At 37.9% G+C, this 72,089-nt stretch overlaps 1 protein-coding gene across 8 annotated transcripts; it reads right to left on the bottom strand.

Moving 5' to 3' along the window:
• Window positions 1–49,930: 49,930 nt before the first annotated feature.
• LOC145795296 (uncharacterized) lies at window positions 49,931–54,604 on the bottom strand. Of its 8 annotated transcripts, none has more exons than XR_014335971.1 (8): window positions 54,201–54,601; window positions 53,431–53,683; window positions 51,852–51,990; window positions 51,283–51,383; window positions 50,971–51,028; window positions 50,785–50,895; window positions 50,464–50,620; window positions 49,931–50,184 (listed from the first exon to the last, which is right to left on the bottom strand). XR_014335971.1 is itself a non-coding variant. In XM_082879273.1 (8 exons), exons 5-8 carry the CDS (start codon window positions 51,016–51,018, stop codon window positions 50,170–50,172), a joined length of 312 nt encoding a protein of 103 aa, XP_082735399.1. In that variant the 5' UTR covers window positions 51,019–51,028; window positions 51,283–51,383; window positions 51,852–51,990; window positions 53,431–53,683; window positions 54,201–54,601; the 3' UTR covers window positions 49,931–50,169. The 8 variants fall into 8 exon arrangements, 6 of the variants coding, with proteins under 6 accessions (XP_082735399.1, XP_082735396.1, XP_082735397.1 ...); XR_014335970.1 differs by having other exon boundaries at window positions 51,852–52,009; window positions 54,201–54,581; XM_082879273.1 differs by having other exon boundaries at window positions 50,464–50,601.
• Between the last annotated feature and the right edge of the window lie 17,485 nt (window positions 54,605–72,089).

Below are 72,089 nucleotides of genomic sequence, written 5' to 3' on the forward strand. Positions count from 1 at the left end.
TACGGTGTTTCACGATTATTTTCGCATTTTTGGGCCATGTTTGACAATTCTCAAGTCATGCTTTCCCTATCTTTGTCTCTCTCATTCTATTCCAATCAACAGATCTTAATCCATTAGCTAGAGAATGGAACACTCTATCTCAAATTATCCCAGTCTATCTGTTCTCTCTTTCACTTTCCATTGTACAACTCATATTTTTTGGAAATGGTAAGAATGTGAGTTGGGATGTGATTGTAGCCAACTCTGGAATCAATCAAATTTTCTTGTGAAATGAAATCAATTTTCAAATTAATCAGTTATATATAAAAGGGCTGGGCTTCCCTCCAGTCCGTAATCAAATTGGAGGGTATTATTGGATCCGTGAGGACCCACTACGAGTCCCGTTTTGATAATTCGAACAGTTCAATGTATATAACTCGTCGAGTACTATATTCCTGTAAAAAATCACGTTGATCGGATATCGATAGCTATCTCATTGGATCAGATTTCTGTCAACCGTTTATTTTTTCACTGTCCATTTTTTTTTGTACAAAACTGATTTGATTACGTAGTTATCAATATCCGATCAACGTAATTTTTTACAGATATAGTACTCGACGAGTTCTACACGTTGAACGGTTCAGATTATCAAAACGAGACCTGTGATGGGCTTCCACGGGCCCAATAGCTTCCTCTAGTCCGATCACGGATTGGAGGGAAGCCAACTCCTATATAAAATCACTGTAAATTTTTCTGCTCAAAATAAGTTTATTTTTCATTTTTTTAAAATTATTTTTGTCCCAAAGAGGAGAAAATTATATAAAATTTTTAATTATTTTTAACTTAACTAGTTTTTAAATTTTTTTTATGCTAGACTCAAATTACAGTCTAATACGAACTAATTGTTTTGCCCAACTGGGCTTGTTCATATATACATATACTAGAAAATTTAATTCCTAACTGTTTTCCTATATAATGATAAAATTATTTGAATTATTAATTAAAATAAATTTTTAACATCATTAAAAACTATTAGTTGACTTGATGATATATTAATAAAGTGGCTATTTCTTATGAAATTAAAAATTTAAAGTATGAGATATAATTTTCAAAATTATAAGAAACAAATCATAATTTAAATTTATTTCGGAGAATATATTTATAATTTATCTTTAATTTTTGAACTTATAGTTCACTCAGTGACTTTTAAATAAGGGTGAACATGATCATATTTCTTACGTTTATACACTTAACTTTTTTATATTTTTGAGTTATCATGTTGTGTTATTTTTTTATCTGTGTTCAACTTGTAGCATATGAATGTACAAGCTTCTTCTAAATAATATAAATTTTTTAATTTTTTAAATAATTTTTTAACTTTTATAATTTATGCCAAACTAATCCTGTCAAACAACAAAACACACTTTGCAACTAAGAGTCATGCACACATAAAATTAAAAATAAATAAATAAATAAACCTAAAACTCTACGCTCCACCCGCCCACCCAGCATCCTTTCTCACCCACCTCACTTTTTCAAATTTTAAATTTCAAAACACACTCACTCACACTCTCTCTCACACACACTCCCTCTCTCTCTCTCTCTCTCCTCAAAACACACTTTACTATCCCAAGAAGAGGAGGGCAGAATTTTTGTCTTCAATTTTTTAAGTTAAATTTATGTAAGTTTGTCTTACTTAACTGTTTCATCGTTTATAACTATGTAAGTGATGATGACTATCTTAAGTCTATCTAAAATATTATGTAATTTAATCTCAATTAATTAAATTATATTCCATTCATAATCACTTAATATTGTTATTAAACTCAATTGATTAAATTATTAAAATTCGTTCCTTTTAAACTCAACTGATTAAATTCCATTCTTAATAACCTAATATTGTTATTATGAGAGAGTTATTTATTGTTATTATGAGAGAGTTATCACCCAACAAAATATATATTTGTAATGAAAACATATTATATCATTTTAATATTTATGTTACAAAATTTTAGAGTGATATTACAATATACTTTGAGTGGTTTTGAGAAATTGATTAAATATTGACTTTTAAGTTTGTTTGACTTTATTGAAAAAACATATAAAAAAATAAAAAGATAATATCACCCAAAATAACTTAAAAAATTGATTTTTAACTTTTAACCAAATGCCAACAGCCTTTTAGTGTAGAGTTGGTGAGCATCTGTAAGAAGCAAATCCACGTGGGGTTGCCACCCACTTTTTCCCTTATCTCATTAATCTTCTCTTTCCCTTTCCTTTTTATTTGTTTTTCTTGGGAAGAGATTTCCCCTCCCATGCCTCTCTGTCCGTCTCTCAAATTTCACCATTGTTGCTCAAGTTTGAGGTTAGAATGGGAAGGGATTTTGCAAAGCTTTCTCTTCGAAACAAAACTCACAAAAAGAAAGGTACCAATACGGTATAAATAATATTGAGATCAAAATATAATCTTAATTTCTACGTATCATATTAAAATAAGTGAAGTGTGTAGTATTTTTTTAATAAAGACACTAAAAAGATATTATTTTTCTTAAAGAACATTTAATAATTTTATTTATATAACTCTCCTTAGCCTTGATATAAATTAAGAAATAAACATACAAAATTTATAATGTTTGCCAAAAAAAAAAAAAAAAAGAAAAGAAAAAGAAAAAGAAAAGAAAAGTCCTATATTTTATTTCACCAACAAAAAATAAAATAGTGAAATAAAAAATATATATAAAAGAAATACTCCAGATAATATTATTTTAATTTGAAGGTGATAATTACTAAGTAATTTTTTTGTTTTTGTTTTTGTTTTTTTTTTTTGTTTTTTGTCTATCTTTGAAAGTCTCGTATTCTATTACATGCTTGTATTGCTCTCTTTACCCCATAAATAATATATTCTTTTACACTTACAAAGCCTTGTCTGAGAAAAACCATATACAGCCAAAAATAAAAAAACAAACTGAGAGATATCACAAAGGCAAGTCATGTTTCCACATCTCTCTCTCTCAGATCAATGTACAACAAAGTCAACTTTCTTTATAGCTTTATCACTACCAAAGAAGACTAATAGGAGGAGTGAGAAAAATATCCTTCCTCCTTCGCTGCCATTACTCTGGCACACATAGAACACAAAAAAAAAAAAAAAAAAAAAATCGAAACTCATTCTCTCTCCCCTTCATATTCCACCACTTATTCTCTCTATCTATGAGATACATCTTCCCTACTCTCTCTCTCTGTCTCATTTATCCTCTCTCCAGAAACATTGGTCTCTATTTAAGAGATCAAATAACCAACATTTATGCCCTTTGTTATGTAGTAGACTGATGTCGATCCATCAATAGCGACGGTGATGATAAATAGCGACAGTGGTGATGAGCAACAGCGGTGGTGATCACAGGAAGAGGTGGCGTTGTGAAGTGGCATTGAGTAGTATCGGTGGTGATGACTGAAGGAGGTGATGAGTATCACTATGGTTGGTTCATGAGACAATCGTCGGAAAGAGATGTATTGTTGTCGGAGAGATGTACTGGTGGTGTGGTGGGAAGTAAGGCTGAGTGAGAGAGAGAGAGAGAGAGAGTATATAGGGAGAGTGAGATGAGCGTATCGTGAGTGCAAAGTTTTAGGTTTATTTTTGAAGTGTGCTCTTGGGTGGGAAGTTGAAGGAGATTGACAAAGTAGATTATCATCTCTACTGTCCATCCTAGCCAGAAATGAATCTTAACCATTCAAATGTCCTAGTAGGACAATTGTCTCTAGGATAAATTCAAAAATCCTCTTCCCTTATTATATAGATATTTGATTAGGCTTCACTAAAAATGTGTAGTAGGCAATTTTTGTTCAGCCTGTAAAAAATTAATTTTCAAATTTCGGCCCAACTAGTCTAATTGTTTTGGGCCATGTTGATAATTGTTCTTGTTGGGCTTGACTAAAAATGTGTTCAACTCGATTTTGAAATCCTTTTTCATGTAAGAATTATTAAAAATATTTGTGTAGGCCCTTGAACTGTCTGACCCAAAAAAAATCAAATTTCTTGAGCCTGGCTTGAGCTCTTTGGGCCAACTATTTTTTGGTCTGTTTCAAACTAGCCGGATACTTTGTTTTGGGCCTTGTTTATAGTGCCCAACTTTTTTTGGGCCATGTTTATAGTTGCACATATGCATCTTGTTTATGTGTTGGGCTAACTAAATACGCGTGTCAAATGTTTTCACGCGTGGCAATTGTTGTGAAGCTGACTAAAAAATCGATTTTAATTTTTTTTTTCAAATTTTCTTTTATACTTCATTTATGGTCACTAAACGATTCATTTTTGTTTCAAAGCTATAGATCTGATTCTCACTTTGGCCCTAGTTCTCTCTAGCTCTCTCTCTCTATCTACCCCTCATTTGTTTGTGCACTGTCTCTCTCAATATCCCACTTTGACCACCGACCATGGTCATGGCTATTGTAAGTTTCTTATCTCTTCTAACTTTTTAATACTTTTGAAATGCTTGCTGAAATATGGTGATTTTATTTTCCATTTTTCTCTATTTTTTTTTTTAAAACCTAAAAAACTTTGTTCAAATTAGTTTTTGGAAATCATTTCTGATTTTTTTTTTTAAAAAAAAAATGTACAAACTAGTTAGGAAAAAAATAAATATTAAAAAAAATTGAAATTTTGTAAATACTCCCTCTGCCTCTATCTCTTCCCACTTTTGAATTCTTTTGAAATGCTTACTGATTTATAGTGCTTCTATTTTTTGATTTTCTATTTTTTTTTTAAAAAAAAAACCTAAAAGACTTTGTTTGGTTTAGTTTTTGGAAATCATTTCTGAATTTTTTTCCATAAAATTTACAAGTTAGTTAGACAAAAATAAAATATTTTAAAAATTATTTTAAAGTCTTTTGATTTGTTTTAACTTTTCCAATTTGGGGAAGTTTTGGGATTTTTAAAGAATTTAAAAAATGAAAATTTTAACTACACGATTGAGATAGTACTATGTAACTACACGATTCTATGACTATTATTACAAATATTTTAAGATTTTAGTGCGATCTGAGTCGTTTCGGCCATGATTGGTCGTAAGTTACTAAAATCTATGATCCATATTGAAATTATGATAATTATAGGAATAACCACAAGATATAAGAAATATATAGAAGGATTCGCATACGCGGGATCCAAATATAGGTCAGACATTCCTAGTATGCCCATTCCAGGTGGTGTGTATGGCCCATAAATCATAAATAAAAGAAAATTAGATTGATTTGATAATCTTGACCATAAATTTGTTCCCCAATTATATGGTCTAACTATAGAGTAGCTCAATCTTATACAAAATATAAAGTACATAAAAATATATAGGAAAAATTATACTAGTAATCCTTAACTCAATTTCATCTTTAAATTTTTTACTTTGTTTCAATTTGATACAATTGATTATAACTTTAAGCATTTTTTTAATGAAAAATGCACATACGAGCAGCTTATGCCATGATTTTAGAGGCAAAATTATAAACATGATAAATTCAGTGAGTCAAGCTCAATTGACATGATTAGTTTTCGTTAAAAAAATCCTAATTGTGTTGTCAATTAGATTAAATTGACAAAAAATTTAAAATGACAGATGAAAATTAAGTTATTTAAAAATGTAAGGAACAAAATTATACAAAAGATAAAATGTAAGAATTATCAGCGTAATTTGTCCAAATAAATAAACGGAAAGAATAAAGGGAGGTTTTTGATCGAATAAAGGTTGGTAGGTACAAGAAAAAACAAAAAACAAAATGATAAAGTAGCATGAGGTTAATAAATACCTTTAAAAGTCCGCCACCTAATGTCATTTGTCTTGCTTTGTTTAGACAGAAGAAGTTAATAAAGCTGTCAATCTTGGCCTTCACAGTAGGAACGTCTGTGACAACAATACCAGCAATTTCCAGTGACTCGAATTCCCCCTTGACAATAGCAATATCCAATGCCTCCTAATAGATGCAAACTTTGTAGTTCGACACCAGAAATTCTTAATTGTAAGTCATCGTTTCAATTTTCAAATCTTGAAGACAAGAGCTTGTAATGTTGAGATTGCTCGCTCCACAGAATGACCGGAGGCTTAAACTTGTGATGGCCTTACAGTTGGACGAAATCCATTCTCCGAGCAATGGATCAACAATTCTGAATGACTTAAACGACAAGTCCTGCAGCGAGTTGAACTTTGCATTTGGCAACTCGAGAGGAAAACCGTGCAGTTCAAGGTGAAAAAAGGCAAACAGCATGTATTGTTGACGACAATTGTTGGAACAATCTTCTGTGTAAAATAAAATAACTAGAAATAAATTCAAACAAAAATAAATAAATAACATACCAGATTTATTTATCGAACCGAATTAAAATTAAGACCAAGTCGAGTGTGTGACACTCCGTCTTTAAGACAGATTCGCCCCGCTACGGTGCTTACGGTTGAATGGCGTCTATCTCCCAGGATACAATGATCTTCACAAATTTATAGAAGCACTTCAAATAAATTTGTTCCGCGAACCAAACCTGCGATCTATACTCTCTTTAATTACCCTAAAATAATATGAAGAATAAAGGACGCAAGAGAGCAAAATGAAGGCAAGGAAAATGAATTTTCGGAATCAATCAAAATTGGAATGGGGCTGCCTTTATATAGGCTTTGTTGGCACCTATTCAAATTGAATAGAAAATGTATGAAGAAGGGACATACCCCTTCCTTTAAAATAAAGAGACACCATGAAAGGTTTGCACCCTTTCATTCAAATGGAGGTTTGACCCTTCTTTTAAAACAAAAAGACACCATGAAAGGTTACACAATTTCATTCAAAATGGAGTCTATTTCAATTCACAACTACCTCTTTATAAATTTTCTAACAATCCCCCACATGAATGAAATTGACAGAGAGAAAATGCAACAACATGATGTAAATACAAAGAGTACAGAAATTGGAAATATTCTGCAAATGATAGGTAGCTTTTGGCTTTGAACCTTCCCTTGTGAGACACTATCGGATTTACTAGCTAACCAGTGAACATGATGTCTTGAACTGTTCAGCCATTTGTGTAAACCAAGACAATAGAACCCACACAGTATATTCCCAGACACAGTTTAGTTCTCACTATTGTGTTCATTTTGGCCCTGAACAACTTGGTCTTTCATGAGTGCTCTAAAGACTTGTAGCCCTTCACAAATCTTATAGAACTGGCCCAGTTCACACTCACATAGGTGATTCTTATGAAAAGTATCCTGCCATACTCCACTAGGTTTACCTAGATATAAGAATCATTAAAATTTTACTTAACCTCAAACGCTACAGACATCACTTATTTTATCATAGAAATGTGTAGGAGTTGGACTCCACAGTGATCCTTCTGAGTCAATCACAACTCGGTTGTCCCTTTGAACCTAGATCTTGGGATCTCCAGTCAACTAGGTTGGGTTGCCGTTGTGGTAACTCTTATTTAATAGGCTTTAGTCCCATTCCCCTCGATGAATTCTCAACTAACTCTCTTGCTAATCCTTTGGTTAGTGGATCCGCTATGTTGTCTTTAGACTTAATATATTCTATGGAAATAATTCCATTAGAGAGTAGTTGTCTTACGGTGTTATGTCGACGACGAATGTGTCGTGACTTACCGTTATACATATGACTCTGTGCTCTACTAATTGCTGATTGACTATCACAATGTATGCATATAGCAGGCACCGGTTTTGGCCATATTGGAATATCTTCAAGGAAGTGGCGAAGCCATTCTGCCTCTTCCCCTGCTTTGTCTAAAGCTATGAATTCAGATTCCATAGTAGACCTAGCAATACAAGTCTGTTTGGAAGATTTCCAAGATACAGCCGCCCCACCAAGAGTAAAGACATACCCACTGGTGGACTTTGAGTCTCTAGTATCCGATATCCAATTTGCATCACAGTATCCTTCAAGTACTGCTGGATATCTAGTATAGTTAAGCCCAATGTTACGAGTAAATCAGAGATATCTTAGAACCCTTATCATTGTTTTCCAGTGTTCTACTCTTGGATTACTCGTATATCTACTTAATTTACTTACTGCATAAGCTATATCTGGGCGGGTGCAGTTCATCAAGTACATTAAGCTTCCAATAATTTGGGCATACTCTAATTGAGAAATACTTTCCTGTACATTTTTAGAAAGATACAAATTAACATCTACAGGAGTTCTAGCAAGATGATCATCATCTTTGCTGAATTTGTCAAGTATTTTCTCAATGTAATGAGATTGTGACAAAACATATCCTTCTGATGTTTTGGTAATTTTCATACCAAGAATTACATCAGCAATGCCCATGTCCTTCATGTCAAAATGTTTATTCAACATTTTCTTGGTAGTTTTAATCATATCATTATTACTACCTATGATGAGCATATCATCTACATAAAGACATACAATGACATAACCTTTATCTGTGTTTTTAATATAAACACATTTGTCACACTTATTAATTTTAAATCCATTTGACATCATTGCCTTGTCAAATTTCTCATGCCATTGCTTTGGCGCTTGTTTTAAACCATATAATGATTTAACCAATTTACACACTTTCTTTTCTTTCCCTGGAACAGAAAATCCTTCTGGTTGTTCCATATAAATTTCTTCATTTAACTCACCATTTAAGAAAGCGGTTTTAACATCCATTTGATGAATTTCTAGATTGTATAGAGATGCAATGGCAATTAGCATTCTAATGGATGTGATTCTAGTAACCGGTGAGTATGTGTCAAAGTAATCTGAACCTTCTTTCTGTCTAAAACCTTTGACTACAAGTCTTGCCTTGTATTTATCTATTGATCCATCCGCTTTCAATTTTCTTTTGAAAATCCACTTGTACCCAAGAGGTTTACAACCTGGTAGCAAGTCCACTAATTCCCAAGTGTGATTTTGCAAGATGGATTCAACTTCACTGTTGACAGCTTCTTTCCATAAAGGAGCTTCAGGACTGGACATAGCCTCTTTAAAAGTTAAAGGCTCATTTTCTAACAAATATGTTAGAAAATCTGGACCAAAAGATTTTGAGGTTCTAGCACGTTTACTACGCCTAAGTTCCTCTTCCTCATTTTGATCTAACTCTTGTTCTTGATCATGTTCTTGATCCTGACTAGTAATAGCATCAAAAGATCTTTTATTAGTACTAGTCTCTTGTCCAGTCTTCTTTGGAAATACATGTTCAAAGAAAGATGCATTTCGAGATTCAATAATAGTATTTACATGCATTTCGGAATGTTCTGATTTATGAATCAAAAATCGATATGCACTACTATTCTTGGCATAACCAATGAAAATGCAATCAATGGTCTTAGGACCTATCTTAGTCTTTTAAGGACTAGGAATAGCCACTTTAGCCAAACACCCCCACACTTTTAAGTATTTGTAGGATGGTACTCTTCCATGCCACAATTCATAAGGTGTTTGATTTATTTTCTTTCGGGGTACTTTATTTAAAATATAATTAGCAGAAAGTATTGCTTCCCCCACAAGTTTTGAGGTAATCCAGAACTAATTAACATGGCATTCATCATTTCTTTTAAAGTCTTATTTTTCCTTTCAGCAATTCCATTTTGCTGAGGTGAGTAAGGAGCGGTGGTTTGATGAATTATTCTATAGCGACCCCGGTCTTTTCCCATTCGTTAATTGTATCCGGACTTAGGTTCCGTAGATTCTGTCATTTGTATAACTATTGTTGTTGTCCCTTATTTTCTCATTTGGAATTATAGGATGTGTTGGGCAGGTTTGTTTCAGGTTGGTTGGGTTTAGAAACCAAGTGTTGCTGTCCAGGTTTTTGGCTATTCGCTCGAGCGAGGAGTTGGTCGCTCGAGCGAGAGGTGGCATCCAGTATAGACCTGTAGCTTTGCATTCTTGGCTCGAGCGAGATTTTCTTCGCTCAAGCGAGTTAGTCCGTTCTTCGCTCGAGCGATAGTTCCTTCGCTCGAGCGTGAATCTGGTTACAGACCTGAGGGTTTGAGTTCTTCGCTCGATCGAGTTTTCTTTCGCTCGAGCGAGATTTTGGGTTGTTGGCTCGAGCAAGGCTTCCTTGGCTCGAGCGTTGCTTCTCTGTGTCTGGTCGCTCGAGCGACCAAGTCTTAGCTCGAGCGAGCCTGTCCAGTTTATATACACAGCAGCGGGTTTTTAATCAGTTTTTATCATCTCTTTAGATTCCAAACCCTAAGGTCCGACTTCTCTCTCTCCCTACTCACCTTCCCTCTTAGGTTTGATCTGTTTAGAGTGTGTTTCTACCCTAGTTGCTTTATTAAAAAGATAGAGGGAGTCGAGGGCTTTCATTTAATCTGAACAATTGGCGATTTGGAGCACATTGGTTTTTGGGCATTCATCTCTGTCTTCACCTTTTGAGTTGTTTTCTTCGAGGTAGGGATTTCCTACTCCATTTTATAAGTTTTGTTCTAAGTTTTGGTATTTTGACAAGTTGGGGTTACTTTGTTAATTTTGGGAAAACCCTAGTTGTTTAGATTAATTAATTTGAACAATTAATTTAAGGGAACTGGGGAAGTTGGTTAAAGTCATGAAATTGGGAAATTTGTTGATTAAATGGTGTTGTTGAATAATGTAAGTCACTCGCCTGTTGAACTGTTGGTATATTTATTTCCAGTCTAGAAATAACTATTTTGGACTATCGGTGGAGGATAGTCGTGATTGTTGTAGACATTGCATGTGGATTAGGAATAACTGAAACTAATCACATTGGTTAAGTCATTAATTTTGACTATTGCATTGATACAGAAAATACATGTATTGATTGAGCATTGCATTTGCATACATTGTTTTGTGTGGGAGGAGATAGGGGATGTACTCCACGGTTTAGGGGAAGATAGGGGATGGACCTCTAAACCGGATTTTGTTTGGGAGGAGATAGGGGATGGACTCCATTAGCATCACTTTTATGTGTGCTTATTATATAGAAGTGTTTTTATTGATACAGCACTAAAATGTGTATCAATCTGGAAGTATGAAGTGTTTTGTTTTGAGCTTGAGTCTCATTTGTTTGTTGATATTGGAAGGATGTGAATATGATATATGTAATTCACTGTTGTAAGTTGGCCAGGTTCTGAGCCATGTTGATAAAATTGGAAAGTAAATTGTATCTTAGACAATAGTGTCATGAGACTGTAAAATGAAGTAATTGATTATCTTGGTTAACCATCTGTTAAATGCTATTGCTTTATTCATTTCTTATATGTGGTTTAGTATATTTCTACTGGGCTGTGGCTCACCCTTTATGGGAACATCATTTTCAGGTTCAGGGGATAAACTACCTCCAAGGACTTAACTTGGGAGGGTTTGGCTTTTGGCGTTGAAGAAGACTACCTTTAGTTAATTGTCTTTATTTATTAGTACATGTAAACATTCAAGCCTAGGGCTCTTCTTGTAATTGAGTTAGAACTTATATTTTTTGTATCCAAGTGTAGGCTTGGAAAGATGTAAGCCTGTAGGGCATTTTGTTCGATGTTACATGTAATGCTTTTATTTGGTAATACTCTGATGAAGGAATTAATAAAATGTTTTCATTAAATAATGCATGTTAATGATATATATATTTAATGGGTTTATTTTGGGGGCGTTACAACTTGGTATCAGAGCGTACCGGGTTTGAATACTTTGGGTACGTGGGAAGTGATTAGTATCACATTGGGTTCGTCTCGTTTGATAGAGACTTAGTGTAATGTTATATGTTTATGTGATAACATGTTTATGTGATTATGTGGGTATGGAATGTAGTTTCTAGGATGTTGATTGGACCCTTGAGTTTCTAGTAGTCTTGTTGGAAAGGCACTTGATCACTGCTGCTTCCAACCGGAACTATAGTAACGCATTGGGACTATCATTATCCGGGAATGAAATTCGTAGGTGCTTATGTGATTATGTGCTTACATGGAATGAATTATTGTTGTCCAATGCATTAGGACGTGAGTGTTTAGTTTCGGCACATTTATTAATGTGCTAATGTTTGTGTTTCCTTTATTAGGATGTCAGGACGAGGACGAGGACGCGGTAGCCGTGGTAGGCCGGGTAGGCAGGAGGTGCCTGTGCCAGAGGAGATTCCTGCAGTTCAGGAGGGAGTTGGCCAGGCCAATGTGGCCGAGCCAGTAGGCCAGCAGGCTATGGGCGCTCTAGCCCGAGAGATAGCAGGGGCATTCAGGGAGTCAGTTGGCATTCTCAGAGCTGAGAATCAAGCTCGGGATGTTGTTGCAGATGCAGGACCTTCCTTTCTGAAGAGAGAGTTCTTCCGGTCTAATCCGGATGAATTTGTGGGTGATCCTAAAGAGCCGCTTAAGGCAGATGAATGGCTCGAACAGACAACGAAGACGTTTGAGATGCTTGGCATCGAAGACGAGGGGTTGAAAGTGACCTTAGCATCTTTCCAGTTGAAGGGGGATGCGGGTCAGTGGTGGAAGTTTACTAAGGGGCGTATAGGAGGTACGTGGGAGGCTTTTGTGAACGCTTTCCAGGAGAAGTTCTTATCTCCAGCTGTCAGGGAGAAGCTGCGAGACCAGTTTTGTCAGCTTAAGCAGTCGAGTTCTTCAGTGGCCGAGTTTGAGGCTGCATTTACTAGCTTGTCCAGGTTTGCACCTGAGTTGGTGGCGTCTGAGGAACGCCGCTGCATCGAGTTCGAGAAGAAGTTGAGGCGTGGCCTCAAGCTGAGAGTTGGGGGAACTATGATTCGGGATTATGGGCGTATGGTTGATGCTGCAGCCCACATGGAAATCATGATGCAGGAGGAGGAGGAAGGACAAAAGGGCTCCAAGAGGAGTCAGGATAGTCAGAGTGATGGTAGGAGACAGAAGGGTTTTAATCCTCAACAGTCTCAAGGTAGCTTTTCTAGATCGACTTTTCCTGTGCCGAGTGCTAGTTCGGGGAAAGACAGTCAGGGAGACATTACCTGCTTCAAGTGTGGCCAGCTGGGTCACAAGTCTCCGGTTTGTCCTCAGAGGGGAGGAGCTCAGAGAGCAGCATCTTCTACGGCTCGATCTCTGAGCCAGAACCAGGGTAGAGGCCAACCACTCTCGTGTTTTCAGTGTGGCCAGCCAGGGCATATGAAGAGGTATTGCCCGCAGTTGGGTGGCACACCTGGTGCATCTGGTTTGAGGCCGATTCAGGGTCAGCAGCCAGCTCAGTCGGGTCAGGCCTCGAGGGCCAATCAGGGGGCTTCATCGTCCCAGTCAGTGCAGCAATCTTATGCTCCTAGGGGTGAGCAGGTTGATCAGAGGTCGTCTGGGCGCGTGTACGCTGTTACCGCGCAGGATCTTGTGCCGGCACCATCAGTTGTGAGAGGTACCTTCTTGTTTTGCAACTCGGTTGCTAATGTTTTGATTGATACGGGTGCATCCCATTCCTTTGTGTCTGCTGCATTTGCATCTGTTTTGGAGTTGGAGTTAGCACAGTTAGCATCTCCTATTTGTGTAGTGTCACCTCTTGGGGGTGAATTGATTTTGAAACAAGGTGTTAGGAGTTGTGATATAGAGGTTGATTACCATAGAATCCCATTTTCATTTGTAGTTATGCCTATGAGGGGTTTCGATGTTATTTTGGGTATGGATTGGTTATCGTCATACCGGGCAGTTATTGATTGCTACCGCTAGAGGGTCACTTGTTGTACCGTGAGCGGAGAGTATTTTCATTTTCTGGGGGACCGGGTTGGTAATGTGTTGCCACCGGGGTATGTTTCGCGAGGACGGAGTGAGCTTAGTGGTCTACTTGCTAACCTTTCGATTAGTGAGGATGATGAGACTCAGATTGTGTTGCCAAGGGTGGTTTGTGAGTACTCGGACGTCTTTCCCGAGGATCTTATTGGTTTGCCACCGCATCGGGAGATTGAGTTCTCTATTGACCTAGTGCCCGGCACGACGCCGATTTCTATGGCACCTTATCGTTTGCCCCAGCCGAGTTAGTTGAGTTGAAGATTCAGCTCCAGGAGTTGCTAGATAAGGGTTTTATACGTCCTAGCGTTTCGCCGTGGGGAGCACCGGCCCTCTTTGTTAAAAAGAAAGGTGGTGCTTTGAGGCTTTGTATAGATTACCGGAAATTGAATCGGGCTACGGTTAAGAATAAGTACCCTATGCCTCGTATAGATGATCTGTTCGATCAGTTGAAGGGTTCCCGTTGTTTCTCAAAGATAGACTTGAGATCGGGTTATCATCAGTTGAGAGTCAGGGAGGAGGATATTCCGAAGACGGCGTTCCGTACACGGTATGGCCACTATGAGTTTCTGGTGATGCCATTCGGGCTCACCAATGCACCGGCAGTCTTTATGGACTTGATGAACCGGATCTTCCGGGAATTCTTGGATCAGTTTGTAGTCGTTTTTGTGGACGACATCCTTATCTATTCGCCTTCTGAGGAGGAGCATGAGGCACACTTAAGGGTGGTGCTTGAGTTACTTAGAGCCCATAGGCTGTATGCCAAGTTTGGGAAGTGTGAGTTCTGGCTGAGGGAAGTCAAATTCTTAGGCCACGTGGTATCCGGGGAAGGGGTGTCTGTTGATACATCCAAGACGGAGGCAGTGCAAGATTGGGCACAGCCTAAGAGTGTGTTTGAAATCCGCAGTTTTCTGGGGTTAGCTGGGTATTACCGTCGGTTTGTGAAAGATTTCTCCAGATTAGCTTCGCCTTTGACTAGATTGACTCGGAAGGGAGTCAAATTTGTATGGAGTGAGACTTGTGAAAAGTCGTTTCAGGAGTTGAAAGTTAGACTGACCACCGCTCCAGTATTGATTATTCCAGAGAGAGGGTTGGGTTATGCAGTCTATTGTGACGCCTCACGAGAGGGTCTGGGTTGTGTGTTGATGCAAGAAGGAAAAGTAGTTGCCTATGGCTCACGTCAGTTGAAAATTCACGAGCAGAATTACCCTACGCATGATCTAGAGTTAGCAGCTGTGATATTTGCCTTGAAGATTTGGAGGCATTATCTTTATGGTGAGAGATTCGAGGTATTCTCGGATCATAAGAGTCTGAAATATTTGTTTACACAGAAAGATTTGAACTTGAGGCAGAGGAGGTGGATGGAGTTCATAGAAGATTATGACTTTGAGTTGCATTATCATCCGGGAAAGGCCAATGTAGTGGCCGATGCCCTTAGCAGGAAACCTATTGGTGACATAGCTGGTATAGCCATCCGAGAATGGGTGATGTTGGGTGCAATTGGGGAGTTTGATTTACTTTTGGGCGAATCCGTAGAGGCTGCGGCCTTGTTTTCTGTTGTTGTACAGCCTACACTCGTGACTCGAGTGTTAGAGGCTCAGAGGGGTGACCTTGAGGTAGAAACCCTCCGTGAGAAGATTTCTGGTGGGAAGGTTGAGAAGGGTTTGACGGTGTATCCCGACCTGAGTGTGAGATACCGAGACCGTTTGTTTGTGCCGGAGTCTTGTCGAGAGGAGGTACTACGAGAGTTTCATCATTCACGCCTTGCGGTGCATCCGGGAGGTACTAAGATGTATCGGGATTTGGGTCGCCAGTTCTGGTGGCGGGGTATGAAGAGAGATGTGGCAGCTTTCGTGTCTAAGTGCCTTATTTGTCAGCAAGTGAAGGCCGAACATCAGAGGCCAGCGGGTTTGTTGCAACCCTTGCCTGTTGCCGAGTGGAAGTGGGAACACGTCACTATGGACTTCGTTGTGAGTCTTCTGAGGACTCAGCGGGGTAGTGATGCGATTTGGGTGGTTGTAGACCGGTTGACTAAGTCGGCGCACTTTATTCCTATGCGTGTTAGAGATTCAGTCGATCATCTGGCCGATTTATATATTCGGGACATAGTAAGGTTGCACGGGGTTCCAGTGACGATCGTCTCGGATAGAGATCCTCGTTTCACTGCCAGGTTATGGCAGAGTTTGCAGAGTGCCTTAGGCACTAAATTGACTTTTAGCACGGCTTATCATCCTCAGACTGACGGGCAGTCTGAGCGTACTATTCAGATCCTTGAGGATATGCTGCGGGGTTGTGTCCTTGATTTCAGTGGGTCGTGGGAGAGGCATTTGCCATTGGTAGAGTTTGCCTACAACAACAGTTTCCAGTCTAGTATCGGTATGGCACCGTTTGAGGCCTTGTATGGCCGACCGTGTAGATCTCCTGTTTGTTGGGCCGAGGTGGGTGATGCACCTCTGTTGGGTCCGGAGTTGGTGAGGGAAACGACGGAGAAAGTTGAGCTTATCCGTAAGAGACTTGTTACAGCACAGAGTCGTCAGAAATCCTATGCCGACCGTAGAAGGAGACCTTTGGTGTTTGAGGTGGGTGATCATGTCTTTCTGAAGATATCACCTAGACGGGGTTTGATGAGATTTGGGAAGAGCGGAAAGTTGTCCCCTCGGTTCATTGGTCCTTTTGAGATCCTTGAGAGGATTGGCGAGGCTGCCTATCGCCTAGCTTTGCCACCGCAGTTGTCCGGAGTACATAACGTGTTTCATGTGAGTATGCTTCGGAAGTATGAGCCGGATCCATCACATGTGTTGGATTGGACCGATTTAGTGGTTGATGAGGATGTTTCGTATGAGGAGAGACCGGTTCGGGTCTTGGATAGGCGGGATCAAGTTTTACGAGGCAAAACCATCCCTTTGGTCAAAGTTTTGTGGAAACATCACGGAGTAGAGGAAGCCACTTGGGAACGTGAATTGGAAGTCCGCCAGAAATACCCGGACATGTTTATTGATTTGTAATCTTGTATTTAGATTTTGTAATATTATGGAACTTAAGAGCTTTACATATGTCTTAAGTTGTAAAACATTGAGTATGTTTTGGTAAATGGGTGTATTTTGAAACTTGCTTCATTATAAAAGTTTAGTGTAACATTGCATATGTTAACTGCATTGTTAAATGTGTTGTATATATCATGCAATTGACCATGATATGGGAATTGTTAACATTGAAGGGAATCATGCATAATAGTAATACAGGCTGAGATATATGTTGTTTTATTTATTGTGAGATGCCTCTTGATAAAGAGATGAAGTGACCAGTATTGGGTCAACTTGTTTATTATTGTTCTATAATATCTTTGGGAATTGAGAAAAACCTATTTTCAAAAATTTATGCTTAATTTCGGGGACGAAATTCTTTTAAGGGGGGGAGGTTATAGCGACCCCGGTCTTTTCCCATTCGTTAATTGTATCCGGACTTAGGTTCCGTAGATTCTGTCATTTGTATAACTGTTGTTGTTGTCCCTTATTTTCTCATTTGGAATTATAGGATGTGTTGGGCAGGTTTGTTTCAGGTTGGTTGGGTTTAGAAACCAAGTGTTGCTGTCCAGGTTTTTGGCTATTCGCTCGAGCGAGGAGTTGGTCGCTCGAGCGAGAGGTGGCATCCAGTATAGACCTGTAGCTTTGCATTCTTGGCTCGAGCGAGATTTTCTTCGCTCAAGCGAGTTAGTCCGTTCTTCGCTCGAGCGATAGTTCCTTCGCTCGAGCGTGAATCTGGTTACAGACCTGAGGGTTTGAGTTCTTCGCTCGATCGAGTTTTCTTTCGCTCGAGCGAGATTTTGGGTTGTTGGCTCGAGCAAGGCTTCCTTGGCTCGAGCGTTGCTTCTCTGTGTCTGGTCGCTCGAGCGACCAAGTCTTAGCTCGAGCGAGCCTGTCCAGTTTATATACACAGCAGCGGGTTTTTAATCAGTTTTTATCATCTCTTTAGATTCCAAACCCTAAGGTCCGACTTCTCTCTCTCCCTACTCACCTTCCCTCTTAGGTTTGATCTGTTTAGAGTGTGTTTCTACCCTAGTTGCTTTATTAAAAAGATAGAGGGAGTCGAGGGCTTTCATTTAATCTGAACAATTGGCGATTTGGAGCACATTGGTTTTTGGGCATTCATCTCTGTCTTCACCTTTTGAGTTGTTTTCTTCGAGGTAGGGATTTCCTACTCCATTTTATAAGTTTTGTTCTAAGTTTTGGTATTTTGACAAGTTGGGGTTACTTTGTTAATTTTGGGAAAACCCTAGTTGTTTAGATTAATTAATTTGAACAATTAATTTAAGGGAACTGGGGAAGTTGGTTAAAGTCATGAAATTGGGAAATTTGTTGATTAAATGGTGTTGTTGAATAATGTAAGTCACTCGCCTGTTGAACTGTTGGTATATTTATTTCCAGTCTAGAAATAACTATTTTGGACTATCGGTGGAGGATAGTCGTGATTGTTGTAGACATTGCATGTGGATTAGGAATAACTGAAACTAATCACATTGGTTAAGTCATTAATTTTGACTATTGCATTGATACAGAAAATACATGTATTGATTGAGCATTGCATTTGCATACATTGTTTTGTGTGGGAGGAGATAGGGGATGTACTCCACGGTTTAGGGGAAGATAGGGGATGGACCTCTAAACCGGATTTTGTTTGGGAGGAGATAGGGGATGGACTCCATTAGCATCACTTTTATGTGTGCTTATTATATAGAAGTGTTTTTATTGATACAGCACTAAAATGTGTATCAATCTGGAAGTATGAAGTGTTTTGTTTTGAGCTTGAGTCTCATTTGTTTGTTGATATTGGAAGGATGTGAATATGATATATGTAATTCACTGTTGTAAGTTGGCCAGGTTCTGAGCCATGTTGATAAAATTGGAAAGTAAATTGTATCTTAGACAATAGTGTCATGAGACTGTAAAATGAAGTAATTGATTATCTTGGTTAACCATCTGTTAAATGCTATTGCTTTATTCATTTCTTATATGTGGTTTAGTATATTTCTACTGGGCTGTGGCTCACCCTTTATGGGAACATCATTTTCAGGTTCAGGGGATAAACTACCTCCAAGGACTTAACTTGGGAGGGTTTGGCTTTTGGCGTTGAAGAAGACTACCTTTAGTTAATTGTCTTTATTTATTAGTACATGTAAACATTCAAGCCTAGGGCTCTTCTTGTAATTGAGTTAGAACTTATATTTTTTGTATCCAAGTGTAGGCTTGGAAAGATGTAAGCCTGTAGGGCATTTTGTTCGATGTTACATGTAATGCTTTTATTTGGTAATACTCTGATGAAGGAATTAATAAAATGTTTTCATTAAATAATGCATGTTAATGATATATATATTTAATGGGTTTATTTTGGGGGCGTTACATATTCCATATTCTTTACAAAACTCACCAAAAGGTGATTCATATTCACCACCTCTATCACTTCTAAGTTTCTTGATTTTCTTACCAAGTTGATTTTCAACTTCATTCTTATATTGAATGAAAGTTTCCAAAGCTTCATCCTTGGTTCGAATTAAATAGACATAACTATATCTAGTATAGTCATCTATAAAAGTGATAAAATACTTTTTGCCACCTCTAGTTTGAATTGATTTAAAATCACAAATGTCACTATGAATTAATTCAAGTGGTTCCGTACTTCTTTCAATTGAATGAAAAGGAGTTTTAGATAATTTTGCCTCAACGCAAATTTCACATTTATGATTTGAATCAATGTTAAATTTAGGTAAACATTCCATATTAATTAATTTACGCAAAGATCCATAATTAACATGTCCTAGTCTACTATGCCATAAATTTGAAGACTCAAGCAAGTAAGAAGAAGATGTAGTATTATTAATAACTGAGGGTACAACGGTCATTACATTTAACTTGAAAAGGCCATCAAACATGTAACCTTTTCCTACATACATCCCATTCTTAGTAAGTACAAATTTATCACTCTCAAATACTAGCCTAAACCCATTCTTACTCAACAAAGATCCGGAAACAAGATTCTTGCGAATGTCCGGTACATGTAGCACATTGTTGAGAGTGATTTCCTTTCCAGATGTCATCTTGAGTACAATCTTTCCTTGTCCTTCAACTTTGGAAGTTGAGGAGTTTCCCATAAAGAGTTGTTCACCATTATCCACTGTAGAATAAGATGTGAACATCTTTTTGTCGGCACAGATATGGCGAGTAGCACCGGTGTCCACCCACCATTCTTTAGGATTTCCGACAAGATTTTCCTCGGAAACAACTGCAGAAAGATTGATGTCATCGACACCATTGGAAATATTGTCCACTTCGGTCATATGGGCTTGAGCAGGCTTCTTGCTTGTTCTTCTTTTGCTTTTGCCTTTGCTACGGCAATCTTTGGCCCGATGTCCTTCTTTGTCACAGATGTAATATTTGCCATTAAACTTGTACTTTTTATTTTCCCCCCCTTTAGAGCCTTGTGATGAACTTTCTCCAAAAGACTTTCGTTTCTTGGTTTTTGAAGCATGTTCCACCACATTTACCTTAGACTCCATAGGAAGCTTACCAGCCCACTTTTCAGAATTGCGGTTGTCCTCCTCAATCCTCAAACGCACAATTAACTCGTCCATAAAAATTTCTTTGCGCCTGTGTTTGAGGTAGTTCTTGAATTCCTTCCAGCCTTTTGGTAATTTTTCAATTAAGGCTGCAACTTGAAAGGATTCACTGAGAGACATACCTTCTGCGTGAATGTCATGCAGGATGAGTTGGAAATCTTGAGCTTGGTTGATCACAGTTTTTGAATCAACCATTATAAAATCCAAGAATCTGCCAACCACAAATTTCTTTGAGCCGGCATCTTCTGTTTTGTACTTTTTCTCCAACGATTCCCAAAGTTCCTTTGCAGTCTTGATTGGACTGTAGACGTTGTATAATGTGTTGTCAAGTCCGTTCAAGACGTTATTCCGGCAAAAGAAATCGGCATGTTTCCAGGCATCAACCGCAGCAACCACTTGCCGGTCGGTTTCATCCTCTTTCAGGATAGGAGCATCTTCACGGAGGAAACGAGCCAGGTTCAGAGTTGTAAGATAGAACAACATTTTCTGTTGCCATCTTTTAAAGTCAGTTTCTAAGAACTTTCTGGCTTTTCACCGTGATTTACCGGTACTGTTACAACAGGAGAGGGGGTTGGCGTCATTGCAGCCACCATAGTAGTACTTGTTTGGGCATTTGTTTCAGTAGCCATCAATTCTAATATATAAAACAAAATTATAATTAGAATTTACACTACACAGAAAATTAAACCAAATTCATAGAATTAAATTCTGTAAAAATAAAAGAAACAAGAATGTAACTTTTATTTTCCAATTAATTTGAAAATAAAATAAAATTTTATTTAAACAAATTAATTCCACACAGAAAATTAAATTCTGTAAAATAAAAGAAATAAAAACTATAACTTTTATTTTTCAATTAATTTGGAAATAAAATAAAATTTTATTTAACCAAATTAATTCCACACAAGAAATTAAATTCTGTAAAATAAAAGAAATAAAAACTATAACTGATATTTTTCAATTAATTTGGAAATAAAATAAAATTTTATTTAACCAAATTAATTCCACACAGAAAATTAATTTCAGTAACACTTCAATAATTAAAATACTGAAAACAGAATTTTAATTAATGAAAACTCAGAAAAATAATTCCTAAAACCCAAAATTAATTTCTGAAAAAATTCCACAAAAATATATTCTGAATTGTTAATGACACCAGTATCGTACTACTAGTTGTTGTCAAAGAAAAGAGACAGTATATTACTACTATCTGTCAAATAGCATATAATCACTATTTGTTTTTCCAACCAGAATATTATTTTGTAAATCCACAGAAAATAATTTTCTTCCGAAATTATTTACGAAGAATGAAAAAAAAAAAGGAAACAAACGAAAAATTCTGTAAACAGAATAATTCAAATCTGTCTTAAGATTGTTGGAACAATCTTCTGTGTAAATAAAATAACTAGAAATAAATTCAAACAAAATAAATAAATAACATACCATATTTATTTATCGAACCGAATTAAAATTAAGACCAAGTCGAGTGTGTGACACTCTGTCCTTAAGACAGATTCGCCCCGCTACGGTGCTTACGGTTGAATGGCGTCTATCTCCCAAGATACAATGATCTTCACAAATTTATAGAAGCACTTCAAATAAATTTGTTCAGCGAACCAAACCTGCGATCTATACTCTCTTTAATTACCCTAAAATAATATGAAGAATAAAGGACGCAAGAGAGCAAAATGAAGGCAAGGGAAATGAATTTTCGGAATCAATCAAAATTGGAATGGGGCTGCCTTTATATAGGCTTTGTTGGCACCTATTCAAATTGAATAGAAAAGGTATGAAGAAGGGACATACCCCTTCCTTTAAAATATAGAGACACCATGAAAGGTTTGCCCCCTTTCATTCAAATGGAGGTTTGACCCTTCTTTTAAAACAAAAAGACACCATGAAAGGTTACACCCTTTCATTCAAAATGGAGTCTATTTCAATTCACAACTACCTCTTTATAAATTTTCCAACAACAATATCAAGGTCGAGCTCTTGAACATGACATGGTCGCATTATATATCCATGTCACTATACGAAAATCCATGTCGCGGTTTAGGTCACGGTGAAGGTTAGCAATGCGAAGGCGAGGTAAGTATTCCCGGTTGTTGCTGCGTAGCTGCCAGAACCTCTCCATATATGTAGTAAAATTGTTATATTTTTGTTGTTGAATAGGTGTTTACAAGAATCGGTCTATGGATATATTCAAGGATGGCACAGAAAAGCAAAGCTGTCTCAACCTCTTGACAATGTGCAGACACATGCAATGTCTCTGATACGAAGCAACGATAGGATGTCATGAATTATGTTGTTTGGAAGATTACGTAACCGATCAAACGTGTTGATGGTCTTCTTTAATGATTGTTCCATCACAAATTCAAGAAGAATACCTACCATACCGCCCCAAAAACTAACATTTAAAATAAAAGTACAAAACAAATTCATATAGTAATGAAAGAAAGAGCATGTAACTAAACCTAATATTAAAAGAGTGGAATACCTTGTCCCCCACGTACTCATATCTTCTCTATTCTACATGTTGGGAGAAAACAAAAATAGCGGAAGTAGTTTATTCTCCCTCTTTGTGTGAACCTATTAGGAAGCAATTTAATAGAGCACAATACATTCTGAAAATAATCCGAAAACGATGATCCAACAATCACACAACAAGGCGACAACAATTTTTAACGTGGAAAACCTTCCCGATGTGGAAAGGAAAAACCACGGGACCGTAGTCCACCAAATATCTCCACTATCAACAAATAATGGGTATACAAGAGTTCTCTCTAGATAGAACTAGAGACAAACAATCAAGAACAACTTACAAATAAGCTTCATTGGCAACCAAAGATCAAAATACAAAGTTTAGGAAAAACCTCACCAAAAACGGGTACTGTTCACGGGCCAAAAACCAGCAGTAGAATACTCCAAATCTGATCTCCACCATCGAGAATTTAGAGTCTTGAGTTGTGAACTCGCCTTCCAAATTTCAGCTCAATCGGACCACAGATGCTTGTTGATCAGATAGCTTGATCACTGCTGGACAGAATTTCTCTTCTCCTCTCTGTTTTGGTGGTTGCTGCTACGTCTCTTTTTCTGTGTTACAGAGAAAGGGTTTTACATCCTACACTCATGGGCCAGATCTATTCAAAAACATAACCTCTCCATGTGGGCTTTGGAACTCACACGGGTTTTACTAAATGTTTTGGGCCTTCCTCCACATAGGAGGGAAACCCAACCTAACAAATCTCCCCCTTTCCGACTAGGTGGAGGGATTCTCCATCCCGGTAATTGAGCAACATGTCTCAAGCTTCTCCCTTACCAAAGCTTTTGTCAACATATCAGCACCATTATCATCAGTATGAATTTTTTCAAGTTCCAACAACTTATGATTAAGAATTTCTCTTATCCAATGGTACCTCACGTCGATGTGCTTCGACCTCGAATGGAATGTAGAGTTCTTAGCCAAGTGAATAGTACTTTGGTTATCACAAAACAACACATATTGTTGTTGTTTGAAACCAAGCTCCGTCAAGAACTTTTTCATCCATAGCAACTCTTTACAAGCTTCTGTTGCCGCAATAAACTCTGCCTCTGTTGTAGAGAGTGCAACACATTTTTGCAACCTCGACTGCCAAGAAACAGCTCCACCTGAGAAAGTGATCAAATAACCCGAAGTAGACTTACGGGTATCCACATCTCCTGCCATATTTGCATCAGTGTAGCCAACTAAAATTGGTTGTCCATTTCCAAAACTGAGTGTCAACCTGGAAGAGCCTTTAAGATATCTCATTATCCACTTTACTGCATTCCAATGCTCTCTTCCTGGATTTGAAAGAAATCGACTAACCACACCAACTGAATGAGCTATATCTGGCCTTGTGCAGACCATTGCATAAATTAAGCTTCCCACAGCTGAGGCATATGGAACTCTTTCCATATCTTCCTTTTCTTTATTTGTAGAAGGGCTTTGATAAGTGCTTAACTTAAAATGAGTAGCAAGAGGTGAGCTAACCACTTTAGCATTGTTCATATTGAATCTTTCAAGCACTTTTTTAATGCACTGCTCTTGTGACATGTACAACTTCTTCTCTTTTCTGTCTCGATAGATTCGAATACCAAGAATTTCCTTTGTTGGCCCCAAGTCTTTCATGGCAAAGAACTTGCTTAGTTGCTTCTTCCATTTGTCAATTCTTGAAGGATTCTTGCAAACAATCAGCATGTCATCAACATAGAGCAGTAAAATAATAAAATCATCATCAGAGAATTTCTGCACAAATACACAATGGTCAGAAGTAGTTTTCATGTAGCCTTGCTCCTCCATAACTGACTCAAACTTTTTATACCACTGCCTGGGTGCCTGCTTCAAACCATAAAGACTTTTCTTTAGCTGACACACATAATCCTCTTTTCCTTTCACCTTGAAACCCTCTGGTTGTTCCATATAAATCTCTTCCTCCAAGTCACTATGAAGGAAGGCAGTTTTCACATCCATTTGCTCAATCTCTAAGTCTAGACTAGCGGCTAAGCCAAGAACCACATGAATAGAAGACATTTTTACAACTGGTGAGAAGATCTTATCAAAATCAATGCCTTTTCTCTTATTGAACCCTTTAACAACTAGTCTAGCTTTGTATCGTGGTTATGAAGTGAGTTCATCATGTTTCACCCTGTACACTCACTTGTTCTTTAAAGCTCTTTTTCCCTTAGGCAACTTTACCAACTCAATAGTGTGATTGTCATGCAATGATTGCATCTCATCTTGCATCGCATCAGCCCATTCCAGCTTATGATCATCTTCCATGGCTTCTGCATAACCCTCGGGCTCTCCCCCATCAATCATTAACACATAGTCATCTGCAGAATACTAAGTGGAAGGATGTCGGTCTCTAGCTGACCTCCTGGTTGGAACATCTGGTGGTATCTTTGGTGTTGCGAACTGCTCAAGAGTCTCATCACCTGTCTCAGCCTGTAAGGGATCATCTACATCATCTAAACCTTGTTGGTCATCCTGAACATCATGTTCAACATGTGCAGACAAATCACCTGTCTCAGCCTGTAAGGGATCATCTGCATCACCTAAACCTTGTTGGTCATCCTGAACATCATGTTCAACATGTGCAGGCAAATTTGTCAAAGGAACTGGATCCAAGTCAACTAGACCATCACTATGCCAGGTCATTGTGTTCTCTGCTTTTTCAATATCTTGTATAGTTTGATCTTCAATAAACACAACATCTCGACTTCTCACTAGTTTTGTCAACTGGATCATATAACATGTAGCCAAACTCATCTAGGCCATAGCCTAGAAAAATGCACTGTCGGGTCTTCATATCGAGCTTAGACCTCTTATCTTTGGGAATATGAACAAATGCTTTACATCCAAAGACATGTAGGTGATCATAGGAAACATCCTTGCCAGTCCAAACTCTGTCTGGTACATCAAACTGAAGAGGAACACATGGTGTGAGATTAAGAACATGTACAACTGTACTCAAAGCTTCACCCCAAAAGGATCTTGGCAACCGTGTCTGTGAAAGTAAACATCTAACTCTTTTAACCAGTGTCCTGTTCATCCTTTCAGTTAAACCATTCAACTGAGGAGTCTTCGGGGGTGTCTTTTGATGTCGAATACCCTGCTGTCTGCAATAATCATCAAAAGGACCGCAATACTCTCCCCTATTATCTGTACTGATGCACCTGAGCTTCTTCCCAGTCTGTCTCTTCACTCAGGCTTGGAACTGTTTAAAAGTCTCCAACACTTGATCTTTGCTTTTTAAAGTGTAGACCCACAACTTCCTTGAATAATCATCTATGAAGGTCACAAAGTAACGGGAGCCACCAAGTGTTCTTGTCTTCATAGGACCACAAACATCTGAATATACCAAATCAAGTACATTTGGCTTTCTTGAAGGAGGAGAACTCTTGAAGGAAACTCTATTCTGCTTTCCTGCCAAACAGTGGGTACACATTTTCAAAAGTGCATTCTTCATTCCAGACAGAAGATTCTTTTTAGCCAATGTTGCCAGGCCTTTCTCACTCATGTAAGCAAGCCTTTTATGCCACAATTCCACTGTAGACTCATCATCCACTGCATTAATAACTTCTTTGGGGAGCCTTGCCTGCATTACGTACAAAGTAGAATGCTTCTTACCTCAAGCCATAACCATAGCACCCCTAGTGAGCTTCCACTGACCATTACTAAAAGTGTTGCAATACCCTTCATCATCAAGTTTACCTGCAGAAATCAAATTCATACGGATATCAGGAATATGCTTTACATCTCTAAGAACCAACCTCGTGCCATTATTCGTCTCCAAGTGCACGTCTCCAACACCAATAATTTTGGCCAAGTCATCATTACCTATCTTTACCGAACCAAAGTCACCAGGTATGTAGGATGTGAAGAAATCTTTTTGAGATGTGGCATGAATAGAGACACCATTATCAATTATCCAGTTGGTCTCATGGCATGCTATGTTAATAGCATCTTCATCATAAACAATGAGAAAGTCTTTGGAAGTAACTGTGGCAACTTGATCATTATCCTTTCCATCATGCTCAATCCCTTTCTCCTTGTTCTCTCTCTTCAATTTTCTACACTGTTTCTTGATGTGCCCTTTCATGCCACAATGATAACGCTCAGCATTAGCAAACTTGTTGGACTTGTTTCTACCTCTATCTCTGTTCTTCAGACCTCTGCTCTTGCTTCTCCCCCTCCTTTCTGTAACCAAAACCTCTGATTGTGAAGAAGATCCCTGTGATTTCCTCCTCATCTCTTTATTTAAAATACTGCTCTTAGCCAGATCCATATTGATTACACCATCTGGGGCCGAGTTAGATAATGATATTCTAAATGTCTCCCAAGAGTCCGGCAATGTACCAAGCAAGCACAACCCCTGTATCTCATCGTCGAACTTGATACCCATTCCAGCCAACTGATTAAGTACTCCTTGAAAAGTGTTCAAGTGATTTGTCAATGGGGTTCCATCTTGGTATCTCAAGGTCATCAATTGCTTTATTAGAAACATTTTATTGTTTCCAGTCTTCCGAGCATATAATTGTTCAAGTTTGTTCCAGAGTGTGCGTGCATGTGTCTCTCCACTAATATGATTCAAAACATTGTCATCCACCCATTGCCTAATGTACCCACACACTTGTCGATGTAGTAATGTCCATTCTTCATCAGATTTATTTTATGGTTTTTCAGTAGCAAACACCGGTAGATGAAATTGCTTCACATAAAGGAGGTCTTCCATTTTTCCTTTCTATGTGTGATAATTAGAACCATTCAAAGTAACCATTCTATTTAAATTTGCTTCCATTATTCAACACAAGACACACAACAATATGAACTTGGCTCTGATACCACCATGTTGGGAGAAAACAAAAATAGCGGAAGTAGTTTATTCTCCCTATTTGTGTGAACCTATTAGGAAGCAATTTAATAGAGCACAATATATTCTGAAAATAATATGAAAACGATGATCCAACAATCACACAACAAGGCGATAGCAAATTTTTAACGTGGAAAACCTTCCCGATGTGGAAAGGAAAAACCACGGGACTGTAGTCCACCAAATATCTCCACTATCAACAAATAATGGGTATACAAGAGTTCTCTCTAGATAGAACTAGAGGCAAACAATCAAGAACAACTTACAAGTAAGCTTCCTTGGCAACCAAAGATCAAAATACAAAGTTTAGAAAAAATCTCACCAAAAACAGGTACTGTTCACGGGCCAAAAACCAGCAGTAGAATACTCCAAATCTGATCTCCACCGTCAGAATTTAGAGTCTTGAGTTGTGAAGTCGCCTACCAAATTTCAGCTCAATCGAACCACAGATACTTGTTGATCGGATAGCTTGATCACTGCTGGACAGAATTTCTCTTCTCCTCTTTGTTTTGGTGGCTGCTGCTACGTCTCTTTTTCTGTGTTACAGAGAAAGGGTTTTACATCCTACACTCATGGGCCAGATCTATTCAAAAACATAACCTCTCCATGTGAGCTTTGGAACTCACATGGGTTTTACTAAATGTTTTGTGATTTTTTTTTTCTCTGTTTACCCTTTGAAATTGTACAATATTACTACTCGTCAATTCTAAAGAACTTTGGGAGTGAGAAATTAAATATGCACATGAATTGAAATACGAAGTTTTACAATGCAGCTGTCGACTTAAGACAAAGTACAATTTCTCTTATATACCCACAACAAACAAAAATAAAAATAAAAAACACAAGAAGAAAGGTTTTTCCATCAAAACCGCAATGTATCTATCAAAAAAACAAGGGTTTTATGATTCGAAAAATCCATTGAAGCCTAAGCCACAAGTAATTATTTTGCCTTTCCGGAATATGATTTTGGTTATGTACGCTTCCCAAATCAAGGACTATATGCTAATGTGATCCCAAAAAATAAAAATAAAAAATATTGAACAAATCACAAAATACCATTATTTGAGCACAATATGACTTTACAAAAAAACAAAAAAATCAGTTTTTATTCATTGTTTTGTTTTGTTCTGCAGAATACATGAGTTGAATTGACAAAAGTCTAAAAAGAAATCAAATTGATATGAAAGGGTAAAATTATAATTATACGTTTGAATCAATGTTGTCAATCTTGTATCGTATCGGCTAGTTTGTACTATATTAGAGAGAAATTGGGATACAAATAAGCTAATTTGTTCCGTCTAATTTCTCGGTAAGTTTTATCAATACCGGTCAATACCAGACAATACTGGCTGGAAAATATAAATCTGTGGAATTGAACTGTATGCAATTTTTTGACATTTTGATTATATAAAATTGTATCAAATATATTTATTCCTAGTTTGTAATATTAAAATAGAAAAAACTTGTGTTATTCAGCAGACATAGTATGGTTTAAGCTTCTTCTACAAATAAATTTGTGTTTCATAATATTATATACTTAAATTATTTGCTACGAGATAATATTTCAATACATGTATAATATTTTCGCAACAAATCTGAAACTTAGAAATATATTCACTTTGTTTGGTTTTCATTTTTAGAATTTACTTTTTAAAAAATTCTACTTTTTCGTTTTTCGTATTTTTTTGATTTCACTGAATTTTTTAATATTTAAAGAATTTTTTTAAATTTTTTTTAGACATACCTAAGATAAATACACTTAAAAAGTATAATATTTGTGAAAAAAAAAATCTTTAAAAAATTTACTAAATATCAAAAATACAAAAAAATAAATAAAAATTCAATACATTTTTTTTTTGTATTTTTGTATATTTATTAATTTTTAAAAATATTTTATCACAAATATTTTACTATTTAGATACATCTAAATAAGGTGCATCTAAAAAAGTAAAAAAATTGCTTAACATTTTAAAAATATTCACTAAAAACAAAAAAACATGAAAAATAAAAAAACTCAATTTTTAGAAAATTTGATTCAAAAAATTGAAATCAAACACACTGATTGATACTAGTAAATACCATATCAATTGAAAAAACGATATTTTGTCAAGTACGTGATTAACAACTTTGGTTTGGATAAATGGCTTCTTCTTGAGGACGATGGACATGTATACTCAAGCTTAGAGTTTTGCAAATAACTCAGTTCAGGCATTAGAGGAATACAAAGAAAATTATTTAATTTCAGAGACATATATTCAAACTCATTACAATGAGTATGGAAGGAAATGATACCGAGAGAGAGAGAGAGAGAGAGAGAGAGAGAGAGAGCGAGAGACGGGAGCAGGTGGAAGGCAGTGAGACGTGGACAATGTGGAACGACTAGGACTTGGTTGCTTACCCTTCCGCATTTTTATAATCATTACGTTCCTATTTTGATCTTCAATTTTTTGTTTTTTTGTTTTGTTTTCACTTTTGACTCTTTATATTTTAAATTTTTCTCAATTTATTTTTAAAATTAATTTTTGTTCAAAATTAAACAAACGTCATAATAACTGTCATATAAGATAAAAAGTATATTATTATATTCAAGTTTAAATTTATGTCAAAGATGTGAGATACAAATAATAAAATATTTTATGCCATATGATTGTCAATGTGTTATTTTCTGTCTAATTTGTAATAAAAATTAATTTTAAGAATAAACCTAAAGAACAAAAAATAAATTTTAAGAGTCAAAGTGAAAAAATGATCAAATATAAAAAAGACAAAATGTAATTTACCCTTTTTATAATACACAACTTAACTTATCATTATTATATTATTGTTAATGGTTATATGTACGAATTAAATTATATTTTTTTTGTAAATAATGTTTTATAAAGTGAGAAAATTGGTGATAAATTTAATTTAGAGAGTGTGTAATACATTAAGTTTAGTGGATATTTTTTATTGGTGAGAGATCCACCCTTTGTGAAATTGTTTGATGAAAAGTGTTTTTGTTGGTTTTAAAGGACATTTTGTTTCCAATTTTGTTTCTTAATTTATCTAGATTTTTTTATTTATCTATTGACTTTTTTTGACTAGTTGTTCAAATTTATATATATTTGTTTAAATTCATATATCTATTTGTTCAAATTATTTTCTATCTATTCAAATTTGTATCTATCTGTTGAATTTTTTCCCTATCTATTCAATTTTTTCCCTATCTGTTCAAAATTTGTAAGTTTCTCCCTCTATCTGTTTAAAATCTGTGAGTTTCACTCTCTATCTGTTTAAAAAATAAAAAAGATTTGATCTATCTATTCAATTTTTTTATTTGTTAAACCTTTTTTTATTAGTTAATTTTTTTTATCAGTTCAATTTTTTCTCTATTCAAAAAATTTATCTGTTCAATTTTTTATCCCAAAATATTTTATCTGTTCAATTGGTCTACCACCCTCTACCCACAAACATGTTTTTGAACTGATTTTGGTCAAAGCTGCTGACTGTAAAAAAGTTGGTGAGAAAGAGAACATGTTTCGTGTATGTTTCCAGATCTAGATCCATTGGTTGATGAGATCCAACGCCAAAATGGGATATTATGCAAGTGTGGAAAATAACCTACTACAATCACATATCCAAGTGCAGCAAAGTTCACCATAATAATTTATCACAAACAATCGTATGACGATGCATACACCATGTATGAACTTTTGAGCATTAGTTTCATGTCCCCTTTCCTTTGACCTGCAACTCCAATTTTTTACAAGAAGTCCAGAACAGGAAGGAAAGACAAATGATTTAAGTTCATTAGCATTCAAAGCTTAACATTGCCTATCAAAAGCTCTTAAGCGCCAAAATGGACTGGATTCTTACAAATGGATAACTTGTAGAGCCAAAAAAAAAAAAAATTATAAATTCATGTTCTAGAAGTCAATTTTTGTTGTACTTCAATGTGTAAAATGCACCAAAAAGATTAAAACACACTCGTTTCTAAGTATATTTTTCCAAAATCAATCAAAAAATGCAAGACATTATATACATATATTAAGAAGACTTGCTTTGAAGATTTCAACTAGAGTATTCAATCAAAGAAAAGCGTGTGCGCACGCGCGCACACACATGCATATGTATCAAAGATTCAGATCTAGAAAAAATATTTCAACTAGAAAGTGTTTTGATAAGATATACACACACTTGGCACACTTGGCTCCAGCAAATCCGAACTCATCGTCGTTGTCCTCAACGAGAGAGAGTCTAGAGAGAGAAACAGAGAGGTCAGCCCATGTATATATATATATATATACATGCACAGAGAGAAATAGAGAAATCTGAACAAGGCTTCATATTGTTAGGAGTTTATTTTAATTATTGTTATTTGTTGAATAAAGTTTCAGTTGTCCTTTTCTTTTGGGAGTCAGTTGTGGTATCCTAAGTTTTAGGAGTATTCCATGAGTCTAGGAATTTTTTAGTCATAGAACAAGTCAGTTCCATATTATGTGACAAGTTTGTTTTTGATATGTTCTATTTAAAGCTATTTTTAGTCAATGAATAAATACAAAAGTTTTAGCAAATTCTTCTTTCTATTATTTTATGTTTTTTACTCTCATAGTGGTATCAGAGCCACCATTAGGCATGAACAAACATAAAATAAATTTTTCACAAAAGCAGTAGTTTTCCTACTTGCAATAGCAAGCATTCATGGCTGACAAGGTAGTTGATAACTACGTCTAGCTAGCTATTCCTTGCTTTGATGGACATTATGATCACTGGAGCATGTTGATGGAGAATTTTCTAAGATCCAAGGAGTATTATATTCTCGTGGAAACCGGTATTGTTGAACTAGAAAGTGGAGTTTTGACAGAACCACGACAGAAGAAACTCGACGATCAATGGCTGAAAGATCTCAAGGTGAAAAATTACTTATTTTAGGCAATTGATTGTACAATTCTAGAGACCATTCTCCAGAAAGACACTCCCAAGCATATAGGACTCAATGAAGAAGAAATATCAAGGCACATTGAAGGTCAAACACTCCCAACTCCAAGCACTTTGCAAAGAATTCAAGACCTTTCAAATGAAACCTGGTGAAAGTGTTTCAGATTATTTTTCACGGACAATGGCGATTATAAATAAGATGCAGGTCCATAGTGACCAGATGCAAGGTGATACCATTGTGGAAAAGATTCTTTTCCCTATGACTACGAAATTTGATTACATAGTTTGTTCAATTGAGGAGTCCAAGGACATAGTGCACTATGGGTTGATGAGTTGCAAAGTTCATTACAAGTTCATGAGCAAAAACTCAACCAAGTACCACAGATGAGCAAGCCCTGAAGGTCTCAACTAATGGTGAATCTTCAGTAACAAGAGGATTCGATCAAGGTAGAGGACGAAGCCGAAGTCGAGGCTGAGGTAGAGGAAGTAGCAATGGTAGACCCACAAATAACAAAGAGGACAACCACACTTCAAATTCAAAAAGTAGATGCAGAGAGCATTACTATTAGTAGTCAACTAATCATGAAGAAAAATGGGACAAATCAAATATCAAGTGCTACCGCTGCCACAAGTATGGACATTATAAGTGCTCATTTACAAAAAGAAAAAAGGGAGGGCCGAGGTCGAGGCAGAGATAGAAGAAGTAGCGATGGTAGACCCACAAATAACAAAAAGGACAACCACAGTTCAAATTCAAGAAGTAGATGCAGAGAGCATTACTATCAGTAGTCAACTAATCATGAAGAAAAATGGGACAAATCAAATATCAAGTGCTACCGCTGCCACAAGTATGGACATTATAAGTGCTCATTTACAAAAAGAAAAAAGGGAAAAATCTAATTTTGCAGAGAAAGAAGAAGAAGCCACTCTCCTAATGGCGTGTCATATCATGGAAGGGAACCAACAGAAGTTATGGTACCTAGACACAGGCTATAGTAATCATATGTGTGGAAGTAAATCAATTTTTTCAAACTTGGATGAATCTTTTCGAACCTCTGTAAAGTTTTGGGATAATTCTATAATTTCAATTATGGGAAAAGGTGATATTTACGTTCAAAATAGGGATAATTCTACTCAAGTTATTTCTAGTGTTTTTTATGTGCCCGAATTGAGAAGTAACTTGCATAGTGTGGGAGAGCTTCATGATCACAATCAAAGATGGTGTTTGTTTGATTAATCATCCAAAAAGAAGTGCAATTGCTCATATCAAGATGACTACAAATCGAATGTTTCCATTACATATCAAGCTTAGTACTCAGTCATGCTTCTCTGCCAAAGTGAAAGACTCAACATGGCTATGGAATTTTAAAGGGTTGAAGACCCTCTATGAGAAAGAGATGGTAACAGGCCTTCCAACAATTGATCCCCCTGTGCAAATTTGTGAAGAGTGTGTTGCTGGCGAGCAACATCGTGATCATTTTCCAAAAGGGAAGGCAAGGAGAGCTACAAAAACGCTGGGGCTGGTCTATTCCGATATTTGTGGGCCTATAAATCCGACGTCCAATGGTAATAAGAGGTATTTTATTACATTCATTGACAATTATAGTAAGAAAACAGAGGTATATTTTTTTTGCAGCAAATTGCTGAAGCTTTTTTAGCATTTAAAAGTTGCAAGGCCTTGGTTGAGAAAGAAGCTGTGAGAGTTATTCAAACTCTTCGAATTGATCGTGGTGGAGAATACAATTCATGGGAACTCAAAAGGCAACTGACTGTAGCCTTTACACTAGAACAAAATGTTGTATTCGAGAGGAAAAATCGTACAATTTTAAACACGGTGCGAAGTATGTTGGCAAGGAGAAGCGTTCTAAGGAGTTTTTGGCTTGAAGCGCTCAATTGGGGCGTTCACTTATTGAATAGAAGTCCAACACTAGCTATCCAAACCATGACACCCGAAGAAGCATGGGTTGGGCGCAGACCATTCGTTGATCATTTTAGAATTTTCGGATGTATAACATATGCTCACATTCCTAATGTAAAATGGAAGAAGCTCGATAACAAATGAGAAAAATATATTTTTCTTGGAGTTAGTGAACATTTAAAAGGTCTATAAATTGTATAATCCCATCACCAAGAAGATTGTTATCAGTCGGGATGTAGTATTTGACGAAGAAAGGTCATGAACATGGGCTGTTGATGACTCAGAGCAGCAGCAAATTCCAACAAATTTTGATGGAAATAAAGAAAGTAACAAGCCTTTAGATAATGATGGGCAACAGTAACCAGATTTCATCCCCACTACTCCACAAAGTCCAGAAACAGAAACATCCAATGAAATGCAGCCATCAAATTTAGCATTGGAACATCCTGATGTTCTGTAACGCCCCAAAAATAATTCAACATGAACTACCCATATTAATTAACATTGTAACGCCCTCAAAAAAATACATAAAACCCAACATTTTTGACATGCAGAGATATAAAAGAATAAAACATCGTTCCATTCATCAGAGTAGTTAAGTACAAAAGTATTACATGTTGACAACAAAAGTAAATACCCTATGGGCTTACAACTTTTCAAGCCAACACTTGGTCACAAAAGAGAGTACTAACTCAATTACATTTTAAGCCCTTGGCTTGAATTTACATGTAATATCAAAATAACAAAATAACCAAAAAGAGTCTTCAACTCCTAGAAACCCAAAGCTATGTCCTTAGTGGTGGCATGTCTTCCGAACCTGAAAATGATGTCCCATATAGGGTGAGCCACAGCCCAGTAGAGATATACTAAACCAAATATGAGTAATGACTAAAACAATAGCATTTGATAGATGGTCGACACTTATATACCAATTTATATCACAATACAGTTCTATGACAATCATGTCCATGTTACATTCCACTTTCCTTTACTTATCCAAATCACCTCATAAACATGCCTCAGAACCTGACCAACCAATTAAATGAGACTACATCCCACTAAAACACTTCCTTTATTCATAATTCAAATGAGTCTACAACTCATATTAAGACACTTCCAATATTTCAATTTAATACACACATTTGCTGTATTAACACTTCAAGTGATACACATATTTGCTGTATCAATAGAGTCCATCCCCTATCTCCTCCCAAACAGGTTTGAGAGTCCATCCCCTATCTCCTCTCAAACCATGGAGTACATCCCCTATCTCCTCCCACACAATACACATATTCCAAGTATATAAACACTCATCATATACAAGGATCAATTAATACATATATTTGATATATTATTCCAATCGTCACATTCAATGACATATTCAATGTGATTAGTTTCAGTTTTCCCTAATCAACATAAAGTGTCTAGAAACAATCAAGACTATCCTCCACCGATAGCCCAAAACAGTTATTTCTAAATAGAAAATAAATGTATCAAACAGATATAATCTCAACATTTTTATAGGTGAGTGATAAATTAATCCAACTACACCATTCAATCCTATAATTTCTCAATTTCATGGATCTCTACTCAATTTCGCATTTCCCCCAAATTAATTATACCAATTAATTTATTACAACAATTAGGGCATTTACCCTTTTTCTCAAATATTGATCCTAAGACCAAATTCCACCAATTTCATTCACAAACTCATATTCCCAAGCCTTATATACACATGGAGCTTTTAAAACATAAAACCCCTCTTTATGTAATTATGAATCAAACCCAAACTTTTCCCAAAATTACCCAACAATATCATATAATCAAAATGACTAAAACTTATGTTAAAACTCATAGATTAGAGTAGGTGATCCCTACCTCAAATGGAGAGACCAAAGGAGTTGATGAAGAAAACTCGAAGTGCTCCAAACCAAGAGATTTTCGGATCAAAATGTTGACCAAACCAAGCTCTATACTTTATACAAAGGAACTAGGGTAGGAGACCACTAGAAGTAGACGAAATCTTAGAGAGAGAGAGAGAGTGAGTGTGGAGAGAAAGACAGCCGGGGCTAGGGTTTGTATAAAGAAGGAGATGAAAAAGTGTGTAAAAACCCGCTGCTGCCAACTGATATATTCGAGGCTCGCTCGAGCGAAGGAGTGGTCGCTCGAGCGACCAGACACCAAGAAACCTCGCTCGAGCGTAGAAAGCCTCGCTTGAGCCAACAATTCGAAGCTTTAGGTCTGCAACCCAGAAGCACGCTCGAGCGAAGGAAAGCTCGCTCAAGCGAAGAAACCCAAAACATACAGCTCGCTCGCTCGAGCCAAGAAATGCAACCTTCAGGTCTAGAACTAGACGCAGACGCAAGCTCGAGCGCAAGACTTCTCGCTCGAGCCACCAGACACAACACTCAACTCTCGCTTGAGCGAAGGAACCCTGGCTCAAGCAAAGGATCTAAAACACAGAGCTCGCTCGAGCGACAAAAGCCTCGCTCGAGCGAAGACACCAAAATCTAGGCAACAACTATTGGTTCAAACTCACTACCAACCTGTAACAAACCTGCCCATAACATCCTATAACTCAAATACAAAGTATTAAAGGACGGAAATAAGATATACAACATCCCACACCACGGAACCAAAGCCCGGGATACAATAATGAATGGAGAGAAAACCGGGGGTCGCTATAAACATTCACTAAACAATAACAATAATTCTTCCATTTTCTCATACTTGATAAATGAGTTTAATACAAAGTTCCACATGCAGTACACATTCAATAAAATAAAAGAACACCTAAATCTATAGCATGTGGAACATCTAATCTCAAAAACAATAAAATGCCCTTAAGGGCTTACATCTTCTAAGACAATAGCCCGATTACACAAAATGGTCTCTCGGACCCAAACATATTAGCCCTTGGCTTACAAAAATACCACAACAAAAATAAGAGCAAGACTACTCTTCACCAAAACATATCCACGCCCTTAGCTTGGCGGGATCACCACGTCCTTACCTGCACCAAATCCCATAGGAGTGAGCATGAAGCCCAGCAAAGAAATTCCTAACAAAGTGTATACATTTATGTTGAATGTCCAATATCATATGCAAGTGCAAAATGCGATACAATGCCTTTATAAAAATAATCACATATCATGCTTTTCTTGGAAGAATCCCCATGCTTTGCATTAACATATTTCAATTTCATCAATTTCATTAATCCAAGGGGTGGTAAATATGACACTGGTAATCCCTAGGCTGGTGTCTGCAAGTAGACTATGCAAGTACTACCAAATTGTCATTTTTACGGATATTAACCAGAAGGCTCGACACCTATCCACGTGATTTTCTGGTCTTTCACCAAGGACACTCAGGCCAACTTATCAAGTTCCACTACACCTCCTATTCGGACTTACCACGTATTTACCCCATACACATTTTCATGGTTCTCATTACAACATACCCTTTTCAAAGTAACGTTTTCCTATTCATTTCAAAATGTGCAATGATGGTAGTAAATCAAATGAGAACATGATGCAATACATAATGGCTCATACATTCCTCTATTTCAAGCATCTCTACAACAATGTCAATTAACTACATTATCCATTTCTTCTCCTCAATATTAATTCACAAGGACCATGCCATCAATTCATAGCAATAACATCTTTTCATGTTCAATTCACTACAAATTGGCCCTCTTCAAGTCTACATGTGATACCTTTAAATCATCAATTCCAATGTTCTACAATTTGCTCTAACCAAGGTGCACAACCATTTGTTATTTCACAACAATACACTTTCAAATATTCAACAATAATGTTAGGATAATAACTCTTTTCTCATACACTAAGTAAATTACCACTTATGCTACACAATGTGATGAAAGTTTCACTCATCAATTTTTAAAACAACAAGATGACTCTAAGCATACTTTCACCTTTCAAAATCCCCAAAAATTTCTAGGGTTTTATGTCAAAAGCCAAAACAAACATCTTTCCCCTCTTTTGAGAGGGTTTTTCCCTCAAAATACCACACCCACTATTATATGAGTTAAAAGCATCAAGAAGATAGTTTAGGGAGAGAGATCAAAACCCATTTGTGAAACTCTAACATTTATGAGACAAAACTAAACCTTCAATACCATTAATGGAAACTTTAAAACCAACTAACTCTAACATAAATATATATATATATATATATATAACTCAATGAGATTTCCCTACCTCAATGTTTGATGATGAAAGAGATGGAAACCCTAGCTTTTAGATGGAGGATTCTTCAATTTCTCCTACACCAAGAGATGTCCAAGCTTGATCTTCAAGATTTAGGAGGGATGATAATGTTCTAGATCCAAAGATTTGCAAAGAAATCAAGATGCTAGGGTATTTTAGTTAGGGTTTCCAGAGAGAAAGAGGAGAGAAATGAAGTATAGTGAGAGAGAGAAGCCCTAAAATATGATACAACTTCGGCCAAAAGTGTAAAAAAAATAGAGATCTGGGCTGTCGGTCTACCGTACGTGCAGCGCACCTCCCCGAACGTACGGAGCACCCTTCCCGAACGTGCGACCTTCATCCCCGCACGTGCGGGGTTCCTTTCCCGCACCACTCTCCGCTTGTGCATATTAGACAGAAGCCAGCCAAACAATCCCCTGAATTCCACACGTGCGGCCTTACTCCCCGCACGTACGACCCCTCTCCCGCACGTGCGGCCCTGGCCTCCAGCCCAGAATTTTCTGGCTTCACTCCCGGGCACTCTGGACTCAGCCGCGCATCCTCCAAAACAAGAGAGATTTAAGTCCCCAAGCAAAACAAAGACAAAGACTATTATTTAGAGGACTAATTTTAAGCGTGGTTAATCCAACGAAGATAAAAAGAGAAGAGAGGAAGAAGTAAAGTAAAGAAAACAAGGACCGGGGCATCACATGTTCCAACTGGATCAAAACCTCAACATATTAAAAGAAGGCCAACATAGATGCAAGATTATATAGTAAGTGGATTTGATCAATCAATTGATCCTATAGCGATCCCGTTTTCCCCTTTTCTTTAACTGTTGTATCCGGACTTAGGTTCCGTGGAGTTGGTTGTCGTGTATATCTTGTTTACATCCTTTACTCCTTGCATTCGAGTCTTGGGTTGTGTTGGGCGAGTTTGTTACAGGTTGGTTGGACTTAGAAACCAAGAGTAGTTGCCCAGATTTTGGCCTTCACGCTCGAGTGGGGATTTTGACGCTCGAGCGGGCCCTTCGTTGTTGTCTGTCCGCTCGAGCGGGGTTTTCGACGCTCGAGCGTAGTTTTCCATCTTCCAGTATCTCATCTGCAGAGTTGTACGCTCGAGCGGGAGTTTTGACGCTCGAGCGGGTTGTTGTGTGTGACGCTCGAGCGGGAGGGTTGACGCTCGAGCGAAGGCCTGGTTCTGTGAAAGTTTTGGAAGTGTGTATTCGCCGCTCGAGCGGGAGTCTGTGAGTGACGCTCGAGCGGGGCGTTGGACGCTCGAGCGGGGAGACTTTTATATAAACCCGAGATCCGACTTTTGGATCACTTTTTCAAGATCTTTTCTCTCTCTTACTTTTTCCAAAAAGCCATTTTCAGAGCTTCTCACTCTAAAACCGGCCCTTCTCTCTTAGATTTGATCTAGTAGGAGTTGTTTGCTCACTTTTGGTCTTTACGAAAGTTGTGTTGATCATCGAGGGCTACATTTTAATCTGAAAATTTCAGAATTTGAAGCATTTTGGTTTTGGTCTTCATCTCCATTGGAGCTCAAACTTTGAGGTAGGGATATCCTACTCCTCTTTATGAACTTTGTCTTTAAATTTTAGTATTTTGAGATGTTGGGGTTGGTTTAGTAATTTGTGAAAGTTTGGGGGCTTTTGTGTAAATTTACAAGAGTTGGGGTTTTGGCTAGATAAAGCCTAGATGCATGTTTGGCATGGAAAAGTGAAATTAATGTAAGACATTAATGAAAATGGAACCTAAGGGTTGTAATGTTAATTATGAAAAATGCCCTAATTACATTGGTTAATTAATTTGTAAAATTAATTATGAGAAATGAGGAATTGAATTGGAAATGTTGAGATTGGAAATATATGAGATTAAAGGGTGTAGTTGGATTTTATGTCACTCACCTAGTTGGAAATGTTGATTTTATATCCATTTGTTGCATTTATTTTCTGTATAGAGATAACTGCTTTGGGCTATCGGTGGAGGATAGTCGTGATTGTTGTAGACAATGCATGATGATTAGGCAAACTGAAACTAATCACTGGAATGTGTCATTGAGATTGACGATTGAAAGAATACATTAAATTTATGTATTGTGTGCTGATGTGTATAATTGTTGTTTATATGCATTGTGTTGTGTTGGAGGAGATAGGGGATGTACTCCGCGGTTTAGGAGAAGATAGGGGATGGACCTCTAAACCGGATGTTGTTGGGAGGAGATAGGGGATGGACTCCGTAGATAGAGCTCATATGCTTATCTAGTGATGTATTGACAGAGCTCATATGCTTGTCATTGGAAGTGTGATAGTGCTCATATGCATATCTGTAGAAGTGATGATATAGCTTGTATGCTTATCTGTTGTTGTGTGAAATAGCTAGTATGCTTATCTATTATGAAATGGGAAGTGTTTGATATGAGTTACTGTCTCATATGAGTTGTTTGGCCAGGTTCTGAGCCATGGTTGTAAAATGAGAATTGAAAGGTACTGGAAAATGAATTGAAACATGGACTTGTGTGTCATGAAACTGTAAAGTGTGATAAGAGAAAGTATAAGTGTTGGCCATCTATCAACTGCTAATCTTTTAGTCATTGTTCATATTTGGTTTAATGTATTTCTACTGGGCTGTGGCTCACCCTATATGGGAATATCATTTTCAGGTACAGGTAGCATGCCACCTCCAAGGACGTAGCTTGGGAGACTAGAGGCAGGCGGACTTTTGTTGTTTTGTTTCTTGATGTATTACATGTATATTCAAGCCAAGGGCTTAATGTGTAAATGAGTTAGCACTCTTTTGTTGTAACCAAGTGTTAGCTTGGAAAGCTGTAAGCCCGTAGGACATTTGCTTTTGTTGATTAACATGTAATACTTTTGTAAAGAACCATTATGATGAATAGAAGAATGTTTATCTTTATTACCAATGCATGTCTATATTGATGGGTTTAATGTATTATTTTGAGGGCGTTACAACTTGGTATCAGAGCGTATCGGGTTCGAATACTTTGGGTACGTGGGAAGTGATTAGGATCACAATAGGTTTGTCTCGCTTGATAGAGACTTAGATGTAGTGCCATATGCTATATGCTTGATTGATAACATGCTTATGTGACTATGTGGGTATGGAATGTAGTTTCTAGGATGTTGATTGGATCCTTGGGTTGCTGGGAGTCTTGTTGGAAAGGCACTTGATCAATGTTGTTTCTAACCGGAACTCTAGTAATGCCTCGGGACTATCATTATCCGAAGATGAAATTCGTAAGTGCTTATGTGTTTATGTGCTTACGTGGAGTGAATTACAGTTGTCCATGTATTAGGACGCGAGTGTTATAGCTTCGGCAGATTTGTGAATGTGCTAATAGTCTTGGTTACCTTTATTAGGATGTCAGGGCGAGGAAGAGGTGCTAGGCGTGGTAGGCCTGCGAGGCAGGAAGCACCTTTACCGGATGATATTCCGGCAGTGCAGGAGAGAGTTGGTCAGGCCAATGTGGCCGAGCCAGTAGGTCAGCAGGCTATGGGCGCCTTGGCCCGAGAGATAGCGGGAGCTTTGGGTATTCTCAGAGCTGGGAATCAGGCAGCTGAGGTAGGGCCTTCTTTCTTGAAGAGAGAGTTCTTCCGGTCTAACCTAGAGGAATTTGTTGGGGATCCAAAGGAGCCACTGAAGGCTGACGAGTGGCTAGAGTAGATGAGTAAGACGTTCGAGATGCTTGGCATCGAGGACGGGGCACTGAAAGTGACCTTGGCATCTTTCCAGCTGAAGGGAGATGCGGGTCAATGGTGGAAGTACGAGAAGGCTCGTGTTGGTGGTACATGGGAGGCGTTTGTAAGTGCTTTCCAGGAGAGGTTCTTGTCTGCAGTTGCTAGGGAGAAGCTGAGGGATCAGTTTAGCCGGCTTAATCAGCAGGGTATGTCTGTGGCAGAGTTTGAGGCCACTTTCACTAGTTTGTCTAGATTTGCACCTGAGTTGGTGGCGTCCGAAGAACGCCGTTGCTATGAGTTTGAGCGGAAGTTGAGGCGGGGCCTCAAGTTGAGAGTTGGTGGGTCTTACATCCGAGAGTATAGACACCTAGTAGATGCTGCAGCTCATATGGAGCTTATGATGCAGGAGGAGGATGAGGGGCAGAGAGGCTCCAAGAGGAGCCAAGATGGCCAGGGTGATGGCAGGAGGCAGAGGGGTTCTAACCCTCAGCAGTCGCAGGGTGGTGTGGCTAGATCGACCTTCCCAGTGCCGAGTGCGAGCTCTGGGAGAGGTAGTCAGGGGGATTTCACCTGTTACAAGTGTGGCCAGTTGGGTCACAAAGTTTTGGTTTGCCCGCAGAAGGGAGGGGGTCAGCGAGCTGCTTCTTCATCAGCTAGACCTCAGGGCCAGAGTCAGGGCAGGGGCCAGCCTTTGTCTTGTTATCAGTGTGGTCAACTTGGGCACCTGAAGAGGTATTGCCCACAGTTGGGTGCCACATCGGGAGCGTCTGGTTCTAGGCAGACGTAGGGATTTCAGCCAGCTCAGTCTGTGCAGGCCTCGAGGGCCAATCTGGGAGCTTCGTCATCCCAGTCAGTGCAGCAGTCGTATGCTCCTAGAGGTGAGCAGGTGGATCAGGGGCCTACAGGGCGCGTGTATGCTGTTACCGCGCAGGATTTAGTACCGGCTCCATCAGTAGTGAGAGGTACTTTTCTGTTTTGCAACTCGGTTGCTAGTGTGTTGATTGACACGGGTGCATCTCATTCTTTTGTATCTGCTGCATTTGCATCTGTTTTGAAATTGGAGTTGGCACAGTTAGCATCTCCTATTTGTGTAGTGTCACCTCTTGGGGGTGAGTTGATCTTGAAACAAGGTGTTAGAGGTTGTGATATAGAGGTCGCTGACCATAGGCTTCCTTTCCCGTTTGTTGTCATGCCCATGAAGGGCTTTGATGTTATTTTGGGTATGGACTGGCTATCGTCATACCGGGCTGTTATCGATTGCTACCGCCAGAGGGTCACGTTATGTACCTTGAGCGGGGAGTGGTTCCATTTCTTGGGAGACCGGGTTGGTAGTGTTTTGCCACCGGGGTATGATTCGCGAGGGCGAAGTGAGCTTAGTGGTCTACTTGCTAGCTTTGAGAGTGGTGAGTGTGATGAGACCCAGCTTGTGTTGCTGAGGGTGGTCTGTGAGTATTCGGATGTCTTTCCCGAGGACCTTGTTAGTTTGCCACCCCACCGAGAGATAGAGTTCTCTATTGATTTAGTGCCCGGCACGGCGCCGATTTCTATGGCACCTTATCGTTTTGCTCCAGCAGAGTTGGTTGGGTTGAAAGTTCAACTCCAGGAATTGTTAGATAAGGGTTTTGTTCGCCCTAGTGTTTCACTGTGGGGAGCACCGGCCCTCTTTGCTAAAAAGAAAGATGGTGTCTTGAGATTGTGTATAGACTACCGGAAGTTGAATCAGGCTACGGTGAAGAATAAGTACTCTATGCCCCGTATAGATGATCTGTTTGACCAGTTGAAGGGTTCCCGTTGTTTCTCTAAGATAGACTTGAGATCGGGTTACCACCAGTTGAGGGTCAGGGAGGAGGATATTCCTAAGACGGCATTCCGTACGCGGTATGGCCATTATGAGTTTCTGGTGATGCCATTCGGGCTTACCAACGCACCGGCAGTCTTTATGGACTTGATGAACCGGATCTTCTGGGAATTCTTGGATCGTTTTGTAGTCGTTTTCGTGGACGACATCCTTATCTATTCGCCTTCTGAGGAGGAGCACGAGGCACACTTGAGAGTGGTGCTTGAGTTACTTAGAGCCCATAGGCTGTATGCCAAGTTTGGGAAGTGTGAGTTCTGGCTAGGAGAGGTGAAATTCTTAGGCCATGTGGTATCCGGGGAAGGGGTGTCTGTTGATGCATCCAAGGTTGAGGCAGTGCAAGATTGGGCACAGCCTAAGAGTGTGTTTGAGATCCACAGTTTTCTGGGATTAGCTGGGTATTACCGTCGGTTTGTGAAAGATTTCTCCAGGCTAGCTTCGCCGTTGACTAGATTGACTCGGAAAGGAATCAAATTTGTGTGGAGTGAGACTTGCGAAAAGTCGTTCCAAGAGTTGAAGGTTAGATTGACCACCGCTCTGGTCTTGATTATTCCGGAGAGAGGGTTGGGTTACGCGGTTTATTGTGATGCCTCACGGGAGGGTTTGGGTGGTGTGTTGATGCAAGAGGGGAAAGTGGTAGCTTATGGCTCACGTCAGTTGAAAATTCACGAGAAGAATTACCCTACACACGACCTAGAGTTAGCAGCTGTGATCTTTGCCTTGAAAATTTAGAGGCACTACCTTTATGGTGAGAGGTTCGAGGTGTTCTCGGACCACAAGAGTTTGAAGTATCTGTTCACACAGAGAGACTTGAATTTGAGGCAAAGGAGGTGAATGGAGTTCATTGAGGACTATGATTTTGAGTTACACTATCACCCGGGAAAGGCCAATGTTGTGGCCGATGCTCTTAGTAGGAAATCCATTAGTGATGTAGCTTGTATAGCCATCCGGGAATGGGGGATATTGGGAGCACTTGGCGAGTTTGATTTGCTACTGGGCGAATCTGTTGAGGCTGCGGCCTTGTTTTCTGTTGTTGCGCAGCCTACACTAGTGACTAGAGTGTTAGAGGCGCAAAGGGGTGACCTTGAGGTAGAGTCCTTCCGAGAGAAGATCTCCGATGGGAAAGTTGAGAAGGGTTTGACGGTGTATCCCGACCAGAGTGTGAGATACCGAGACCGTTTGTTTGTGCCGGAGTCTTGCCGAGAGGAAGTACTCCGAGAGTTTCATCATTCACACCTTGCGGTGCACCCGGGAGGCACTAAGATGTATCGGGATTTGGGTCGCCAGTTTTGGTGGCGGGGTATGAAGAGAGATGTGGCTGTTTTCGTATCGAAGTGCCTTACTTGCCAGCAAGTGAAGGCCGTGCATCAGAGGCCAGCGGGTTTGTTGCAACCCTTGCCTATTGCCGAGTGGAAGTGGGAGCATGTCACTATGGACTTCGTTGTAGGTCTTCCGAGGACTCAGCGGGGTAGTGATGCTATTTGGGTGGTTGTAGACCGGTTGACTAAGTCGGCGCATTTTATTCTTATGCGCGTGAGAGATTCGGTAGATCATCTTGCCGACTTGTATATTCGGGACATAGTGAGATTGCACGGGGTCCCAGTGACGATCGTCTCAGATAGAGATTCTCGTTTTACTGCTAGGTTGTGGCAGAGTTTGCAGAGTGCCTTGGGCACTAAGTTGACCTTTAGTACGGCTTATCATCCTCAGACTGACGGGCAGTCCGAGCGTACTATTCAGATCCTTGAGGATATGCTTCGAGGGTGTGTCCTAGACTTCAGTGGGACGTGGGAGAGGCACTTGCCATTGGTAGAGTTTGCCTACAACAACAGCTTTCAGTCTAGTATCGGTATGGCACCGTTTGAGGCCTTGTATGGCCGACTGTGTAGGTCTCCAGTGTGTTGGGCCGAGGTGGGTGATGCACCTTTGTTGGGTCCGGAGTTGGTTAGGGAGACGACGGAGAAAGTTGAGCTTATTCGTAGGAGGCTTGTTACAGCCCAGAGTCGCCAAAAGAGTTATGCCGACCGTAGGAGGAGGCCTTTGGCGTTTGAGGTAGGTGATCATGTTTTCTTGAAAATATCACCTAGGCGAGGTTTGATGAGGTTTGGGAAGAGTGGGAAGTTATCCCCTCGATTTATTGGGCCTTTTGAGATCCTTGAGAGGATTGGCGAGGTTGCTTATCGTTTAGCGTTGCCGCCGCAGTTGTCCGGAGTTCATGACGTGTTTCATGTGAGTATGCTTCGGAAGTATGAGCCGGATCCATCCCATGTGCTAGATTGGACCGACTTGGAGGTAGATGAGGATGCCTCGTATGAGGAGAGACCGGTTCGGGTCTTGGATAGGCGGGATCAAGTCCTGCGTGGCAAGACCATCCATTTGGTAAAGGTTTTGTGGAAACATCACAGAGTGGAGGAAGCCACTTGGGAACGTGAGTTGGAAGTCCGCGAGAAATATCCGGACTTGTTTATTGACGAGTAATCTTGTATTTAGATTTTGTAATATTGTTGGACTTAAGAGCTTTATATATGTCTTAAGTTGTAAAACATTGGTAATGTTTTGGTTTATTGGAAGTATGTTGTAGAACTTACCCTGATATGGGAATTGATTATGATATTGCATATGCTGGCTTTATTATAGAATTGGAGTTGTATTATGTATATTGATAATGATATGAACTGTGAACCATGTATGTTGAAAATGGTTGGAAATGGGAGAAAATTGCATGTTGATAATGCACTTGTAATATGGGTTGTGAAATGCCTCTTGAAAAGAGAAGGAATTGACCGATAATGGGTCGGAATGTTTAATATTATGTCGTAATGTTGTTGGACATGGAGAAAACCTATTTTTGAAACTGTGTTTAATTTCGGGGACGAAATTCTTTAAGGGGGGGAGGTTATAGCGATCCCGTTTTCCCCTTTTCTTTAACTGTCGTATCCGGACTTAGGTTCCGTGGAGTTGGTTGTCGTGTATATCTTGTTTACATCCTTTACTCCTTGCATTCGAGTCTTGGGTTGTGTTGGGCGAGTTTGTTACAGGTTGGTTGGACTTAGAAACCAAGAGTAGTTGCCTAGATTTTGGCCTTCACGCTCGAGTGGGGATTTTGACGCTCGAGCGGGCCCTTCGTTGTTGTCTGTCCGCTCGAGCGGGGTTTTCGACGCTCGAGCGTAGTTTTCCATCTTCCAGTATCTCATCTGCAGAGTTGCACGCTCGAGCGGGAGTTTTGACGCTCGAGCGGGTTGTTGTGTGTGACGCTCGAGTGGGAGGGTTGACCCTCGAGCGAAGGTCTGGTTCTGTGAAAGTTCTGGAAGTGTGTATTCGCCGCTCGAGCGGGACTGTTGACGCTCGAGCGGGAGTCTGTGAGTGACGCTCGAGCGGGGCGTTGGACGCTCGAGCGGGGAGACTTTTATATAAACCCGAGATCTGACTTTTGGATCACTTTTTCAAAATCTTTTCTCTCTCTTACTTTTCCAAAAAGCCATTTTCAGAGCTTCTCACTCTAAAACCGGCCTTTCTCTCTTAGATTTGATCTAGTAGGAGTTGTTTGCTCACTTTTGGTCTTTACGAAAGTTGTGTTGATCGTCGAGGGCTACATTTTAATCTGAAAATTTCGGAATTTGAAGCATTTTGGTTTTGGTCTTCATCTCCATTGGAGCTCAAACTTTGAGGTAGGGATATCCTACTCCTCTTTATGAACTTTGTGTTTAAATTTTAGTATTTTGAGATGTTGGGGTTGGTTTAGTAATTTGTGAAAGTTTGGGGGCTTTTGTGTAAATTTACAAGAGTTGGGGTTTTGGCTAGATAAAGCCTAGATGCATGTTTGGCATGGAAAAGTGAAATTAATGTAAGACATTAATGAAAATGGAACCTAAGGGTTGTAATGTTAATTATGGAAAATGCCCTAATTACATTGGTTAATTAATTTGTAAAATTAATTATGAGAAATGAGGAATTGAATTGGAAATGTTGAGATTGGAAATATATGAGATTAAAGGGTGTAGTTGGATTTTATGTCACTCACCTAGTTGGAAATGTTGATTTTATATCCATTTGTTGCATTTATTTTCTGTATAGAGATAACTGCTTTGGGCTATCGGTGGAGGATAGTCGTGATTGTTGTAGACAATGCATGATGATTAGGTAAATTGAAACTAATCACTGGAATGTGTCATTGAGATTGACGATTGAAAGAATACATTAAATTTATGTATTGTGTGCTGATGTGTATAATTGTTGTTTATATGCATTGTGTTGTGTTGGAGGAGATAGGGGATGTACTCCGCGGTTTAGGAGAAGATAGGGGATGGACCTCTAAACCGGATGTTGTTGGGAGGAGATAGGAGATGGACTCCGTAGATAGAGCTCATATGCTTGTCATTGGAAGTGTGATAGTGCTCATATGCATATCTGTGGAAGTGATGATATAGCTTGTATGCTTATCTGTTGTTGTGTGATATAGCTAGTATGCTTATCTATTATGAAATGGGAAGTGTTTGATATGAGTTACTGTCTCATATGAGTTGTTTGGCCAGGTTCTGAGCCATGGTTGTAAAATGACAATTGAAAGGTACTGGAAAATGAATTGAAACATGGACTTGTGTGTCATGAAACTGTAAAGTGTGATAAGAGAAAGTATAAGTGTTGGCCATCTATCAACTGCTAATCTTTTAGTCATTGTTCATATTTGGTTTAGTGTATTTCTACTGGGCTGTGGCTCACCCTATATGGGAATATCATTTTCAGGTACAGGTAGCATGCCACCTCCAAGGACGTAGCTTGGGAGACTAGAGGCAGACGGACTTTTGTTGTTTTGTTTCTTGATGTATTACATGTATATTCAAGCCAAGGGCTTAATGTGTAAACGAGTTAACACTCTTTTGTTGTAACTAAGTGTTAGCTTGGAAAGCTGTAAGCCCGTAGGACATTTGCTTTTGTTGATTAACATGTAATACTTTTGTAAAGAACCATTATGATGAATAGAAGAATGTTTATCTTTATTACCAATGCATGTCTATATTGATGGGTTTAATATATTATTTTGAGGGCGTTACAGATCCACTCACACACACTACTAAAAATTGGACCTTTTGCGACGGTCTCAAACGTCGCAAAAGGTCCACATAGCGTCGCAAAAGACTTTTTGCAACGGAATAGCGACGAGAAATGGGGGATAGCGGAAGGGGGTGTGACAAAAGGTATTTGCTACGGTTACAAACTGTCGCTTCCTTGTAGCAACGGTAAATCAATGGTTTTTGCGACAGTTTAACCCGACACAAAAAAGCTAAAAAAAATTCACTTTTAGTGACGATTTAGGATGCCGTCACCAAAAACTTTTTTAGAGACGTTAGTTGACGTCGCGAAAAGTATTATTAGCATCGGTCTTAAACGTCGCAAAAAAATAGAATTAAATCAATAATGTATTTGCGATAGTTGAAACTGTTGCTAAAGATGGCACTAATATGTATATAAGACAGATTAACCCGTCGCTAATAAAATGCTAGAAAATGATGATAACATTAGCGACGGTTTATTACGGTCGCAAAATAATTTTTATAAAATAAATATTTATTTTATTAATTCATTCCCTATACAAATTATCAATATTTTCTCAAATAAAACACATCCACATCCACATCCACACACATTGACATTCACATTCACAAAATCATATATACGAATAATAATATATAAGTACCATGCAACAATACAGTGTTAACCAAACATTCCTTACAAAAATATATAAAACATCCTTCAACAATACTAATAATTTTTGATAATTCAAGAACTCAAATTTGTATCTAAAACAAAACAAAAATATCGACAGTACAAAAAAAAAACATATATATTATTGCTTGTTTTAGTATCAATAGTGAGCTCCAATATCGATATGCGAAGATATCATCACGTACTCAAAAGGATAGCATCTGCAAAAAGGAAAAAAAAAAAATTATTTAAGAAGATCAGAAAATTAAAAAGCCAGTCTCATCAGTTTAAAGTTGCAGGCATTTTTATAGTTTTCATGAGTGAGCCCACATTGGACTCAAAAGTAGGCACTATATTGAATGTGAATTATACATATAACACTTGTTTACTGATATAGACGCACATATCTATAATCATCTACACTACATTTTATTTAACAAAAAAAAAAAAAAGAGGTTAAAGCAAGCAGGGAAGGATCTAGCGAAAAGATTAAAGGTTACCTTTATCACAAGCCTCTCAAACGTGTCGTTTAAAGAAATTGGATCCATGTTGGGTGGAAATTGCTCTCCACTCAAGATGGAGAGTATCCTTAATGCAAGCTCAGATGTAATGAGCTCCCTTCCATGCTGCCCAAAACTCTGGAAGACAAGTAATTATCTGTCAAACACACCAGCAATTACCAATCTGAGATATTCTACAAACTAGACATCAAATTAAATGAGGTATGCAGGTTACACTCAACTAATTTAATATGATTTTAAAAGGAAATAACTAATAACAATTCAAATGCAATCTTACTGCATTAAGAGACACAAACTTACAAGAAGGATCCGAAACTTTGACTTGTCATCTATGTCTTTCCTATTTCGGCAATAAGTAACAACAATCATCTCTGCACAGTAGCCCTTGTTTTTACCTCCAGTTGTCTCCATCTGCTTAATACATGAACAATGAGAACTGCCAATTTAACAAAATAACTAACGCAAAAAAAAAAAAAATAGACCTACATAGAGTTTGTCTGGGTGACAATAGGCCAATGCTTTAATTTGTTCCATCAAAGCGTCACTGCAAAATCCCACAGAGCCAAACAAAGAAAGAGAATCCTCAAGGTTAGCTATACTGTTACGTGATTGTACAAAAATACAGCAGGGAAAAAACTGAACCTGTTATTTGATTTTCGGCATAATGAAAAGCACAATCAAGTACAACAGGTGTCTATTATCAGCTGAGTGGAGTTAAATTTTTTAAGCCACTAGGAGTGAAGATGTGTGTAAACCACACTTTAACTTCTTTACCTGAAAAATTATTTAAACTCATACCTGGTAACAAGGTCTTGTGCAAGATTGATTAGTTGCTGCTCTGAATCAGGAAATATTACCCAATAAGCAAAGACAACATCCACAAATTCCCGAGTAGAAGCCTGACACAAAAAATAGTAGATAAGCAATGGTTATTGTGCAAAAACTAACTACAGGATTTAAAAAAGTAAACAACAAATCTAACATGGGCACTTGCTATAAGAACTAACAAGAAAGAGTACATGCTTCAGGGGAAAAAAAAATTGGCAGAACAACAATACCAGTTAGCTCCTATTTCCGAAATTAAGTTCTTTTTATTAATGCGTCATACAAGCACAGTTAGAAATTCAAACAGAGTTCATCTCATTCAAATTGCACTAACGGCTAGGAGTGGTTTGATACCATACAATAGTACAATAAATTTAAATTTAATCGAGTAGTGTTCCAATACAATTAAGAGCTTCTAAGTTGGTAGAAGCCGACAAAGCTTGTGGTGTTCAACTACTAACCTCAATTGCACCCTTATATAGAAACTTCCAAGAAGATACCCATATAAAAAACAAATATAATGCCATTTTGTGTTCACATACCTCAGAAGTAGCAGAAGGAACTGAGTCAGGGTAATTTCCTTTTTTAAAAGGTCCATCATGATCCAATGAAGCATTGCTTACTTCTCTAGAATCAAGCTTGTTCTACTCTTTCAAGGAGTTTTTCCTTCAAGCTGTCAAGCTGTCAATACATGGCCAAACTGTCATGGTGTATGCATCAACACATCAGTCCAAGCATGGTTGTTTAATCTTTCTGAATATAATTGCATTCCAAATAATTTGAGTGAACAAACAGAATTCTAATATTTGGCCCACAAACCCTAAAATTTGTAAGAAATAAAGTTTCCAACTTAATGACATGTAGAATTATCATTTTCACTTTTACTATTTAGCAATATTTATTAAGGCTATTTTGTAATACAGTGACGGACAAAATGACTAGCTTCCTTAAAAGAATAAAACATGTAAAGCAAGTAATAAATAAGTTTGATTGACAAAACCTAAAAATAGTTTTAACACAAATCGGGAAATCCAATTGCTTAAGAAGCGTTGTAGCCTCAACTCTTGACTGTATAGATTCAGAATCTGAGAACAGCTTTCCCTGAAAGGAAAAGATTTAAATATCCAAGTTTGGCATAACCTAAATAATACAAAAAGTCAAAAAGTCACTATCCTATTTAAGTCACATCATCTTATTTAAATCACATCACCTCTCTAACACATCACAAACCCAACCCAAACCCAACCCATATAAGCCAATAAATCAAAAAGTGCACGTTTTTAGAACATCCCAAACCAACCCTTACTTTTTTTTTTTTTTTTTTTGTATTATTATATCAGAAAAAGAACCAGAGATTCACCAATAACATTTCTACTTTTTGTTATTTATCATCACCATTTACAGCTATATAATAAGTTCCCCTCATCAATAAAATAAAATAAAATGTGCTAGCTCAATCCATGATCCTTCTAGCGTATCATTAGGACTCACTGACCAATCATGAGAAAATTGTTTTCTTATTATATTGACTTAACCAAAAAATTAGAAGCACTAAGCAAACAGGCCCAAATTAAATATAGATTTCGTTTTAACCATACTCCATCTAGGTATACCCACGGGAGTGAAGTTCACAGCACCCTATTTGCAAAATTTTCTAGAATTAATTTATCAGCTCACATATAGTAGAATGCAAAACCCAAATAAAGAAAAAAAAAGGGGTAAACAACAAGACAACTCATGGGAAGTTTGAAGAAATCAAACACATAGCTGAGAAAACAACAACACATTGACAATGATCTGAAACACATGCAATTTACGATCAAAAGAATCAAAATTCAGCAAATACCCAGAAGAGATTCAAAAAAGATTTGTCTGAAAAAAACCCAATTAGGACTTTAAACACACGGCTGAGAAAGCAACAACACATTGACAATGATCTGAACAACATGCAATCTATAATCAACAGAAGCAAAATTCAGCAAATACCCAGATGTGATTCAAAGAAAATTTCTTTGGAGAACCCAATTAGGACTTGAAATTTTTGTATGTTACAATCACAAGAGGCATAAATAAACAAGAAACAAAAAGAAAAACATAAGAGAAACAGGTAGGCTAAGTCACCTGATGAAAGAGAGAGAATGAAAGATCTAAGTCTTGAGGTAGTCTTGGACTAATGCCCTGTACATGTGTATATATATATATACACACATTGAAGACTGATTGATTGATTGAAATGAGATAAAGAACCCAGATTTCAAATTTGAAAATTGGGTTGGTATTGGGTTCTTCTATGGGACTAGTGTTGAAATTGATTTGAGTTTTTGTAGCTTCGGAGTAGTACTCTTGGCTGCCTTTTGGGTCTCTTCCCCTTCCCCTAAAGAAACATAACAAGAACACTCCAAACTTATAAATTGCTATAAAACAAGCGTCAATTGACCAAAATACAAATTAAAATTACACTCTTTACAGCGATCAGAATGATAAAAATTGAACAAATTCGAGTGAATCAACGAGAACTCACCTCAGGTGCAGACAATCAGTGTGATCTTGAAAGCATCTTTGATGACATTGAAAATGTACAATAATCAAAACTTTCTTAATTCAATTTTTGCACTCATACCCACAAAACTCAGTAGAACACTTCACCTAACTGTGCATCCTAAACATATTCTCTAACAAAAACCAAAACAAATTAATACTCAAGTTGACGAATCATAATACACCTTTTTCGCTTTCCTTGCCCTAGATCCATAAGTAAACTTCAAATAGATAACACAAAACAAACAGATCAAGGACCAAAAAAACCCTAAATGTATTAAATTAAAAAACCCTAGCCGATCATTTGACAAGTTAAAAACAAAGTAAGATGAAACGTATGTGTATAGACATACTGATGGTGAGTTCGCCGTCGGGGCTCTGGAGCATCTTGTCCATACCCTTGGTGCCGAGAGAGGTGCGGAGGATGCGAGCAACGGCTTTTCCGGCGGAAATGTTGGCTTTCTGAGCATCGAGACCTCTGAGCCTCGTCTTCTGCTCTTGCTCCTTTATTGTTATGAACGGTCTCCCAAACTCATCGAACGCTAATGCCATTTCTGCTTGATTTGATTAGATCACCGAACAAGACGACTCAGATCAAGAATCGAATGAAAGTAGAATCTTGAGAGTTCACAGCACCAGTACCCTCTGGAGATTTCGAGAAGTTGCTGCTTGCTTGTTTGCTTTGCGAGGGCGACACCGGTGGGAGGATGGCGGAGTGAGGCAACGCCAATGGCAGGAAGAGATAGTTAGGGTTAGGGCTTGTATTATTTGTGAGGGACATAAAACTACGTCGTTTTAAAATTTTTTTTTTTTTTTGTCACGGTTTAACATCTGTCACAATTGATGGACCCTTTTGCGACGGGTAATTTGTTTTCATCACTAATGATAATGTCTTTTTGCTCATTTATTAGCGACAGCCATTTTCTGTCTCAACAAATACTATTAGTGACGAATTATTTTATCCGTCTCAAATGTGTAGCTTTTGCAACGGATATCAGTCTGTTGCAAAAAGTTTTGCAATGGCTTCATTCGCTGTTGCAAAAGCTTACTTTTTGTGATGATTTTTAAACCGTTGCAAAAAGTTCCGTGTCAAAAGCCCCATTTTCTAGTAGTGACACTTTGCTATATTTACATATTGTGATCCTGTGATATTTCAAGATGCGGTCAAAGAAACAAAGTGGCAAAAAGGCATAGATGTGGAAATTAATGCCATAGAAAATAATAGGGGTGTTCGCAGTTTGGTTGCGACCGGGGAATCTCCAATCCGCCATCCGTCCGCCGGATTGAAAAAAATCAATCTGCATCCGTCGGTCAGATTGACGGATGCGAATTGAGCGGATTGGTAGATGAATGGGAATCGGTTTGGCGGTTTAAACTTTTACAAATTTTGAACATAATACAACTTGTCAATATTTTTTTTGATAACAATCTAACTCAACATAGCCAAAAGATTATCAAGTAAATTGTCAAATACTAATAATAAATACATATAAGGAAACCACGCATTATCAAAACTATTTCATTACTCTTTTTTTTATTCAAAAACTATTTAATTTCATTTTTTTTAATGACAAAATTAAGCCTTATATTTTCTACACAAAAATACCAAATATCAACACTTGTCATTTGATAAAAGGATTTCCAAATTGAAAATAAATTGGAAACACAATAGAATATTTAAACTGTTTTTCAATTGAAAACACAAATAGAATATTTAAACAAATTGAAAATATAAAGTGTTACAAATTACTAGGGGTGCTTGTGGTTGGGCAGTTTAGTTGCGGCCAAAGGAACCTCAAATCCACCATCCGTCAAAACTAGGCAGATTAAAAAAAAAAGTCAATGCGCAACCATCCGCTTGTCATCACGCATCCGTCCAAAATGCGGTGGATCGGTTCGGTTTGGTCGTTTTGGATAGATCAAAATATCCGCTTCTTACCCCTAGAAAAGAATGACACATGGGAGCTGACAGATCTTCAAATAGAGCATAAGATAATAGATGTCAAGTGGATCTACAAAACTAAGTTAAATGAGAAAGGAGAAATGGACAAGCACAAAGCACATTTAGTAGCCAAAGATTGCAAGAAAGAGTTTGAGGTGGATTACAAAGAGGTATTTGCTCCAATTGCAAGATTAGATACTATCCAGTTGGTACTTTCTATTGCTACACAAAATGGTTGGCCTACCTTTCAATTAGACATGAAGTCGGCTTTCTTACACGGTGCATTACAAGAAGTGTATATGAACCTACCAGGTATGTGAAGCAAGGAAATGAGCAAAAAGTTTGAAACAAGCATCCAGAGCTTGGTACAGTCGTATAGATGCTTATTTTGCTAGAGAAGGCTTTCATAAATATCCATATGAGCATACACTTTTTACAAAGTTTGGAGAAGGTGGAAAAATTCTTATTGTGTGCTTATAGGTGGATGACTTGATTTACACAGGTAATGATAAAGTCATGTTTGATATTTGTAAACAATCTATGATAACTGAGTTTGATATGACCAATTTGGGGTTGATGCACTACTTTCTTGGTATTGAAGTAATATAGTCATCAGCTGGGATTTTTATTACTCAGAAGAAATACATCTAAGAAGTCTTGAATAGGTTTCAAATGAAGGATTGTAATTCAATTGGAACCCCAACAACACCAGATTTGAAACTAGTAAAGAAATCAGATGGAAATAAGGTGATTGCCAATCTTTATAAACAAATTGTGGGAAGTTTGATGTATTTGACTTCAACCAGGCCAGATATAATGCATTTTGTCAACCTAATCAGCCTCTATATAGAGAATCCAACAGAGCCTCATCTCTCAGCAGTGAAAATAATGTTTCGTTACCTACAAGGTACAAAGGATTTTTGTATTTTCTATAAAAAGGGAGCACGGTCAAGTCTAGTTGGCTTTACTGATAGTGATTATGTGGGAGATCCTAATGATAGAAGAAGCACTTCGGCTCATGTGTTTATGATGGGGACCGGGGTTGTTTCATGGTTATAAAAAAAAAAAACAAATTGTGACTCTATCAACTACTGAAGCTGAATTTGTTGCAGCAACATCAAGTTCATGTCAAGCCATTTAGCTAAGAAGGTTAATTGAAGCACTTTACTACCAACAAGAAGGTCCAACATTGATTTATTGTCATAATGCTTCTACAATCAAGCTTTTCAAAAGTCCATTTTTACATGGGAGGAGCAGGCATATAGATGTGAGGTACCATTTCTTGCGTGATCTCTGCAAGGATAGTATCATTGAATTAATTTTTTTGTAAAAGTGAAGATCAAGCTATAGACATTTTCACCAAGCCTCTCAAGCTAATTGTGTTTGTGAAGTTAAGGCAACAAATGTTGGGAATTTGTTTGTTGAAGGATATTGTTTAAGGGAAGAGGAGATCATTGTTATGTGTAAGCTGGAGTTTGTTTTCTCTAAACTGATGATGTCTAGAAGATATTCAGTTTAAGGGAGGGTGTTAGGAGTTTGTTTTAATTATTGTTATTTGTTGAATAAAGTTTCAGTTGTCCTATTCTTTTGGGAGTCGGTTATGGTATCCTAAGTTTTAAGAGTATTCCATTAGTCTAGGAATTTGTTAGTCATGGGACAAGTCAGTTCTATATAATGTGCTAAGTTTGTTTTTGATATGTTCTATTTAAAGTTGTTTTTAGTCAATGAATAAATACAGAAGTTTTAGCAAATTCTTCTATCATCATCATCATCATCTTCTCTGAAAATTTGTTATAGTGTTGGTGTTACCCATGTATATATACACATGGGCCGATCTCTCTACATATAGACGACGGCAGAGTCCAAACGACGGCGAAGTCCAAATCTAAATAAAGAGAGGTGGTGCAATGGGTGTATAGAAGAGAGAGATAGGCATAAGAGGAGAGAGCAGCCGACAACCATGTAGTCGACAGAGAAGACGCGGTCGATTGCGGCATTTGGGTTGTGGTGGTATCGATGTTGACAAAAGTGGAGAAGAGAAAGAGGCGGTAGTGGTAGCGATAACGGTGGAGCAGTGGAGGGTGGGGGGAAGTGGTGGTAAGAAAGAGAGGGGTAGAGGAGCTTATATAGGAGAAGGAGAGGGGGTGAGAAGAGACACACACAGAGAAAGAGAGAGAGAGAGAGAGAGAGAGAGAGAGAGAGAGAGAGAGAGAGAGAGAGAGAGAGAGAGAGTGGTTTGATTAGGGTTTGGTTTAGAAAATAATATATATACTTGGGCAGTTTGGTCATTTTACAAAGGCTTGTCTTTATGGACATAATACATTAGTGTTTGAACCTTTGGACAAACAAAATGCAAAATTGGATTTTTCAACCGAGAACCCTTATAAATTTCAATTTATTTATTTCTATGTATATATAAATATACATATAAAGTTATTTTAAACATTATAATTTAAATAAATAAATGTAATATTTTTTATTAAATTATTTGTGTACATGATAAATGAAATTATATGTATATATATTGCCAAGTATACAATATAGAAGAATAATCATAGTTTTATCGTTCCATAAAATATATCTTAATAAATATATGTTATAATTTTAATTTAATTATATATATATATATATATATATATATATATATTTGTACAAACACATAAAATTATTTAAAAATTATGTTGCAACATAAATAATGCACAAGAATAATTTTAGTTTTGTCGTGATATGAAAGTGATGTTAAATATAAAATTTTTAAAAGAACACTCACTTTCGTAGTAAAGATAATGATTAAATTAGAGGGAGAAATAATAATTCAAATTTTTATTTTTATTTAATTTAAATAAATTCAAAATTCAAATTGAGTACGAACAAATCATAATTACATTTTTTAAAATAAATATAATGAAACTATATGAGTACGATCAAATCACTGTTGCATAATTTTTTTTTTAAAATATAAATATAACAAAATTATGTGATTACGATAATTTAATTAATTTAATTTTTTCATGAAACATATCAAATTTTTAGAGTAAGTCCATGGTGAGTCCACTTGTCCAGTCAGCTCCAGTCCAACCCATATATAGATCGAAGACAAGCCTTGGCCAGATACTTATCCTTTGGGTCACTAATATGTGTACTTGTTTTAGTTCCTTTCTACTCCATTTAGATTGAGTGGAGGAAGAGTGAAAGAAGGAAAAAGTTAGTGAAGAGAGTGAAAGAAAGGGAGGAAAGGTATTCTCCCACTTGTTTAGTTAGTTAATATTTAGTTAGATCTTACAAAATATTACTATTAACAAATATGTCATTTTCTTTTTTGTTTCATCCCAATTTTGAAGGGGAAGAGAAGTGTTTAAAATATTTGTATTCTCTCTGCCTCATAACCCTCCATATACTTCTGTTTCATCCCTTAAAAGTGAATTAAACATAATGTTTTTTTATCAACAAAAATAAGTTTATTGATGTAAATCAAAGTACAAGAAGTATAAATAGATTACATCAAACAAGAAAGCAAAGCAATGTAAAACTAGCATTATTTTTGAAGAACTTATCCAACTAGGTTGAGACATGTAACTGTTGGACAATCTTCATTGTATTTAATGAAATAAATTTTGTTTGTGTACTAAACAACAAACGGAATACAAAAGAAAAATAGTAAAGGAGAGAGCTTGTTTGATTACAAAAATCAAACCAATAAATAAAAATAAATAAATAAAAACAGATTTTTATTTTGTTACAAAAACAAAATCAAAATCTAATTTAAATAAATAATAAGCCAGAAAATAAATTAACAACTTACTCGATTAATTTCTTGAACAATATTCTGATCAGGTCTAGTGTTCGACATTGTGTCCTTAAGACAGATTCGTCCTCTCCACAGTGTTTTTAGATTTTCGGATGTCTATCTCCCAGGATAAAATGATCAACAACGAATAAATACAGCACTACAATTTATTCGCACAACGAACACACTAAGTGTTTTACACTCTTTCTCACAGAAAAATAGATGCAGCAAAATGCAGAGAGCAGTAGCAGATTTTAGGACGAAAATTGGAGTGAAAATCAAATGAGGGACTTGTCTTATTTATAGATGTATTGACACCCTTTTATTTTGAATTGAACAGGTACTGAACCTGTTGGGTTTGAATTGGTACTGTTTGGGTTCAAATTTGAATTCGAACAGATATCAACCTGTACAGAATTCCAACTGGGTTTTTTGAAATTTAAACAGATTGAATTATGTTCGGGTGGGAAAAAATTGGACCTAATTTTGAATTTAATTTTCGAAATTCAAATTCAAAAAATTAGAATTTAATTTTAGAAAAATAAAATTCTAATATTTTTGGCCCAAAAAGATAGATATTGGGCCGGACAAGCCCAACCTCACACCACGCACCCGCGCCCAAGTCCGGCCGAGCCCAGCTCGGACGGACGAACGGCGCGTGCGTGTGTTTATTTTGGGTCCAATGGGTCTAGCCCACTTTGCCCATAACCTTCCTCTCTACAAAACTTGTGTACTCCTTGGGGCCTACCCCAAGTTCTAACTCCAAGCCTTATAAACCCACTCAAAGTTTCCCACCAAATCAATGTGGGACAAGCCATTATTCAAACCTTTAGGAATTTCCACCAACAACTCCATTTCCATTGAGCTCACTTTAACTTCAATTTCCCATTCACCCGATAATGGTTTTGAGCAACCAAATATACCATGTGAATCACAACGCAGCATATAATGCATTACCACTTAGACCCGTGAAATTCGGCGCATGGGTCCCACCTAAAAATTAGACCAAAGTTTAGGAAAAAATTTGTTTTTCCAGATTTTCCCAAAACCATTTCTAACAGTAACGTCCCACGGCAATAGAATCATCCCACGACAATTATTAAATAGGATTATATTTCTGAATATGGTATTATTCTCATTTCATATAATTTAATTGTACAAAAGGAAACACATGCAACTATATATTCACAAGTCTAAATCCTGAATCTAGAGCATGTGCCACAAATAAGCAATATGAAACAAAAGTTAAGCAAATAAAATGATGCCCTATTAGCTACACATTTCCAAGACGATACTTGGTTACAATAAAAGTGAGTTTGAAACTCAATACAAATAAAATCCTAGGCTTGTACAAAAACAAATACAATAGTAATAAAGAAGCTCTTGGCACTAAGTCCTCCTAAGCTACGGCTTTGGCAGAGGCATATCATCAGCACCTAAAAATGGTTTTCCACATAGGGTGAGCTAAAACCCAGTAGAGATACTCTAACATAGTGTATGAATCTTAACAAAGCTATAAGGTGAATGCATATGCAATGCTCGTGCCAAAACTTTTTATATCTCTTTCCAAAACCATGCAATGCCAGGTTATATCACAATTCTTGAAAACATTTCCTTTACAACAGAAAATAGGGCAATGGATACGAACACTGGGAATCTCTAGGTACATGTCTGCCAGTAGGCTATACAAGCACTACTAATGCCATTTTTGCTGGTACTAACTAGAAGGCTCGACATCTAACTGCGCGGGTTTCTAGACTTTCACCAAGGACACACAGGCCAACAATAATGCCACAATCATACCCCCTACCCAAATTCACCAAGGTATTCATATATTTTTCTCAAAACAATATACATTTCAATGTGTTAAGTATGCAACAATGCTCAATGCAAATGGATGAGAAATTAGTTTCAATTCTCCTAATTCTCATGCAATTTTTATAACAATCATAGTTATCCTCTATCGATAACCCAAAATAGATGTCTCTAAACAAATAGATAATTTTCAATAAAGATATCCTTTCCAAAACTTTGAGATATGAGTGATAATACATATCCAACTCCACCATCATCATCATTATTCCGATTTCATAAAGAATCCAACATCATTTCCATTTCTTTCTTTACAAAATCAAATATTCAAGATTTTTAGGGAAAAAATCCCCTTTTCTTTATAAATCAATTCCAATGATAGAAATACATCATTTTATCACCATGCAACCACATTTGCAACCCAACAACCATATCCAAGAACCCATTTGAAAACTCCTCTTAAACCAAAACCTTAGATTTGTTTAACAATCCCCAAATCTCAAGAATTTTTTTAAAAGAAAAATAACCAGGTTAAAAACCATATTAAAGTGTGGAGAAATCCCTACCTCGAAGTTAAGAGACAAGAGAGAGAGTGGAGAAACCTCGATGAAGCCAAAAATCAACTTTGCTCCGATTAGAACGAAGCCTTCATCGTGCTCTATCTTTTTCTCCAAGGGACAAGGGTTGAGAAACCACTAGATCGAGGTGTATATGAGGTTGAAAGATGATTTCTAGAGAGAGAGAGAGATAAGATCTGAGGCTTTGAAATGTTAGAGAGAGAAATATATATATATATATATATATATGAGAAAATGACTCAAAAAGTGACTTTTACGGACTGATATTCGTGCAAACCACTTGAGCGACCAAAACACTGCTCGAGCGACTAGACACAATAAGTGAGACCGCTCGAGTGCACAATGACACCCTCCCAGAAGTTTTGCAAGCAGAGACTAACCGCTCGAGTGCAAGAAAGACTGCTCAAGCAAAAAATACTACCCTCCTAGTACTTTTGTAGACCTGCACATATACTGAAAGTTCTTAAAGACCGCTCGAGCGACCAAAGGACCGCTCAAGCGAATTGACCAAAATCTAGGCAATGACACCTCTGAAAAACGGATTCCCAACCTATTCCAAACGCAACAGTGACATCCAAACAACCAAACTCAATCAAGAATAGGACGTATAAGGGTATGAACAACCATTTAAGATAAGGAATCTCGGATCCAAAACAATAAACGATTCGGGTCTAAACCAGAATCGTTATAACACATAATGTTAAGTAACTCTACTATTCTAGACCCTTCACTTCCTCTCCTAAATTATCAATAGGCGCGCCGTTTTGAGTATAATATATGTAGCCTCTTTGTTGAGAAGTCTCTAAATTTAGTAGAAAATGGTAATTGTAGGGATAAGAGCAGTCTAACTTTAGACCGTGTTTGCAAAAAAAAAAAAAATTATTCAACACTTTTGGAGCAATACCCATTCCATTTACAAGTTGATACCTAATCAGTTATTTCCTAAAACTCTGACATAAAAGTAATGGATCTCATAGTTTGGACCAATAACTACTACTTTAGAGCACCACCTGTATTTGCTCTACGAGCATTGAATAATTTCTCCATGTTTGTGTAGACGCATTGAAGTTTTATGTTATTTTGTGAATTAGCTATTTTAGTTGACTTTTTGACGTTTTACAAAAAATGCGCAGAAAAATAAAACGTAAAGTTGATTTTTTAGTAGTTATCTTTTGACTATTTTAGTATACTGCTGTAGACACCCCATTTTTGACCGACCTTGAGACTCAGACGTCACCAGTTGAGCGCTCGGTGATATTGCATATTGTGCTCGTTCAGAAGTTTCAGAGTCTCGGCTGCGAGCCTTGCCTCCGGACTTCCGGACTCTTTTGTGCTTTGCCTCGGTTTGCGAACCAGGCTCCGTTTTCTCTGTTTTCTCTTCCCGAAGGGAGGGAGAGGTCTCGTAGATCATCTCTCAGTGGCCGTAGGCTACGTTTCGTGGTCGTAGGCCTTTTGCCCGTTTGGAGTTCGGTTTCTAGTTTTTCAGAGCCGTTGGCCGTGTGCCTCGGTTCGGGACCACTTAACCACCTCCGTTTGCTCCAGTTTTTGGCATGCATCTTATTTACTCCCTTTTGAGGGACACTGCTGTCCGAGAGACCAACTTCGTGGTCGGACACCAGTTCCGGTGCCTAACAGCCCACTTTCGGGGCCCCGAACTGCGCGTTTCGGCCCCCGAACCTTCATTTTGCATTGGTTTTGGTTTGTTTTTGGCAGGGACCTCTGTTTCATTGCTAGGAAGGTCATAGAAAGATGGGAGGCTAGGAATTGTTCTGTCAGCCAACTTTATACCTTCATCGCCCTCCGTCGCCCGATTTTTCTCACTTCAAAGCCAATGTTGACCACCCTTGGGCCATTTTCTTGCACCCTAAACCCCATATTTGTGATGTACACATCTGGGAGGCCACCAATATTTGGTGGCCGGCCAGTAATTGCTTTTGAACCTTTTGAACCCCTTTGAAAAGTGGGTTGTTCTCTCTCCTGGTTCACTTTCTCCAGTTTTTGACTACATGGTTGTGTTGTGCACACATGGGAGGCCCTTTTTCTGGGGTGGCCGGCCACTAATCATGATTGACCCTTTTGACCCTTGGCCGGCCGGCCATGGGGAGAGCCGGCCGGCCTTGCTCCTTGCTGCAGGTACATTTCAAATATGTATCTCTTTTCCCCCCAGATTTTGTATCCGGGGGGCCAACTTTTTGGTGGAAAACTTGAATTCATTTCCCTCCCATTTTCCCCCCCTTTTCTCCCCCTCTTTTGTCTATAAAACCAGCCTCCCAGCTTTGGTTTAGGGGTTAGAAAAATTACCTTTGAGCTCCCATATTGTATCTCTCTCTCCCTCTACACTTCCAAGCTTCAAACCTCTCAAGTCCTATACTCATTTCTACACCACCACCTAACACCACACCACCACTCCATTCCAGCAGCTTGGAGGGCCTTCTCAGAGCTTTGGAGGCACCTTTTCTCAAGCCAAAAGGCTGCTAAAGTTTGGTCTTCAAGGGTGAGCAACATTTCCTCTCTTTTAAGCTTATTTTCGTATCTTTTCTAAGCCATACATGCTTGCATATTTGGGCTCCGACCCTAACTTAAAATAGTCATTTTTTGATGTATTTTTCATGTTTGTTTTAGGGTCCTTCCATGTTTAAGGTCCCTAGCTACCACTTGCTTCATTACCCCTCTTGTGTGCCTATTTCTTGTGTAGTATTTTTGGCCTACATTTAAACTGTTTTGAGCTCTGTCATAAAATTTAAAGTAGCTTATTTTGAGCCCTTATTCAACATTGTTGAAGGGCTCATCACTGTTTGAGGCTTCCATTTTCCATTTTCCTTTATATCTCTCTTTTGGCCTCATTTTTGCATGTTTTGTTAGCCTCTTATGCTTATATTTTTGGACTCTGGTCCGAACTGAAAATGGCCTTATTTTGACCCCCTCTTCATTTTTGATTAAGGGTCTTTTTCTGTTTGAGTTTCCTTCTTGCTCTTTGTGTTTAAACCTCTTTTTAGGCCTTATTTTGCATAGTATTTTAGGCTTGCATGTGCACTGTTTTGGGTTTGATCATAAACTGTAAATGCCATGCTTTGGGTCCCTATTCAACATTGTTGAAGGGCCCTCTCTTGTTTGAGGCCGGCAGCCATGACTTGCTTCTTTATCTCACATTTAGGGCCATTTTTGCATATTGGTTTAGCCCTATTTGGGTTCACTGTTTGGCCTTGCTTAAAACTGTAAACATGCTTTTTTTGGGACTTCCTTCAATCTGTCTTCATGCTTCATGATCAAATAATGCATGCTTTGTATAGCTATAGGTCATTGCGTATGCCTAATTTTGCATTCCGGGTACCATTTCATGCATCGGGTGCCATGTTTCCATGATTCGGGGTTGTTTTGTATCATATTTCGCTTCTGAAATTTGCATGTTTGCATATCATATTTCATGCCTTGCCATGTCTTGTTAGAGTGGCATTTGGTGCCTTAGGATCGGTCCTCGGTTTGCGTGTATGCGTGCACGCATCTCGAGTTGTCTCATTTTCATCTAATGGCCTCTTATGCGAGTGTGGCTGAGGTCCACTTGTGTTATTGTAAGTCCATTTATGCATTGTGTATGCCATTTCATTTCATAGCATTGTGTATGCTAGGCCGTATGTTAGCGCATTATGTATGCCATGTTATCTCGTGCAGCGTGTATGCCATTTCCTAGCATTGTGCATGTTAGGTTGTATCTTAGTTGCATTTCATGCATATCATGCATATTGCATTGTCCTTGGGATAGGAGTTAGCCCGAGCACGGGAAACGAGGGACGTTTCGTACTTCGAGTGACGGAACGTGTCTCAATTCCTAGTCACCGACACTCTGGATTATCCATGATGGAGTTTAGGTTTTGTTGTGTTTATATGTGCATTCATTTCATATTGAGTTGTGCAATTCGACTCCCCGGTCATTATGCATCGATATGCGTGATTGGTGGCACGAGGATCGAGGCATGCATACATTTGTGAAAATACATTGCCATGCCCTTTTCCTGCTCTATGTTGCAGCAGATCAAGAATCAGTGGCCTTTCAAAAGCCTTGCACAACATTCCGGTATCAATCGCAAACAGAGGCTAATTGGGGCATCGCAGTGGATTTCCGTGCCAAGCAACCCGAGCATGCATCATTCATCATCCGGAGCGGAGTCGAGGCAGTCCCTAGCTTGCATGCTAGTTTACAGCTTTCTTAGTTAAATTTGTAATTTAATTAGGATTTTGTAATTATTTGGACTGTAATATTTATTCGGGACCGTATATTATTTATTCGGACCCTCTGTGCGAGAGCATAATTGTAATAAGTGTGCGTGTGTGTGATGTATGTCTTCCAACCCCACGTCTTTCTCCTTTTTATTTACCAGCTTATGATGGTTAGATTAGGGCATATTTCAATTAGCATACAGTATGATAGCATGTTTGCATTCATTCATCTGTTTTGCATGCACCGGGCTCGGCACATCATACTAACTACATTGTATTTTCAATTCCAAGTTGAATACTTGTTAGCTGTAGCATTGCATATGCCATATTTAGAATAGCCGAGCCTGCTATAGTTGCATTTTTGCATGTGTTGCATTAGGCATTTCAACATACTTAGGATCATGCATGGATTTCTAATGAGCTTCTGTTTTGGCTTGGAGTACTCGGTGAGTTTTATGCTTTAGCATCTTTGCATGTGTGTGAGTGACTGCCATGATAGCATGCTTACCATGAGGCTATTTGCTTATGTGATATAAACTGCCTGAATGCCTGTGGGTGAAGGTTGGGTTATTTGAATTAGAACAATTCATTAATTGTGAGTTTTAAGCCCACTAGATAGTGGCAAAATCATGTTTTCTAAAGCCCACCCGAGGGTGGCAGATCCACGTCTTAGCCTACTTGCGAGTAGAACCATCAAACTATCTTTCAAAAACAAACACGAAATGTTTTGTTCCAATTCAGGCGACCCAGTCTATACTTGTATGCTGTGCACATCACATAGTAAATCTAGGCTAATAACCGGAATAAGAACACACAATGTTTTTCAAAACTTGATATCATGGTTAGTAGAGGCCGATCTTTGATCGGGCGAGCGGGGGTGCTCACGAAGTGACCTTCCCCAATCGTACCCAAGTTCCCGAGCCGAGGCAACTTTGGTGATGACGGACACGTGGCCTTAGGCAACGAGTCAGGGTTTCCTAAATTTCCCAAAATAAAATATTTAGGTGGCGACTCTGTATCTGGCAAAGCGGTCCATGTTTGGCACTTCTTTCAAAATCTGTTCTCTCAAAACGATTTGCCGGATTTGGACTCTTTCAGATTTAGAACCGTGACAATTTGAGAGTCCGAACTGTAGTGAGCCCAATATCGAACGGAACGGGGGATTCGTTCCCTCCCGGGGCGTTCGGGGACGTCTATAACTGCAAAACTTGCCCAACATTTTGAGGGCAATTAATTTGGTGATTATCAATTTCTTTGAATTGTGTATTCTATCCTATGTTTGAATTTACCCAAGATTACAAAGATTAACAAAGTTCTACCAATTTCGTATTTTAGTGAATTAATCTAAACTTCTCCTTAATCTCTTATTCTGTGTCTCACCCTTTCTATATGGAAGATAACACATGTCCATGTGGATTAGAAGTCCATACCCTAATTATATTTGACTGAATTATGTATTTTCCCCCAAACAAACAATGCCTAATGGCATGGTGCTTATGCAATCCTAGAGGTAAAAATTCTTGTTGTCTTTTAACAAATATTTTTTAATTAGATTTCTTATAAATAAAAAATAAAAAATTCCTTCCAGTGTTTAGGCATCTGACTTAAAAATCAGATGCCTTTTGGAAAAATGGAGCCACCTGATATATTGATGTTTGCACTATTTTGTTTGCAGACTTCTCTCAAGAGCACAAAACATGAATTAAAGAAGAGTTCTGAACTCAGAATTGGATCACATGAAATTCACAAACAGTGAATCTCACATTCTAAACAACTAATTTTAAAACTATGCACAACATTCTAGCAAATCTATGACTTTGGCCACGTGCCTTGTCCTCACTAGTATTTTAATAAATGTGTCCTCATCACTAACAAACATACAAAATCTTAGACTTAATACCATACACACCCATGAATATGGATTTATCAACGATTTTTCTTATATTGTTTTTATTAGGTAGACTTTAAAATAGTTTGAAAAAAAGACACTATCATAGACAGGAGTGGACATTGACCTTTCAGCTTGCCCAACCCACCCAACCCAACCCCATTTTTTCAGGACTTGAGAAGACTAGTTTGGCCCATAGGGCTAGGGTGAACCAATATTTTAGGCCCATTTAATAAATGGGTTGAGTTCATTCAAATGTGTAGCCCTGCCCAGCCCGAAAATAATATATTAATATTTCATTATATTATAATATATTAAATATTATATAAGTCACTCTACCTCAACCTATATATCCAAAACAACTTTTCAAATCATTTATGAAATATTTTGCATCAAGTGAGATCACTTTGTGATATGCCACTGCCTACTGAAGAAATGATACTACAAACTTCTAACAAGGAATATTCTGTCTATGGACGTCAGCAAGCATATGCCGTTACTACGACAGAATATTCCGTTAGCTTACGTCATCCCGCATAAGCAAAACACACAAAAAGGAAAGAAAACATGAATGCAGGGATACGGGGTTTCGGAACCCTGACCTCAGGCTTCGTCCCTTGGTCCCTCAACCACAGAGCCAAACCATTGAACCCAAGTCACTCTTGTGACAAAAATAGTCGAATAAATGTATATAATGCGTAAATATACAATATAGATACATATACGTATACAACTTTCCTGCTTCTCTCTCTTCTTTCGAAAACTGCGTCTGACACGCGACCTTGCTTTTGATTCATTGGCCGACAAAAGTAGCTCTCCTCGATTGTCGCTCGCCTCGGCTATCTCTCCCTCCTTGTCTTTTTCTCTTATGCATTCTTCTGAATCAGTATCTTCCCTCTTCTACTTATTCACTCATTTCTCCTTCGTCTTCATCACTCTCTTCTGTTTCTTTTTCCTCATTCCCCTTGAAAGAGACAAAACATCAAGACTGAGTGAAAGAGAAAAGTTGTCCCAAAACTCAGTCTATTCTCTGCTATTTCTCTGACTATCATTTCTTTTTCTTTACTTCTCTCACCACACATGGCCTCATCTCGTCCCCTCACTCTCTTTCCGAACCTCAATGATCCAAGCTCTCCTAGACTGAGTGTCCCTGCACTTGCTCTTCCTAACCTTCCTGGACCGAGTGCCTCTGCTCCTACCCTTCTTAACCTTCCTGAACAGAGTGCCCCTGCTCCTACTCTTCTTAACTCTCCCATGATGTCAGTTGAGCAAATTATGGCAGCTTAATCTGACATTGAGGCCAACCACTTCACACTAAGATCTTGCATGGAGACAGTGACTGCGGTTACCAAATTATCTCACCGGCTGCAGAATAGGACCAGTGAAGTACAATAGTTAAATGCCCAACTTTCTCTACTCCAGCGCATGTACAAAGATGCGCGAGCAGAGATTTGCGCACTGAGGGCGGAGAATAAGGAGTTGAAATGGAAGACCACCGTCATGACCCGATTCGGAGCACCTTCGTACTTTGCCTTTGGCAGCCAGTAGGGAGTCAACTCTCCTAGCGGTCCTCTACGCACTGAGGCAGGGCCTTCAAGGGTCACTCAAGATGACAAAAAAAGGAAGAGCTCGACGGGGAGAATCGAGTAAGTGAAGTCGGCATGTGGCTGTTATAAAAAACAAGATCCCTCTTTTTCTTTTTTCTTTTTAATTTTATTTTTTTGCCTCTGTAATTGGGGATGTCATCCCTTGACTTCAATAAAATCAATTTTTTTTTTTGCACATCCATGGCGTAACTGGCATAACACTTTAAGCTCGAAAACAGTTTTGTTTGACTAAATTTGAGAATGATTGAATTTTGAACTCTGAACTGGACATTGATTCCATACTGACCTGAATCAAAATCATGGCTTAACGAAAGAAAAACGAAGCAAAACAATCCAAACACACTTATATACACTGACTGGTATGAATGAAAGAAAAATCGTGTAAATCAATACATTGGCAATAGAATTACAGAACAAGAAGGTACTTCTTACAACTGAAGGTGCTGGCACTAACTCTGGCGTGGTAACAACATACACACGCCCAGTAGGTCTCTGATCCACCTGTTCCCCTCCTCCTGCGCCGGAATCTCATCCGGTATTGGCATCTCGTGCCTCATGGACCTACCATGCCTACCACTTCCCCTTCCACATCCTAACATCCTAATAAAGGTAACACTCAAGATTGGCACAATCACAATTGTGCTAAAGCTAACTCACTCACATCCTAAGGTAATGAACAACAGTTAATTCATTCCACATAAGCACATAGTCACATAAGCACATACAAATTTCTTTCTAGATAATGATTGTCCCATGACATTGCTAGAGTTCCAATCAGAAATAGCAGTGATCAAGTGCTCTTCTGACTGGACTTCCAGAAACTCATAGACCCAATCAACATCTCATAAATCAAACCCTATATCCATATAATCACATAAGCATATTATCACATAGCACCTCATCATATTAATATCTCTATCAAGCGAGATAAATTCACTGTGGTACTAACGACTCCCCACGTACCCAAAGTATTCGAACCCGGTACGCTCTGATACCAAGTTGTAACGCCCCGAAAATTGGGCAGGATATATCTATTTTTGCAACAAAACCCACCTGATAGACAAACACATATATATAGCTAACTAATCGATACACCCATTTTCATTAAATCCCAAATGCCAATTACATGTTGTTCACATCTTAATTCCCTAGTTCTAATCCCAAACATGCATTTTACAACAAGTATAAAAAGGAAGCCAAACAGATAATAAGTGCCCTACAGGCTTACAAATTTATCCAAGAACATTCTTGGTTACACAAATGGAGTTTCAACTCAACACAAATACAGCCCTGGGCTTACATTCAACAAATAACAATAAAACAAAAATGAAGCCTCAGCTCCGAGTCCTCCCAAGTTAATGCCTTGGCGGAGGCATAGCACCTGTACTTGAAATGATTTCCCTTATAGGGTGAGCCACAGCCCAGTAGAGATATACTACACAACATATGAATAATGACAAAACTAAAGAGGAGTATGCTCATGCCATACTCATGATAAAACAGTTTATCTCTTTTTTTTTTTTATAAAGCATGCAATGCTGAGATGCAACAACAAATATAAAACCATTTCCATTTTAAACCATATATGATACATGAATACAGGCCCTGTGAATCTCTAGGTGAGTGTCTACAAGTAGACCCTAATGCACTACCACTGTCATTTTTACCAGTAAACTGGAAGGCTTGACACTTAACTGCGCGGTTCCACACCCCTTACCTAGATTCACCAAGTATTCATATTTTCGCAAACAGATACATTCACAAATATTTCTCAAAAACTGATACATTTCCAATGAAATGAATGTAATGCAATGTCCAGTACAACAAATGAGAAATGTGGTTTGATTTACCTAAGTCTCATGCCTTTCTACAACAATCATGGATATCCTCCACCAATAGTCCAAAACAAAAATTTCTAAACAGATATTTAAACAATTAAATTCCAAAAAAATTCTGATAAATACAATGTATTCCACATCTCATCAAATATGAACAACTACACTAGTTTTCATATCATAATCACGTCCGGTAACCTCTCAAAGTCCATTTCTAACCGTGTCGGTTTTATTCCAACAGATACATTAAGCAAAATAATACTGTTAATGCCCAAGAAAACATCATTTTCTTTCCAAACTCATTCTCCAAGCATTATTCAACTATGACATCCTATTTTGATCAAAAGTCCCACAAGTTAAACATAATTCCTTTGTTTTCTTTAAAAATACTTTTTTGGTCGCAAACTAGTAAAAATTTCAAAACCGATTGAATCAAAGTCCGTTTTTGTTCAAATTTAAAACATAACTCTTTTATAACCTTACAAACATATTCAAAGTTTACACTTTCACAATTTGGGCATTAACTTTTTATTTTTCTCAAAATTTCTCTTTTAAGCAAATAAATCACAAATTTTTCA

This window comes from Camellia sinensis, chromosome 7 (genome assembly GCF_055761805.1).
Source record: "Camellia sinensis isolate YWXY chromosome 7, ASM5576180v1, whole genome shotgun sequence".
Taxonomy (NCBI): domain Eukaryota; kingdom Viridiplantae; phylum Streptophyta; class Magnoliopsida; order Ericales; family Theaceae; genus Camellia; species Camellia sinensis.

What these genes read in the sequence shown, in the direction of transcription:
- LOC145795296 (XM_082879269.1), bottom strand. Translation starts at nt 51,018, where the DNA reads ATGGAACAAATTAAAGCATTGGCCTATTGTCACCCAGACAAACTCTAT. An exon ending in GTCACCCAGACAAACTCTAT is followed by an intron (nt 50,896 to 50,970) that starts GTAGGTCTATTT and finishes TGTATTAAGCAG; the next exon opens with ATGGAGACAACTGGAGGTAA. An exon ending in CAAAGTTTCGGATCCTTCTT is followed by an intron (nt 50,602 to 50,784) that starts GTAAGTTTGTGT and finishes CTTGTCTTCCAG; the next exon opens with AGTTTTGGGCAGCATGGAAG.